General features: G+C 35.1%; 8 protein-coding genes and 1 long non-coding RNA gene across 9 annotated transcripts; 6 read left to right on the top strand and 3 right to left on the bottom strand.

The window, feature by feature from the left end:
* Nucleotides 1–7,610: 7,610 nt before the first annotated feature.
* Nucleotides 7,611–8,114, top strand: LOC122608849 (disease resistance protein RUN1-like). Its single transcript, XM_043781926.1, has one exon. It carries the CDS (start codon nucleotides 7,611–7,613, stop codon nucleotides 8,112–8,114), a length of 504 nt encoding a protein of 167 aa, XP_043637861.1.
* Nucleotides 8,115–23,016: 14,902 nt separating this feature from the next.
* On the top strand, nucleotides 23,017–26,703 carry LOC122608848 (disease resistance protein RUN1-like). Its single transcript, XM_043781925.1, has 3 exons — nucleotides 23,017–23,087; nucleotides 25,194–26,295; nucleotides 26,389–26,703. The coding sequence occupies exons 1-3, from the start codon at nucleotides 23,017–23,019 to the stop codon at nucleotides 26,701–26,703; spliced, it is 1,488 nt and encodes a 495-aa protein (XP_043637860.1).
* Nucleotides 26,704–29,767: 3,064 nt separating this feature from the next.
* LOC122608847 (disease resistance protein RUN1-like) lies at nucleotides 29,768–33,552 on the top strand. The gene is made up of 5 exons (XM_043781924.1): nucleotides 29,768–30,224; nucleotides 30,559–31,598; nucleotides 31,797–32,060; nucleotides 32,208–32,933; nucleotides 33,025–33,552. The coding sequence occupies exons 1-5, from the start codon at nucleotides 29,768–29,770 to the stop codon at nucleotides 33,550–33,552; spliced, it is 3,015 nt and encodes a 1,004-aa protein (XP_043637859.1).
* A 3,287-nt stretch (nucleotides 33,553–36,839) lies between these two features.
* Nucleotides 36,840–38,434, top strand: LOC122608846 (nuclear matrix constituent protein 1-like). Its single transcript, XM_043781922.1, has 2 exons — nucleotides 36,840–37,434; nucleotides 37,599–38,434. The coding sequence occupies exons 1-2, from the start codon at nucleotides 36,840–36,842 to the stop codon at nucleotides 38,432–38,434; spliced, it is 1,431 nt and encodes a 476-aa protein (XP_043637857.1).
* Nucleotides 38,435–46,923: 8,489 nt separating this feature from the next.
* On the bottom strand, nucleotides 46,924–55,437 carry LOC122608845 (disease resistance protein RUN1-like). Its single transcript, XM_043781921.1, has 6 exons — nucleotides 54,935–55,437; nucleotides 54,294–54,690; nucleotides 48,472–49,176; nucleotides 48,008–48,358; nucleotides 47,541–47,681; nucleotides 46,924–47,496 (listed from the first exon to the last, which is right to left on the bottom strand). Exons 1-6 carry the CDS (start codon nucleotides 55,435–55,437, stop codon nucleotides 46,924–46,926), a joined length of 2,670 nt encoding a protein of 889 aa, XP_043637856.1.
* Nucleotides 55,438–55,939: 502 nt separating this feature from the next.
* LOC122608844 (disease resistance protein Roq1-like) lies at nucleotides 55,940–58,505 on the top strand. Its single transcript, XM_043781920.1, has 5 exons — nucleotides 55,940–55,977; nucleotides 56,245–57,337; nucleotides 57,426–57,725; nucleotides 57,880–58,330; nucleotides 58,465–58,505. Exons 1-5 carry the CDS (start codon nucleotides 55,940–55,942, stop codon nucleotides 58,503–58,505), a joined length of 1,923 nt encoding a protein of 640 aa, XP_043637855.1.
* A 23-nt stretch (nucleotides 58,506–58,528) lies between these two features.
* LOC122608098 lies at nucleotides 58,529–59,337 on the top strand. Its single transcript, XR_006325161.1, has 2 exons — nucleotides 58,529–58,629; nucleotides 58,899–59,337. It is a non-coding gene; the product is annotated as an uncharacterized LOC122608098 (long non-coding RNA).
* A 3,804-nt stretch (nucleotides 59,338–63,141) lies between these two features.
* On the bottom strand, nucleotides 63,142–65,207 carry LOC122608842 (TMV resistance protein N-like). The gene is made up of 3 exons (XM_043781919.1): nucleotides 65,166–65,207; nucleotides 63,803–64,570; nucleotides 63,142–63,714 (listed from the first exon to the last, which is right to left on the bottom strand). Exons 1-3 carry the CDS (start codon nucleotides 65,205–65,207, stop codon nucleotides 63,142–63,144), a joined length of 1,383 nt encoding a protein of 460 aa, XP_043637854.1.
* A 374-nt stretch (nucleotides 65,208–65,581) lies between these two features.
* Nucleotides 65,582–68,048, bottom strand: LOC122608841 (disease resistance protein Roq1-like; the record flags this gene model as incomplete). Its single annotated transcript, XM_043781918.1, has 3 exons — nucleotides 67,738–68,048; nucleotides 67,127–67,579; nucleotides 65,582–66,650 (listed from the first exon to the last, which is right to left on the bottom strand). Coding segments are annotated over exons 1-3 (1,833 nt in total), but the record flags the coding sequence as incomplete, so codon positions are not given.
* Nucleotides 68,049–69,465: the final 1,417 nt, after the last annotated feature.

The following is a 69,465-nucleotide window of genomic DNA, read 5'->3' as shown; positions in this document are numbered from 1 at the left end:
CCATATATCAATCGTATTCGATTAGCGTAAAGAGATTCACTTTACCTTTGGGGAATTGCCAACAAACAACCAAAAACACCTATCATCCCCCCTTCTAAACCCAATCACGGTTTGGTGTACAAACAAGTGGCGATGGATTAGGGTGATTAAAGATTCAATGCATTTTTAGGGGACTTTTGGTTCACAGAATGTTTTTAAAGGAGTTAAAATCTGTCAAAGAAATTGAAATTTGAGGGAATTGAAATATGAAAGTTTTAAAATATTTTTTTTGTTTGATTGACAGAATTAAGTTAAATGAATTGGAATTTAAATATAACAAATGACAAAATTACCTTTAACTAAATTTACAAATTTTTCTTTTAATTTTATAAACATAACTTTAATGGACCTAATGATAATAGTAATAATAATAAAAATATAAACTTTAAAAAAATAATTGATAATAATACAAATATATTGATGGTACTATGTGTATACCAAAAGTCATGATTTACTTTTCCCCAAAAGCTTTTTTCTTTCACCTGCAACTTCTTTTGTAACACCCCGAGCTAGGGCTCGAAATATTAAGGAAATTACATAGCAAATGGTGGAATTAATGTAGACAACTAAATGAAAATAATTGAATTCGGTGAATCTAATCAAGTATGTCAAGTAATCATGCAAAATACATAAGGAGCAAATGACCATCGGAGTTTGCAAAATAATAGTCTAATGATGGCTATCGATCCCAAGCAAAATGCAAAAAGGGCAAATGAATCATTGATCCACATAAGTCCAAGCCCGAGTCAAAAGCAAGTAGAAATCATGCATCACGTCCTTGGTTCATCTGATTACCTGAAAAGTGTACTAAACAAGTCAACACGAGGTTGGTGAGTTCGTAGTAATAGTTCACGAGGGACCATCGTCGATAATCACTTAGTCAAATCTCTACAATATCAATGAGGAGGGTAATAACGTATAAGTAATGAGTACATGTGTTATAACGTAAATCAAATGTGTATCGACCATGTCATCTATAAAACAGTTTAAATATGCTTGCGTGTGTACCGCATAGGTTAGGGTATGCTTGCGTGTATATCCGCACAGTTAAAGTATGCTTGCGAGTATCTCCGCACAATAAAGTATGTTTGCGTGTATCTCCGCACAAATAAATTATGTTTGCGTGTATCTCCGCACAAATAAAGTATGCTTGTGTGTATCTCCGCACAAATAAAGTGTGTATGTGTGTATCTCCGCACAAATCAAGTATAACAATCTGTATAAGTTTACTACCACACAATCTCAACAATCACTAATCACGTCAAAACGATACGTACATACACTTAGGAGGATTATACTTTCAACGAGTTCTCGATGCTTATATATAGGGTCACCTGCAACCTTCCCGCCACATCTCAAACCCTTTGAAGGCATAACCGACCTTTATGTATGTACAACTATCCTAAATAATCATCCAATCACATTCATATGCGTAAACCAAGCTCAAGTCGAACATTCAATCACACAATCAAACGATCAAGCAATCAAACAATTAAACACATAAGTGTACACTTTTCAGCCCGAGTCTCAATTGAGTAAGGAGCTACGGAACTCACCTTGATCGGCAAAAGAAGTTACTTTGATATTGTGCCAAGTCAATGTCGTTCAATGTTCATTTCACGTCCACCACCTATATATTAATAATATACATGCACATTATTATTCTATGGAAGTATATATATATATATGTCATTAAAATTGATAAAACCCTAGTTAGGGTTCTACAAGAGTTTCACAATTTTTAAAGATCTCCTAGACTTGATTAGGTCGTTAAGGGGTCAAGAGATAGTTTGGAACGAGTCGAGGTTGTCTAAAAGTCGTCTCACACTTCCAACTTATTATCATACATTTCATTTATATATATATATATATATATATATATATATTTTACTTAACACATTCATTCTTAAGCGCATAGACCTTTGCCCATTTCCCGGACTTGTACGACTCTACTTTCATCAACACGTCCCCACTGAAGTCGAGACAATAGTTAGGAGAAAGCTTAGTACGATCCTAGGAGTTTGGCCATGAAACTAGGAAAAATCTGGAAACAAGGAAATGGGGAAGGCCGTAACTAACGGCCAACATCACCGTAAGTTACGGTGGTCAGAATTACAACCAGCGTAACCGACGGTCCCCCATGGCGTAACTTACGGTGCTCTGCAAAAGAAGGTTTTTTGGCGTCTGCAAGGCATATCCTTGGCCTAAACAGAAAGGAGTTGGCGTAAGGTCAAAATGAGAGATGGGAGCCATCGTAACCTACGACCACAAGACCGTACCCTATGGCCACAAGACCGTACCCTACGCCCCCAAGGCTTCAACCATCGTAAATTACGCCCAAAGTGGCGTAACCTACGCCCGTTTCTGGGCAGACTCACGACCAGCAGCAGCAGCAAACATAAGTCACGAACAAAAACGACTCATTTTGACTTTTATTCACTTTTGGCTTAAAAACCCGATTCAAGAGACTTGTAAACGATTTTGGGTGCATGACTGGACTCATTTACACATAAATCATTCACCAACAACGACCCTAAATCTCAAATTCACCAAAAAACCCGGTTTAAAGTCATGAAACCCTAATTTCTTCCAAGAACCCTAGAACCTGACCCGTTGGGTTCTGACCTGACCTTGCACACTTGTTTTATCATAATTCAACTTAATTTGGCAAAATTCAAACAAAACTTTAGTCGTTAACTCGATTTTACATTTTAAATTCGTTTTGACTTAATTAAGTCAATTAAAACCCTAATTTGGATTTGACCTATTTTTAACCCAAAAATCACTAATGTTGACTTAAGGACATGATTATAGATATGAAATGGTAATTATAAGATGGATATAGCTTACCAAAAGTCACTTCCAAGTTCAAATCCGAAATTGACCCAATTGGATGAATTCTAGCACTTGATGAACCCAAATCTTTTAATTTAATGTTAGGAAGATGGAAATGATTATACTTTTAGCATTAATCTAGCTCAAGAACATTAAATGATGCAAGAATTAAATGAGGGAGAGAGAGGGATATGTTTGTGTGTGTTTTCTTGAAAGAATTAGAGAGAGAGAGGTAAGAGCGAATGGATGGATGGAAGAGATTGGGGGAGGGGGTTTGGATAGAGTTGGGTCCCAATTGTGGATCATGGGTCATGGTTTAAGTCCATGGGTTGACCCATCAACAAATTTAATTAGTTATGGCTTCGACAAGTATTGCAATGTTCATTAATTCGGCCAATCGACCAAGTCTACTACATAACACGTCATTAAATCATATAGAAACTTTCCATTATACTACTAATCGTAGTTATTGGTCAAGTTACATATAAAGTCAAATGGGTCAAAATAGCAGATGTTACATCTTTTTTTCCTTTTTTATAATTCAATCTATTTTCCAATCTATCACAGATCTCATTTTCCAAAAGTTTTGTTCTTTCTTTAATCTACCACAGATCTAATGTTCTTATCCAACACGATGATTTACAAGCATAGTATTATTTATATATAACAATTCAAGTTGTGAAAACTACAATACCTTTTTTTTTCTTTTTAACTAGCTACCACAAAACTTTAGGAATTTTTTGCTTTATCCCAAAAACTTTAGTTTTGTTCACATTTGGTCCTAGGAGACTTGGATTGTTTCATTGTTCTGCCACGAGACTTGGATTGTTTCACAATTCTGCCACGAAACTTTCAATCTATTTATTTTTTTTCATATAACTTTATTTCTTTTACTTTTAGCACAAAAGTTTTGTTTTATTTAGTTTTTAAACTTTCGTTTTTCTAACTTTTGTCACGAAAGTTTCATTTTCTTTACTTTTTATCACAGAAAAAACTTTTAACATCTTTTACTTTTTGTCACATAACTTTAATTTCTTTTATTTTTGGCATGAAAGTTTTGTTTTCTTTAGTTTTTAAACTTTCATTTTTCTAACTTTTGCCACGAAAGTTTCATTCTCTTTACTTGTTATCACAAATTTTTTTAAACCTATTTACTTTTTGTCACTTTTGACACGAATGTTTTATTTCTTTACTTTTTACCACATAACTTTTGGATTTTTAACTTTTGTCAATAAAGTTTCATTTTCTTAACTTTTTACCACGTAGCTTTAAGTATTTCAACTTTAGTCACAAAAGTTTCATTTTCTTTACTTTTTACCATATACGTTTTGGATGCTTTTTCCTTTTGTTAACAAAGTTTCATACACTTTCTTTAAAGTTTTCAACTTTAGCCACTAAAGTTTCATTTTCTTTACAATTTACCACATAAATTTTCACTTTTTACTTTTGCCACGAAAGTTTCATTTTATATAATTTTTGCCACATGTGTAGATGTTACGTAATGTCTCCCGGGGCAACGCCCAGGAACAAAAACTAGTTGTTTAACAAAAAACTTCATGGAGTTTAGATACGGCTGCCAGAAATCTCAAGCACGACGGCGACCGGAATAAGCAAGGGTTGCACAGAGGTGGTCGGTCAATCATCGTTTGTAGATTAGGTGCGTTTTGTTTCAAGAGGTTCACTATTGTTCCACGAGAGCTACTGGGTGGTGTGCTTCGGTGAATCTAATACGATGGTGATGATGATGTGAGGTCTCCAGGAGGTGCGAGTGATGATGGAAGTACCAGTAAATATGATTACGAAAGTGCAAGTGTGACTGGTAGTGTGATGAAGATGAGAGGAAGGGTGTTTTGGTCTATAAAACTTTCCATCACATATGTGAAGGAATTATAAATTCTGTATTTGAAAGAATTTAAGGGAAAGTTTTTTATTCAAATTCCTTTCAATATCCAACCAAACAAAAAAAGGAATGAAATTTAGATTCCAATTCCATTAAATTCCTTTGAATTCCCATAAGCCAAGCAACCCCTTAGTCGTGGGTTGTTAATGTTATGATGTTAACGTAGAGAATTCTCGGCTTAAACTTGCAGCCTTTTTAGTAATACGAGGGTTGGTGCCCGTGCATTGAGGCGGTTAAACGGTGATGATAATAAAAACAGTGGGGGAAGAATTGATATGCGTGTGTGTAAATAGAAAGGAAAGAAATAAGTGACTATGTGTCGGATCTTGATAGGGTGTTTGTCTGATTGTGTTTAAAGATTTAGAATTAGAAATAATGTGTGACGTGTTGGAGACAATTTTAACTAGCAATTTGCTGGATCTTCAATCCTTTCCTTATGAAAAATACCTTTAGATGAAAATCCTAATACTCGAACGGGAGACATTGAGAAAAAACTCACCTCTGGGGCCCACTTATTATCTTTGCTAATCTCATCTTTTAATATCTTCCAATAAGTATAAAAGAGAGTTCAAAATTCTTTTTTGAAAAAACCATAACCATTGTTAGAAAAACAAGATTGATTTGTCACCTTTAGATTGTTTCGATGGCCTCATCTTCCATTTTTAGATTTTACTAAATTAGTAAATGATGTTATATTTAATTAATTAAATAAACCAATCCTTTAATCAACTAACAAAACAATTGTTGAGTTACGTTTTTTTCTCTTTTTATCTTTCTTAAAATTTATTATTATTATTATTTTAAACTTATACGGAGTAACAAACTATATTTGTTATGATTGATTTTTTAATTTTATTTTGATTTTGTATTTTTGTTATATATTTTTATAAATTTTAATTATCTAAATTTGTTTTTTTTATATTTATATTATCTTTTCTTCATTTTTAATTGGTTAACTTTTATTTAAATTTTTTATGTGAGACAATTGTTTATTACTTTTTATTTGTGGTTGATATACATTAAATTTTTTGTTTCATTTTAGTATTTATATTTTATAGATGTTAAAAATATTGATTTGATTCATAGTTACTTAATTTCATATATATCTTGTTTAATAGAGAAGGGCATGAATTTAATTTATATTTTTTAGTCCTGACAGAATAGTCACATAATAAATTGGGATGAATATATTATATCCATAAAATCATTAATATTGATTGAGGAACACATAGTGGTATTTGATAAAGTTTAACTATGAACCAAAATCGCATTTTTAACAGATATAAAATATAGAAACATAAAACCTTGGGAATCCGTATAGATTTTCCAGTTTATATATTTTATAGTTTTATCGAATCCATGTATATTTATATATTCTGAACGAATATAAAATATAAAAATTATAAACCAAATTTGTATAGATTATTTAGTTTATAGACTTTATATTTTTATAAAAAAATATAAAACTATAAAACCTTATGATTTTATTTAAATAAAGACATTATATCATAAGCAATTTTACCATTGATTCTAAACCCAATAATCCTTGGTAAAATTTTAAAAATAATTAACTATTATAACATGAAACCAATTATCTAAATTGTACTATAATTGTACCTAGAAAACGTGTCATTGTGGTTTAGTGGATAGATCACAAAAAATTTGAATTTTAGGTAAATCAAATTTACAAATAAAACTTGTAAATTTTAATTAGTACATGAAGCAAGTGGTGTAATCTATAAATGGCTTCAACAATGTAATATAAATAATTACACATGCAATTAAGACAACATATGTTTGATTTCTGATATTCATGAGTAATTCATACTTTTTTAAAAAATATATATAAATGTATTTAACTAAACAAATATAAAACATATATTTTGTATTAGAACAAATTAAAAATTAAATACGTTATGATTAAAATTGTGATTTTGCATAAAACATTTATGATATCACATAATAAAACTGTCATATGTATATTCCTTTATCCTTTACTATTAATATCTTAAAATATTTACATAAATGATACTAATTAAATGTTGATAGTGAACACAATTATTTTTGACAAAATGATAATATAATTATTTTTAACATTTTTGTATTTATATCCGTCAATATTAGATATTATGAAAAATAACATGTCATTCATTATATGTTCACTGCGTTTTATGCGGAATTATAATCTAATATACTACTAAATGTTAAATTTTATAATTATGAAGATTTTAAAAAAGATTGTTTATGAAAATTTTTAATTCTTGTTGCGCTAAATTCATAAAACACCATAAAAAAAAATAATCTTGTGAGTACATGAATCATTAAAAAAGAATTTATGTTCGACGCCGCTGCACTGTGCAGTGGCCTCTAGGTATAAAATATAGGGGCACAGGGCACTGTTGCCTTTAACCTATCAAAAAAGTCAATGAGCTTCGAAACAAATACAAAAATCAACGAATTGAAAACGAAAATGCTTTGCATTATGTACATTTTTAAATGTGTTGACATTTTCTTGAAGAAGAAATATAACACAAAGTCAACTTCTTTGAAGAGAATCCATTTTCAGGTTTTTTGAACTCTGCCAAACGGAACTTTCTTATTGCTCTTTATATTATTTTTTTTTGTCAACTTTAAATTCTTTTCAATTTCATATTCTTTGCTGACAGATAAGTGTTCGATTAAATGCCACAACCAAATTGATTTTCTGCTATCTAAACTTTGACTTTGTTATAGAAGATGTTGTCGTTATTCTAATGTCCTTTCGGTGTCTTTAATAAAGATAGACTCGGAGTTAATAAAGAAGGAAATTAGAATCCACCAGTGATTGGAAACGTCAATGGCATCTTCATCATCTTCAAACTCTGCTCACGCCTCTGCTTCACGAGTGTGGAAATATGATGTATTTCTTAGTTTTAGGGGAGAGGATACACGCAACACCTTTGTGGATCATCTCCACTCGGCTCTTGTACAACGAATTATCCGCGTTTACAAGGATGATGAAGCACTTCTCCGTGGTGATTGCATCGGTCCGTCTTTGTTCAAGGCTATCGAAGAATCACATATTGCTGTCATAGTGTTCTCCAAAAACTATGCGGATTCTTCTTGGTGTTTAGACGAACTTTCATATATTATGAAATGCATGGATGAGAAGGGGCTAATCGTCATGCCCATTTTCTATGACGTTGATCCCTCGCAAGTTAGGAATCAAGAAGGGAACTTCGGAGAAGCATTTGCCAAACAAGAGGCGAAAAACGTCACCAAAGCTGAATTGTGGAGAAAAACACTTTTTGATGCCAGTAACATTGCTGGGTGGGAACCCAAGCACGTTGCCAACGGGTAATTGCTTTTGTTTTTTTAATGTTATAATATGGTTAACGTGTTTTTACAACTTCATTAAACTTGTAACTTATAAGTTTCAAGTGACGGATTGATAAAGCTGAGTCACCCGGCTCTTTTAAAGTAACGGGGCTTGAGATATTTCTTAAACTTATTTGTAACCTTGAGCTTGGCTTGAGAATGTTTTTAACAGATCAAGCTTGGCTCTTTTTCTTTTTTTAATTAACTAAAAAGTTATACGATCATTAATATCAGCTAAAAGCTGTAAAGAAATAGAAGGCAAACGGGCAACAAGCTTGGCTTTGATTTGAGTTTTTTGTCAGGAGAATAAACGAGCCAAAGTTTTGGTCCAAGCAATGAAATCTTTGGTTTGTTTTCTTGTTTCAAGCCATAAAAAACCATTATTATTACTCGTATTGTTATTAGTAGCAGTGGCAGTAGTGGTCGTGGTGGTAGTAGCAGACTAGAAATAATAGTAGCAGGAGTTGTAGAGGAGGGGGAGTAGTAGTAGAAGTAGTGTAGTGGTAGTAGTAGCAATAGTGGTAGTAGTTATAGTGGTAATAGTAGCACAGGAGTAGCAGTTGCAGCTGAGCTGAGCTGAGCTGGTAGTAGTACTGATGGTGGTGGTGGAGGCGGAGGCGGTGTGTAGTAGCGGCGGAGTCTAGTGGCGGTAGTAATGGCGCTGCCGCAAGTACTACTTTATAACATGCTATATTTTGCTAACCAGATTATTTAAGTTCTCACTGATTAAGATTGTTACAAGTATATGTATATGATTAAGATTGTTACAAGTATATGTATATACTATTATATATAGAGGATAAGGATTTTGTGGATGTTAGATACTAAGTTTTGGTGTAGAACTCATCACATCTTTATATTTTAATCCACAAAAAATATGGGGTTCCTATCATTTATTCATTATACAGTAAATATTAAAAAAATTATTATTATATGTGAGATGTTCTATACCTAAACTTAGGTATCTAACAACCACATATTTACTTTTCTCTTATATATATATATATATTATGCTATATATATTACTAAATTATTACTCTATTACCTATTAGGTGATTAGGCTATTTTTCGTAACAACTACATCTTCCCCACTTCTCCCCTCATGTTTTTTCAACCACATCAGCGCCAATCAGTTAATGTTTAAATTGGATTGGGTTCCATTAGCTCAACCTCAAGTCTTTCTATTAAGGGGTGATCCTGAGTAGCTCGACTTACTTTATTACTACATTCGTTATATATATATAGGGAAAAGGGAATATAAGGTTGTCCGACACCTAAGCTTAGGTATGGAACCCCTCACATACTAATATTTTATTATTTCTTCTTTAACGAATAAATGCATGAGCCCCCATGATTTTTATGGATTAAAAAAACAATCTATGAGTGTTCCACACCTAAGCTTAAATACCCGACAGCCTTATATTCCCATCCCCCATATATATATATATATATATATTAAAATGCATCGATTTATATTATCTTTTTTGTTGAGTCTTGGATTCGCTGATAAGACTTGCTCGCTGACATACGTCGTCAGCGAGTCATCAGCCAGTCCAGTGACTCTCTTCAATGGTTTGTATGCTGCCCAAAAGTTTGTCATGGCGGGAAGAATTCAAACCAGATGAAGACAAGAGTCACATGGTGGTTCTTCCAACTGTAATTTGCCTTGTATGACAAAGGTACAGTTGGGACCAAGGCAAGGGTTTTCAATTTCATACCCGGTTTGGTAAAAAAGACAAAGTCTCATGCATGCAAGTACTTCGAGCCAATGAAATGTCGACAACCACCATCGATTCACTATCATTGTAAGGTTGTGTTGCCCTAATTCTCCTCTATAAAAGGCAACACAACCGCAACATATCAAGTGTGTTAGTCACCTTGAAAAAGTGTGTGTTACTTTGCTTGTAATTGTTTAAGTTTATAGTGTGTCTAGACTTAGCAATTACTTTGTTCATTTGTATTCTCATAAGTCAAGTTTGTAATATCAACCATGTATTCATTGTTTAATCAATGATACATATGATTATACTTGCATAGATTTGTTACATTTGAACTTGTTATTATTCTTGTTGATTATCTTCTTATTTACTTTCTTGTCTAGTTTAATTATAATACAAGTTGTGCAATCCGTAGACTATCAAGTGGTATCAGAGCCACCATTCCTAAATCATTGGAACAAGATTTGTTTGCTTTCTTGTGTTTACATTAATTTATGTTCTTCTCTTTTCTTTAAAACAAGAACATGACTTCCGTTCCCAGCCTTGTGAACACACGTGACTTTGGTTATGTGTCTACTCCTCCTAAATTCGAGCCCAAAGATTTTGGGTCTTGGAAGGACAGAATGCTTCTTCACATCACTAGTGTGGAACCTTACTTAATAACTATATTAACTGAGGGTCCATATATACCCATGTATGTCCAAAGAACTCCAGGAGCCACACCTGATGTTCCTGAGATTGTGACTGACCTGGTAAAACCAGAGGTCCAATGGTCCGATGAAGAGCGTAAGCTGGTTAATCTTGATGCCAGGCTTAAAAACATGATTGTTGTTACTCTCCCTACTGACATCATGAAGCTCATCATCAAATATCCCTCTTCAAAAGAAGTATGGGATAGACTGGTCAGCACCTATGAAGGATCTGCTGACCTAATAAAAACCAAGAAAATTGATTTAAAACGTGCATATGAAAATTTCTTCTCTCTTCTCGATGAAAGTCTTGAGGGCACTTATACTCGTTTTAAAGGGTTGCTCAATGATATGACAAATGTTGGCATTACTCATGATAATTTTGAAGTATGTCATAAATTCATCGATTCTCTTCCTCCTAAGTGGCAAAATTTGAGACAAATCCTTCGTACCACCAAGTAGATCCAAAATTTCGATCTTGAGGAACTATTTGGCACTTTTCAATTTGAAGAGAAGGCTCTGGCTTAAAACATTCCAGCATCTGCTGAAGCTCAAAGACATGCTGGCCCTTCTAACTCTTCCAGCACGTCTGCCTACCCTATTTCTGACCCTCTTGCTCTTATCTTTGCTGAGCCCATCAATCTCTATGATGGTGCCAGCACCTCAAATCTTCCGTCTTCTATTCAAACTCTTGTTGACGAGCTTGATGCAAATGAAAAAACAGGAGATATTAGTAACTTCATGGAATTTGCTCTTCTTGCTGGAAAGAAATATTCCAAAAAATGGAACAATCGTAAGTCGGTTGCTCCTTACAACCCTCATATTGATAAATCACAGGAAGAATGTTGGAGGTGTGGCAGAAAAGGCCATTACCAAAAGGAGTGCAGGGTTTCTATTTCCACTCCAGCAGCTCCTAAAGCTAACTCTTCTAAGTCTGCTGATGAGTACAGGAACAAATACTATCAGCTGAAGGCTAAGATGGCTGAAACTGAGGAGGCCAAAACACCAGCTAAAAGGCTGGTTGCTGAAGAACATGATTGGGCTGACTCCGATGAGTCAGACGATGAAGATTATGTTGACACCATGTGCTTGATGGCACTCACTGATGGTGATGCGCTGACGAAAGATCAAGTCTCCTCAAGTCAGTGGGTAAACGTTACTGTCAAGAAGGTACATTCTCTTTTCTCCTCTTCAGATGATGATAAGACCAAAATTATTGAGTCTTTGTCATATGATCTTCAGTTTGTAGAAACTCTATGTACTGAACTTCAATCTAAACTTTCTCTGCTGGCATAGAGTTAAGTGAAAAATCTAAAAAACTCTCGAAATTGAAAAATGTTGATGTAGAACTTCAATCTCATGAGTTAATGACTCAAAAACTTCAACTTGAGAATGAAAAACTCAAGGCTGAAGTTTCAAATCTAAAGAAGATTGTGACCTCATGGTCAAAAGCTTCCAGGTTTCATCATCAGTGCCTAAGTGAACAAGTCCCTGCTCAGGTTCAGGCAGTGATTGGTGGCGACTTTGACGTTGCTGCTTCACTTGCTGACTTGTTTAATGATGATGTGAAACCTGAAATTTCTATTCCTCCTTCCTCTACTATCTCTCCCGAAGAGATGAAAAAGTGGTATTTTGTCAAAGGACAAAATGATTACCATTCTGAAATGGATGTTGGTGCTACCCCCTTCTTCCTCCACCAGCGAATCCTCTACCTCTACTAAGGTAAAAGGTGCTAATTCTTCAACTAGCACCAATAACATGTTTTCTCACCTTCCTAGTGTTGGAATAATGCCACATGAAGGTAGAATTCAACACTCTTCTCCAAGAACTTTTAAAGGGGACATCTCAAGTGATGGTTATAAACCCATTGCTCCCTAGCAGCTTTCCATCAAATCTGCTGAACCCTTTAAAAGAAGCACTGTTGCTGTGTCCTATGACTACAACACTCCTCTGAGAGTGAAGCCAATCAGTCAGTAATCTTCATGTGCTCAATCTTCTTCCTCTTCTCAACAAGAGCCTGCTCATGTTTGTCACAAGGATGACCAGCATGACCGTCTAATGAAAAGACGTGTTAGGTTCGCTGATGCTAGACATCAGCAATTACTTCCCTCAAAGGATGTACCTGCTGATGCTCAACCTCATGGTCAGACACCTCAGTCTGTGCCAGCTTGGTCCACTCCAAGGTATAACACTCCTCAAAGAAGAAGGTTACCTTCTCAAAATAGGTCTGTTACTCCTCAACGAGGACACTTGCCACATCAGCAAGTGAGACCTGTTACTCCTCAGCGAGGACACTTGCCACATCAGCAAGTGAGACCCATAACCCCACAAAGAGGACAAATGCCAAATCAGCATGTTTAATCCTCTGTCTCAAACAGGGAGTATCTGCCTCATAGGAAAATGAGGTCAGCAACTCCAAATCACCAATCTAGACCCATCGCTCCTAAAAGAGTGCTTCAATCACATCAGGGTCTCTCCTCTTCTTCCTACCCTGCTGGAAAACAAGCATGGACAATGATTCAGGGATCACAAAATCATCATGATCACAATGGTCAATCCATTCTTGGTCATGTTCCTCAGATGCCTCCTCCCAGACTTAAACAAAGGAACAAATCAAAGTCTAAACAAAAAGGTAGGCATCTTCCTCCTCTTATCCTCAAATCAATGAGATTACTCAGCGAGTCAATGATCTTTCATCTCAGCTAAGAGACTTTCTCATTCAAGGTCAAAAAGGCAATCCTTCTGACAAGAAATGCTATCTACGTAGCAGCAGAGGACATGTTGCCTCTGAATGTGGAAGTGTAAGCTCAAAGGATGCTCCAGAGGTTGTTATACAACCAAATTCTTCTATGTCTGCTGGAGCATCTTCCTCGTCTACTAGGATCAGTGAGAATCCTTCTTCTGAACCTAGATCCAGTGACACCTCTTCTGTCATTGGAACAAATGTTGCTGAGTATATCTCTTCTCAGCACATTGAAATTCATTATTCTCAAAGGGTCATTTCCAATGCATGGGGACATCCAGCTATGCTGGTTGAATACTGTGCTCCTGACGTAGTCAGCAGCTATGTATATCTCCAAAGCAATGGGACTAATATCATGCCCTTTGATGAAAATGATCCTTCCTTTGGGTACGCCGATGTGGGTAATTATCCCACTCTTGAGGATGCTCTCTCAACAGAGCCAACAGTTACCTCTGAAGTACCTACCCTTAACCTTGCTGACATGGCCATCGATGAGTTTCAAAGCGAACTTGCCTAAATCCTTCTATTGTATCCATGCAGGGCTCAATGGGAAAAGGAGTGTGGTATTTGGACAGTGGTTGTTCAAAGCACATGACTAGCTCTAAGTCCCTGCTGGATAACTATACAGAGGCACCTGGTCCTACTGTAGTATTTGGTGATAACTCTACTAGACAAACTGAAGGGTATGGTCTTCTTTCTAATGGTCTTATAAAATTCTCCAAAGTTGCTTATGTAAATGGATTAAAACATAATCTCATAAGCATTAGTCAACTTTGTGATGCTGACTACAAAGTGATTCTTGATAAGCATCAAGGCACTGTTGTAAATATTAACAAGGAAGTCGTCTTGGTAGCACCAAGAAAAAGAGATGTATATCTTGTAGACTTCACTTCTATCAAAACTGATAGTGAGACTTGTTTCTTTGCAAAGTCAGCATCTGAATCAAATTGGTTATGGCACAAGCGTATGTCGCATGTGAATTTTAAAACCATTAACTCATTGGCCAAAAAGAACCTTGTTCGTGGCCTTCCTCCTCTCTCTTTTGAAAAAGATAGACTCTGTGGTGCTTGTAAAATGGGTAAAAGCCATAGATCTACTTTTAAAACAAAACAAGCCAACTCTGTTAAGGGCTGTTTTCATCTTCTTCACATGGACCTTTTTGGTCCAGTGAACGTCCATAGTTTAAAGGGTAGCAGATACACTTTAGTTATTGTGGATGAATATTCACGATATACTTGGACCATCTTTCTTCACTCCAAGAGTGATGATGCTGATGAAATCATTAAATTCATCAAGAAAATGGAAAACCTCAACAGCATAAGGGTTAAAGAACTCAGAAGTGACCATGGCACTGAGTTTAGAAACCACACTCTTGAATCATTTTGTGTTGATCAAGGGATCTCACAAAACTTCTCCTCTACTAGAACCCCTGAGCAAAATGGTGTACCTGAAATGAGAAACAGAACTCTCATTGAGGCAGCACGTACTATGCTCAGCGAATCCTCTCTGCCCAGCAGGTTTTGGGCAGAAGCTGTCAGCACTGCTTGCCACACTCAAAATCGTTGTCTCATTGTCAAAAACATGACAAGACAGTATATGAAATTTTGAGAGGCAAGAAACCACAAATCAAATACTTCCATATATTTCGTTGTCCTGTCTTCATTCTTAATAATTAGGATCATCTTGGTAAATTTGATCCTAAAGCTGATGATGGTTATTTTGTTGGATATTCTGCCATTAGCAAGGCTTTCAGAGTATTTAATACTCGTCTTCAAAAAGTAGATGAATCCATTCATGTCACTTTTGATGAAAGCTCTTCAGCTCTCAAAGATATCCAATCTTCATCTACTGAAGTGATATTCAATGAGCTCACTGATCCTCCTATGGAGGCTACTGACTCATTTGTTGATGCTTCTTGGTCGTTGACTCCTGTCAATCAGCAACCCATAGAGGAAAGTTCAGCAGAAGCTGAACTTGAGCAAGTTGTTGCTCATATCTACACAATTGAGCCTATTTTGAGGTCAATCCATACTGCATCAGCCAAACCTAGATCTCTGGCTGATGATGTGCAAGTTGATGACTCAGCTGAAGAAGAGTTTCATGATGCTTCAGCTAATGTTAAAAATTTGGAGTCTGCTGATGACCCCATGATAAATGATGACTCTAACCAGTCAAATGGTTCCACTGATTAAATTCCTATTGAACCATCTATAACCATTTATCTCTCTTCTTATAATTCTCCTGCTGAACCAATTCCCCAGTCTTCCGTTGTCCCTTTACTTGGTTCATCAAGTGTTCCAGCACTTAAATGGACTTCTAGTCATCCTGCTCACCAAGTAATTGGTGATCTTCAGCAGGGCATTATGACTCAATCAGCAACTAGAAATACATGCCTTTATGTAAAATTCTTGTCAATGATCACTCCCAAAAATATTGGAGAAGCAATAGTTGACCCATCATGGGTTGCTGCCATGCAAGAGGAACTAACTCAATTCCAAAGACAGCATGTCTGGTTTCTGGTTCCTTTACCTCATGGCAAGGAACCCATTGGAACTAAATGGGTTTATAGGAATAAAATGGACGAAGATGGTGTAGTTATTCGTAACAATGCTAGATTGGTTGCACAAGGTTACCTCCAAGAAGAAAGGTGTTGATTATGACGAAACCTTTGCTCCAGTGGCCAGACTTGAGGCTATACGCTTATTCTTGTCACATGCTGCTCATCGAAACTTCACTGTATATCAAATGGATGTTAAGAGTGCTTTCCTGAATGGAAAACTCGAAGAAGAAGTTTATGTGGAGCAGCCACCTGGTTTTGAAGATCCAGCCAAACCACACCATGTCTATCGTTTGTATAAGGCCTTATATGGTCTTAAACAAGCTCCTAGAGCTTGGTATGACACTCTCTCTGAATTCCTTCTTTCTAACGAGTTTCAACGAGGATCCATTGACAGCACCCTCTTTATCTATAGAAAGGGTGTTCATGTCCTATATGTCCAAATTTATGTAAATGACATTATCTTTGGATCCTCCAGCAAGAAACTTTGCAAAAAGTTTAGTTCACTGATGTCATCTCACTTTGAAATGAGTATGATGGGTGAACTAACCTTCTTCCTTGGTTTACAAATTCGTCAACTCCCTGATGGCATTTTATAAACCAAGAAAAATACATTCGAGACATGCTGGCTAAGTTTGATATGACAAATATAACTCTTAAGCCCACTCATATGTCTCCTCCAAATAATCTCCATGCTGACCTAGATGGGAAGCATGTGAACCCCACTCACTATCGTGGGATGATTGGCTCGCTGATGTATCTCACAGTGAGTCGTTCTGATATCATGTTTGCTACTTGCCATTGTGCAAGATATCAAGCATCCCCCAGGGAGTCTCATTTACTTGCTGTCAAGCGTATCTTTAAATATCTTAAAGGAACTTCCACCTTGGGTCTTTGGTATCCCAAAGATTCCAACTTTGACCTAGTGGCATACTCTGACTCTGACTATGTTGGCTGCATGTTAGATAGGAAAAGTACCAGTTGTGGATGTCAACTGTTGGGGGGGGGGGGGGAGGCTGACTAGTTGGTTTAGTAAGAAACATCATACAGCTTCCATCTCCACTGCTGAAGCAGAGTATGTATCAGCAGCGAGTTGCTGTGCTCAAGTCCTCTGGATGAAAAACCAACTCGCTGACTATGACTTAGATTTCTCTAAGATCCCCATCATGTGTGACAATACAAGTGCTATTGTCATCATACATAATCCTGTTCAGCATTCCAAAACAAAACACATCGATATTAGGTATCACTTCATTCGTGACCATGTCATGAAGGGGCATGTTGAAATCTACTTCATCCCCACTGATGATCAACTTGCTGACATTTTCACTAAACCTTTAGATAAAAAAGATTCAAGGATCTAGTCAGCAGGTTGGGAATGCTGAATGGTGATTCTGCTACTTAACTTACATCTCTTTTGTAAGTTAACTCTTGACCCGTGTCAAGATCACTTCAGCAAGTTCAAGTATGTCTTACTTGCTGAACAATAAAGTAATAGAGAGCTAAAAGTCTCTATCTAGTCCAGCAGCAAACGGCTGCTGGTAAAGACTTCTAAAATCCGTTGATCTCTGATGCTTTGGGAAAAAGCATAACAAAAGTAATAGGGTGCTAAAAGTCCCTATCTAGTCCAACAACAAACGACTGCTCGTAAAGACTTCTAAAATCCGTTGATCCCTGATGCTTTGGGAAAAAGCATGACAAAAGTAATAGGGTGCTGAAAGTCCCTATCTAGTCCAGCAGCAAACAGCTGTTGGGATTTGTCGTTTCTTCGTGGTCGTAACAATAACTTCAAGCAGTGGAAACAACAAAAGATGCGCTCCAAGTCCTTGGGACTAGTCTAAGAAACTTTCACTTGAATTGCCAAGCCTCTTGTGGTAACGCCCTTGACGAATTGCGTCAGCCAACAAAGAGAAGTCCAACCAGCAGTCGTCAGCTCCTAACGGCTGCTGGTAAAGACTACTAAAATCCGTTGATGGCTGACAATTTACCAAAAATTGTTTAAAGTCAGTCAGCGACCACCTCTTTCTATCTTTATGTCGCTGACTAAAAACTTGGTAACCAAAAATTCTGTTTTAAAAACTCGTCAGTGGACACCTTTCGTTGTCCTAGTGTATTCCACTACGTATTTTCATGAATAATTTATCTCAAACGGTTACCTTGATTTTCTCCCTAATGGGCAACTTGTACACTGTATGCGCCGTATGCACTCAAGTACAGTTGAAATCGTGGTACAAGTTGTCACATCTTACAACTCGTATACGTTACTCACATACGTACATATATACAGTTTTATTTATATAATATAACATCTTATATGCTACGTATGAAAGAGAGTATGTGTGACGACTCACTTTTTGCAGTCATGAGGCCCATATCCATGCCATATATATGCAAATCCCTTCCACTTCTCTGTCTTTTACGTTCATTTTCTTTCTCGTATTTTCCAAAATCTTTCAAATTCTCTCAAATCTTCTCCATTCTCATAAACTATTCTCTCAAATCTTCCTATATTATCTTTCTCATCTTCTCTCAAATCTCCAAAATGGCTTCTCAATCTGAAAACCCAGAAATCATTCCTCTCTATCTTACATCCAAGGAATATGATCTTGAGGGGCTTGCTTCATCTCCTCATGTTTCCTTTCAAGCATCTAAATTGGTCATTAAAGCCAATAATTATCTTGGATCTGAAGAAATCCCATCCAAAATCAAGGGATACTTATCAATGCTTGACTTTATCATGGGATGCCCTGTAAGAAAGGCTATTTACAGTGATCCCAAAGAGATGTGTGTCCACCTCCTAAGGGAGTTTTGGTGGACGTGTGACTACAAAGTTGCCAGCAGTACCATTACTAGCATTGTGATGCAAGGAGAACACTCCATCTCCATCTCTGTTGATCTGCTTAGAGATGCTCTTCGCCTTCCTAAGCAATCAGAAGAGCATCCATATGTTGATTTGGTTCCCACCTCTGTATGGAAGGAGTGGTTGTTAACCATTGGGTATGGGACAAACATGGAACCAGTACAACCTGTGCACAACAATCCACACAAGAAGTATTTTCCAGGTGTATGGAGGTTGCTGTTCACACACGTCATCCAGTGTCTTGGTGGCAACAGTGGCTCTTTTGATCAAGCCACTACTGCTCAGATGGTCGAAACATTGACTTTGCCAGCGTCATTTTTGAAGACCTAAAAGGAAAGACACAATAAAAAGTCGATCAATCTCAGTGCCCTTTGCATGTTTTCTCTCGCTAATCTTCAAACGCGAGTTAAAAGACAAGTATCTTCCAAATGGAGCTTAATTCATTCTTTCCCCAAGGGTCGCTAGCTCTGTATATAAAATTCCTGCTTGTGACCCTGAGCAATTTGACTCCAGGTACGCTGTGCTCACTCCAGCGATGAAACATATACTGTTTTCTACGTACCTTGATATATATAAGCAAAACCTTGCTGGAGCTGGTATGCAGATAATCCCCCCAGCAACATCCAAAGCTCCCAAAAAGACCAAGATGTGGGTGTTTTCTTGGTCTTTTTGGGAGCTTTGGATGTTGCTGGGTGGATTATCAGCATACCAGCTCCAGCAGGGTTTTGCTTATATATATCAGGGTACGTAGAAAACAGTACCTTAGTAGGTTGGCCCTTTGGTACTCGCTGCTGCTGCTTTGGGACAACAGCAGGAGGTGAAGTGGAGCTCAATTCATTATTTGGTACTCGCTGCTGCTGCTGAGGCAAAGAAGGTTTCTGACCTGGTTTCTCCTCTCATCTCCCAGGTCGAGAGCAACACCAAGGCTATAAATGCCTTGGAGACACAAGTGGCCAGTCATCCTCCTCCTCATGTCTCATTCACCGAGGAAGATCGTAAGCGCCAAGAAAACTTGGAAAAAGAAGTTGGGGAGATCAAACAGATGTTGTCCCAACTTCTTAAGCAGCAGGTAGCCCTAGCAGCAACAGTGGAAGTTATTAATGATACAACCTCCAAGGGGGAGAAAGTGGATGCTGCCATCTTGGACCTTGTCACTGAGGTAGTTAACAAGGCTGTAAATAATGTTTATGAAGCCTCTGCTAACAAGGTACTTGAAGAAAATGATGAAGATGACAATTCTGCTGCAGCCACTGAAACTCAAATTGATGAACTGGCTCTGGTGGCTGTCAGTGAGAATACAAGTGAAGTTCCCCCTGCCGGTGCTGAGGGGGAGACTCAAATGGTTGATCTTGTTGAAAATCTCCCTGTTGATGTTGAGGGGGAGAAAATTGATGATTATGTAGAAAAGGATGCTGAAGTTGAGGGGGAGCAGCAGCTAGTTGTGGCAAATGCTCCCTAGATTGAAAGAATTGGTGATGAGGAGGAGCAGATGAGTCCTCGAGCAGTTAAAGCAGCATGGGAAGCTGGTTTCGCTCAGGAAATGGCTATAGACAGATCTCGTGAAGTCTCTCCACTATCTGGTTTCGCTCAGGAAATGGCTCAGAATTTCCGATTTTTCACAGTCGCTATCTGGCAAATGCTGAAGTCTCTTCACTAACTAATAGTCAGAGAAGATAGCTCACTGAATCTGGATTTTTCAAGAAACCTCTCACTGCTTCATCCTCTCTCTGCTGAATCTCTATCCATCCAATCCTCAGCAGGTCATCAACATCAAATGATTGATATTCTGGCCTTGACTGCTGAGGGAAAAACTCAAGAAGAAGCCATCAAGGAGCTAGACAGAATCAAAGAAAACCAAGAAAATGAAAGGAAGAACTTGGAATTCATCAGACAGCTGCCACTCCTTGAAAAGGATCAATTGGATGCTGAGCAGAAAATGATATTGCAGACTGGTGGTGCTGAGGCTCTCTACATGCACAAACATAATGAAGTAGAGAAGCAGCTGAGTGAAAAGAGAGCCAAGTTTGATGAAGAAAAGGCTAAGTGGCTGAAACACATGAATGACAGGAGAAGGCCACAAAGAATAGTGGCTGCTGAAGCCTTCCGTGTTGACATGGGCTTAAAGACAAATTTGAAAATCTTAAGAGAAGGTGCTGACAAGCCAGTCAGATATGAAGGTGTCAAGGTAACCACTCTAAGTGCCTCTGAATGGGTTGAGGTGTATATGTTGATTAAGGACAAAAAGGCTCCTAGCTATGATCAATTGAAGAACATGTTGAGGGAGTACTTTGAGAAGGCAAGAGGCTTTGAAACAAAGTTTAAATGTGATCTACCAATGCTGAGGCTAGTGTTTGGAGATCCAGCAGCTATCACAATGTCTGCTGGCAAGAAGATTCAAAGGAAAAGAAAAAAAATGCATCAAACCTTGCCAGTAGCCCTTCCTCCTCTCGCTGGTGACGCCACTCTTAACCTCAGACTTCCTCCCAGGAGTTTCTTTGAAGAAGGGAGAGTCCTAGAGGCACCTGCTGGCATATTCTTCCTTAACTATCAGAATGATCAATTATTCTTCAGGCTAGCAGAGATAGAAAAGGCTTCCACTGGGTTCCTTATTGGCATTAGAAAGAGGTTTGCCAAAATGTTGAACGCTAGGGGATTCATAAGCAAGATTGATGAAGAGTTGCTGAAGCCACATAGAAGAAATGATCTAGTCCTTAGAATTGCCAAGCAGGAAGATGCGTGGGAGATTGAAGCTGCCAATCTTTATATGTCTTTTGTATTGTAGTTTGTTTGTTGTATCAGCTTGTAACACTTTAATATGAAATATAAAACATCTTTATCCCACATCTTATCTTCTTCTCAAGACCTATCTACTCAGCAAGTCTCTTCAGCAAATAGAGGGAGATTGTTGAGTCTTGGATTCGCTGATAAGACTTGCTCGCTGACGTGTGTCATCAGCGAGTCCAGTGACTCTCTTCAGCGGGTTGTATGCTGCCCAAATGTTTGTCATGGCGGGAAGAATTCAAACCAGATGAAGACAAGAGTCACATGATGGTTTTTCCAACTGTAATTTGTCTTGTATGGCAAAGGTACAGTTGGGACCAAGGCAAGGGTTTTCTCTTTCATACCCGATTTGGTAAAGAAGACAAATGCATGCAAGTACTTTAAGCCATTGAAACGTCGACAACCACCATCAAGTCACTATCATTGTAAGGTTGTGTTGCCCTAATTCTCCTCTATAAAAGGCAACACAGCCTTAGGGCAACACAGCCGCAACATATCAAGTGTGTTAGTCACCTTGAAAACGTGTGTGTCACTTTGCTTGTAATTGTTTAAGTTCGTAGTGTGTCTAGACATAGCAATTGCTTTGTTCATTTGTATTCTTGTAAGTCAAGTTTGTAATATCGATCATGTATTCATCGTTTAATTAATGATACATATGATTATACTTGCATAGATTTGTTACATTTAAACTTGTAATTGTTCTTGTTGATTAACTTCTAATTACTTTCTTGTCTAGTTTAATTATAATACAAGTTGTGCAATCCGTGGACTGTCATTTTTATATATCTATACTTTTATATTACCTTATAAAACATTTACTCCTTATTTCTTTTTAATTAAGAAGTTGATAACTCCAAAATTTCTCTTTTTTTTCACTAATTAAAACATTTTTACTTAATAAACCTATAATACTATTATTGAAATTCTCGACCCTTAAAATAACTATACTATCTCCTTTTACATCAATCGCTTTTTACATTAATAACTATACCACCATCGCCGTTATGATACAATTCGTATTCTCCAGCAAAAATAAATATTCTATTTTTGAGATATATGTATATAAACATATATATATATATATTTATAAATATATTATATTTTAGATTTAGATATTTTTGAGAATATCTTTATTATTATTATTATTACGGAGTATTTAGTTTCTTTAATTAATAATAGCTTGTTAACCAAGCTTTAGAATTGTATAAATGGAGGATTAAGGTTGTAACTTTAGGATGTGGAATATTATTCAGAAGTTTATCGTTCCTGTTATTAATTTGGGAGTTTACTGGTTTTCGAATACCAGCCTATCTTTCTTATTTTTCTTATCGATTGATAAAAGCCATTGGTTCGTATCAATCAATATCAGGGTATCGATCTTGCAACTTATGATATCTAAAAAGAAAAAAAAATCAAAACACTATTTACGGGGTACAGTTTATCACCAGAAAAGACTGTTTACTGTTCATCCGTTGTTGTTCATCGGGGAAAAAAACGTTATTTTTTATGGCGAAGATGCAGAACTTTCCAGGCGAAAATGGAGGATATCAATAGAAGACACAAGGAGTACATGGAACGGAGGGCCAAGCAAGACAATGAGATCATGAGGTGCTTAAGGGAGCTAGCGGTTTCGAGGGGCTGCAATGTGTCTTATTGGCCTTCATCAGCAGTGATACCACCAACTGCTACCACCACAACTCTACCAAAAACAACCCTACTTCCCCATAACCCGCGCCATCAATACCAACAAAAACATGCCATGTTTTCTCGTTCAAATCTAACTTTACAACATTCTCAGCACTATCACTAGTAGTTTCATCAAAAGTCAGCCCAAAACAAATAAAACCAACAATTGTCATCTCAAAACCAACTCTCAAACCTGTATCCATAGTTGTCAAACTCGTAAGAGTGACGAGTCGACTCGTACAAGTCGAGTGAAAAAGTAGGGTAAACGTTGCAACTCGCTAGATAACTCGTAAATGGTTCTGGCTCGGAAGTTGACTCGTGGTTTTTATATTGACTCCTACCGAGTCAATACAACTACAACGAGTCTGGATAGTAAATGTAAAAGAAGCATTTGAATTATTAAAGTCTTTTTTTAAAGCAACAATATTGGCTAAAGTTGAAAAGGTAGTACATGGGCTACAAGCTTTTAGTTTCTTTAATTTCTTTAATCTTTAATTTCTTTTTTTTTTCTTTTTCATTTTTTTTCATTAAAGATGATCTATTACTACATTGTCTAGCAGCTTTTTTTTTTCCTCTTTGAGTGTTGATTTTCTCTGTGTGTAAGGTAAATCATTAAACCTTATAACTTATAAACTACAATATTTATTATTCCTTATTTAATTGAAATATTATTAGACTAGATTAGATAATCTGTTGATATTAATATTTTATATTTAACTCTATATTTAATGTCATATATATAATATATCTAATGTCATATTGTAATATATATCTAATGTATGTAATTTTGCTATCATGTGTCGTTGAATTTTTATATATATAATTTATGAATTGTTTGTTGTACAAGATCGCTAGTTACATCATTTCATATGTTAAATATGCATATTTGACCCTTTGTGGTGTAATTTTGGGATGAATTGTAAGTCTATGACTCAAAACTAGCACACATGTAATCTTTTGGTAAATGTATTAGGATAGTAAACTTGTCTATATTGTATATATATAAAATATCCGACTCTTACGAGTTGAGTCACGAGTCAAAATATCAAGAATTCGAGTCGAGTCGGAAATTACGAGTCGACAATTATGCCTGTATCAACCTCGATGGCACCAAAAGTTGCATCAGCGTCACCGCAAAACACCACTGCGACCAAGCCATCATCCAAATCAAATCATATGCCTTTTGAAATTTTAATATCAAAGGTTACTTTTGAGCTGTTGAAGGCTGTGAATACAAGAATTACGGAAGCAATCTTAATTCATCATAATTCTTGCTTTTCATATCAGAAGAGGGTATTTCAAAGAATGACTTGGAATCCGGGAGTCACTTGAAGCATTCTTTGAAGCCACACCTTGAGGACAAGGTAAGTTTTGCAGCGGGGAGTATTGATACGACTCGTATTCTCCAGCAAAGATAGATATTCTATTATTGATCGAGATATATATTATATTTTAGATTTAGATATGTTTGAGAATATCTTTCTTTATTATTATTTAGTTTCTTTAATTAATAATAGCTTGTTAACCAAACTATAGAGAATTAGTATAAATGGAGGATTAGGGCGGTAACTTTAGGATGTGGAATATTATTCAGAAGTCTATCGTTCATGTTATTAATTTGGGAGTTTACTGGTTCTCCTATCTTTCTTATTGGTATTATCATTTGATATAAGCCATTGGTTCGTATCACGTTACCGCTGCCACCACCACCCGTCGTCGCCGCCACTCCGGCGCATAGCGTTAGAATTTGTCTACTACTTTTATTCATCCATAAGTTTTGCTATTCCATTAAAATGTACGCATAGCACGCATCCAATTTTGGGTGATGTGCTTAGTCACTACTCCAATTGTAGGTCATAAGCCAATGATGGTCTTAACATGTATTTGTGATTTTAACTTTGATGTAGTGGTTCTAAACTTCTATATCATTAAAGATCTAAAATCATTCATTCGCCTTGTTTTGTGGAGGTAGATTGTCATTTCTTTATGTGAACATACACTGATTATTCTTATAAATCCACTTTACAGGTATGAAGCAAAAGCCATCAAAGACATTGTTGATAAAGTTCACGACAGATTGTATCCCTTAATATTAGATGTTGATGAAGACCTGGTTGGGATGACGCCCCGCATACAAGTTTTGAAATCTCTATTGGAAATAGGGTCAGGTGCCGTGCGAATGGTCGGGATATGGGGGGTTGGGGGTGGTGGTAAGACTACTCTTGCAACTTCGGTTTGTATGGAAATCTCTCCCCATTTTGATGGTTATTACGTTGTTGACAATATTCGAGAGGAAGTTAGCAGATATGGTCTAAAAAAACTTCAAGAAAAACTTTTATATACTGTACTAAAAACTAAGGTGAAAGTACAGAGTGTCGCACAAGGAAAACACATGATCAAAAGCATATTATGTCATAGGAATGTGTTAATACTTCTTGATGATGTTGATGGTCTTGACCAACTACAGGCTTTAGCCGGATCATTTAAATGGTTTGGTGATGGGAGTCGAGTAATAATCACAACTAGAGATGAACATTTGCTAAGAACTCACAGGGTAAACCATGTATCTCACGTTACATTATTATCAGTTGAAGAGTCTATCCAGCTATTTTATACGCACGCATATAATGAAACAGAGCCTCTAGCAGATTATGAGGAACTTTCGTTGCGTGTGGTTTCTTATGCTGCTGGGCTCCCGTTAGCACTCAAAGTTTTAGGATCTTTTCTATTTGATAAAGATGGGAATGAGTGGAGAAGTGCCTTGGCGAAGTTGCAAGACATCCCTGATGTCAAGATCATGAACATACTCAAAATAAGTTATGATGGACTTGAAGACTACCAGAAGCGGTTATTCTTGCATATTGCTTGTTTCTTCAGGTGGGAAAGCATAGATAATGTAATGGGGATGCTTGAAGCGAGTGGATCTCACCCTGTCATAGGGATAAGGGTGTTGAGACAAAAAGCTCTCATAAGTATTGCCGATGGTAGATTTGATATGCATGATCTTGTTCAAGAAATGGGACACTTCATTGTTAGGGAGGAACATCCTAACAATCTTGAAAAACATAGTAGATTTCGGAAGTATAAAGATTTCTGTAACATGTGCTTTGGAGGTGCATCATTGCTAAAGGTTTAATAAGCTACCCAGCTTTTCTAAATTTACATTATATTGCCAGTAAATTTACTTGACTAAATCTGTACTCTAATTTCTCTTTCATTGCAGAAAAATGACAAGGTTGAAGCGATGCAAAATGGTTGTTGTTCTCATTACCAATCATCATGCTTCTCTAAGATTATTTCGTGTAAGAAGAAGCTAAGGTCAGCTAGCATGAGTAAATACGATAACACTAATATGATCAGTAAGTACGATAACACTAACATGAGTAATGACGATGACACTAGCATGAGTAAGTACGATAACACTAACATGAGTAAGTACGATAACACTAACATGAGTAAGTACGATGACACTAGCATGAGTGTATTATACATGTCACAGTTTGATAATATTAGGGAGATCATTAAGCCAAAGTTTTAGAACCATATTTCATCTTCCAATTTGTGTTGTATTGTATTTTGTATGTAATTTTCCCCCCAACTTTTAACGTTTTTGGACGTCTTTATAGTTTCATTGCTTCACAATTTTAATTATTTTCAGATTTTTATCAATTGTTGTGTATTTTAGCCCTACCTTTTTCTCGATCATTATACTTTTAGGGTTCAAAGCTCCTGAACGCACGACATGAATGAATTTCAACTGTTCTCATGGAAACTTTGTTCGTTCTTTTCATCTTTACAAAAACTAACCCAAATCAAACTGCAACATAAAATAAGAGGTTAGAAACGGTCTAAGCAGATACTCATAAATAACGTATGTACACATCACCATTAAAGAATAGTGCCATTAATAAGAATAACAAAAGAAATAATAATGATAATAATAGTAGACATTGACTATCTAAGTACTGTATAACTTTGTAAGTATATCAGTAATGGTAGTATCTCAGCTTTGACCATGGTTCGTTAGACGGCACCACCAAATGTCTGTTAACGGCAACTATGTAAAGTAGTAACCCTAATACATTGCTGTACTCTTTTGTAATTTTAAACCTTTGCTCTCTCCGCTGGAATCTTTTAAGGAGTTAGTTACTCACTTACTTGTTCAATCCAATTAAGGAAATCTTAGAGAAAATCCTTCTCAAACACAATTTCCTTCAATTGGTGAAGCTATCTTTCAATGACTAGTTGAGCGACACCATCATCATTTATCACATTTGGAAACTTCCTGAAGAAGCTACCATTGCCACTGATGACCACATGGAAAAGTTCCGAAGAGTCAGAATGTGATCAATATTGACTCTGATGATGATGCCGTTGAATTAGGTGATCATGTGATTAGAGACGTCAATTTTGAATCCCCAACTGTTGCTAGTATCAGTCAGTACGTATGAATTACGTGAGTAGGACATTTAGCCTCCCCTAGATTTAAGTGGTAATTTGTTTTCACGATTAGATTCAGCCTCTCGCAACTTACTCAGCTCGAGTCAAATTCATTAGTATGTCGGTTTGCGAACAACTTGTAGAATTGCCTGAGCTCCCATGAAGTGTAGCTATTCGAAAAGCAGACTATTATTGCAATTCACTTGCATCCTTTGGAAATTGTCAGTGGTTTACATCCTTACACAACGTCTCACTTTTGTATGGGAGTATTGTAATTGATGGCAGCAGATTACTACAATACATATATACTCATACATATATAGTTATATAATAGTAGTAGTTTCATCATTTCATAAATAAGCTAAGATTAGGTATGAAATCAATCACATTAATTTGAAGTTTTTAATATTTGTTGTATGATAAATAAATGACCGAACCTGATGAATTTAATGACTTAATAATTGGTATGTAAAGAGTTGCATCCTTAGATATGGTAAAACCTTATATTCACCTTCCCTGTATATAGATATGGATTATCTTGAGAACCTTTAAATAAATAAAAAACGTGAAAAAAATTATATACCACACATTTTCTCCCTTTTCTCTCTCTTCAATAAAAAATAAAAATTCATCAAAATTATTCAAAATGTATAATCTCACAAAGCGTATATCATTAGATAAAACAAAAATATGGGTAATTTTAAAATTCCATTCTCTTTCATTAGAGATGCGACTCGATATACTTTGCCGACTATTAATATTGGTTTTTTTAGTACTTACACATAACCTATACATGTGTAGGTTAAATGAAAATTGTAATTCGTAACGGGCTACGCTCTTAAAGAAATTCATAAAGGGTAGCTGATGGGGGTGATAGGTCATAAAGGGTAGGTCATAAAGGGTGATAGGTCATAGGGGGTGATCGATAATGGGTAATCTACCTAACGGACTCCGCCCTTAGCCGCTATGGCTCCGCCTTTAACCTTCATTGTTGTGTACAGATGGTTATTTAGTAATTTACATGTAAAGACAAAAATCCTACACATGTGTAAGTACACAAGTACAAGGAGAAGAAAAAAAGAAAATTAAAAAGTCGCCAAAAGTATATCGAATCGCATCTCTAATGAAAGAGAACGAATTTTAAGATTACTCATATTTTTTTTTCATCTATCAAATTACGGTTTGTGAGATATAACATTTTGAATGATATGAATGAATTTTCATTTTTATTGAAGAGGGAAAAAATAGAAACAAATGTGTAGTCAAGAATGGTTCTCACGTTTTTATTTATTTAAGGGTTTTTAAATAACCATTCCTCTTATGTCATATATTAATTATAAAACAAATATCATATATTTTTCTTGAAAGTAGAATTTTGCTTCAAATTTCGTGTTGCGATTTGACAGTGAGGTCTAGAATATGTTATCTTACCCGGGTCCGCGAGTAGGCAATACCCAATGGAGAAAACATATACTAATTCGTCCGAAAGAACGACGATTAATAGGGGTAAACTATGTCCCTCAGACTTGTACCTGGGTACATCTTAGTCAAGTCCTCATAAAATGACACCTATATCTTAAAGTTGGCTGAATAAAAATTCTAACTTGAAACCTATAAATAATCAGGATAACTACAAACCACTACACTAACTCCTACTTGATTTGATAGGTCAGGAATTTCACATGATTTGATATGTCAGGCTTTTCAAAAGGTATAGAACAACTAATATATTCACAGTTGCCCTTTTTATACACATTAAAAAAAATGTCAATGAGCAAAAGTCAACGCAAACGAAATGCAATGCATTATGTATATTTTGAGTTTTTTATCCCCTGTGACTCAGCGAGTGAGCTGTACTATTCTTAGAAGAAAGACAAAACAAAGTCAACCTTCAAGAAAGTCAAAAACCTTACACAGCCAAACCTCTGAACATTTTCTTGATGATATCTGATGTTCTTTCAGGTTTTATGAACTCAGCCAAAGGCGTACTTACTCGCTCTTTGTAATTATTTAATTCTTTTCAAGTTCATTTCTTTGTTGCAGATAAAGTGTTCGATCAAATGCCCCAACCAGATTGATTTTCCCTTATCTAACTTTGACTCTCAGAACTAAATTGTTTTACAATATGTTGTAGTCTCCTTTCTATTTCCTTAAACACGTTAATGGCATCTTCATCATCTTCTAACTCTGCTCACGCCTCTTCTTCTCGAGTGTGGAAATATGATGTATTTCTTAGTTTTAGGGGAGAGGATACTCGCAAGACCTTTGTGGATCATCTCCACTCGGCTCTTGTACAACGACTAATCCGCGTTTACAAGGATGACGAGGCACTTCCCCGTGGTGATTCCATCGGCCCGTCTATATTCAAGGCTATCGAAGAATCACATATTGTTGTCATAGTGTTCTCCAAAAACTATGCGGGTTCTTCGTGGTGTTTAGACGAACTTTCATATATTATGAAATGCAGGGTGAGAGGGTTAACTGTTATGCCCATATTCTATGACGTGGATCCGTCGCAAATAAGAAAACAAGAAGGGTGTTTCGGAAAAGCATTTGCCAAACAAGAGGCGCAGAACATCACCAAAGCTGAATTGTGGAGAAAAGCGCTTTTTGATGCAAGTAACGTTGCCGGGTGGGAACCCAAGCATATGGCCAATGGGTAATTTTCTTTATTTTTGTTGAAGTTTCTATTTATGTTTAATGAATATTTTTATGGATGATTTATAATTTTATACCTTGTTGTACATTAAGATAACTCAAGCTTGAAGCAGGTTTTTTTAGAGCTTTTTGTGTAAAATTGTTATTTGTAGTTCGTTTGCCTTGTTATGTGGTGGTAAATTAACTTTGCTTATGTAAACGTAAACAAATATTTATATATTTCGGCTCTGCAGGCATGAAACAATAGCCATCAAAGAAATTGTTGACAAAATTCAAGGTTGATTGTTTCACTTAGATTCAGGTGTTGATGAAGACCTTCCTGGATTGAGGGTTCGCGTACTAGAGTTGATATCACCGTTAGAACTTGGGTCGGATTGTGTGCGCATGTGTGGGATATGGGGGATTGGTGGCAGTGGTAAGGCTACTCTTGCCTTTTCTGTTTATAAGGAAATCTCTCGCTCTTTTCAAGGTCATTGCTTTATTGCCAATATTCGTGAGCAAAGCAAATATGGTTTAGAAAACCTGCAACAAAAAATTCTATTAACTGTTTTGAAAACAGATCAAAAAGTGCAGAGTGTTGAAGAAGGAAAATACATACTAAAGAGTAGGCTATGTAACAGTAAAGTGTTGGTAGTTCTTGATGATGTAGATAATCAAAGCCAACTAGAAGCGTTGGTTGGATCACATGAATGGTTTGGTGCTGGGAGCCGGATAATAATCACAACGAGAGATGAGCATGTGCTAACTTCTCACAGGGTAGACGACACATCTAGTGTTAGATTACTATCAGATCAAGAGGCTATCCAGCTGTTCAATAAGCATGCATATAATGAAGTAGAGCCTCTAACAAATTATGAGAAACATTCATTAAGTGTGGTTTCTTATGCTGCTGGGCTCCCATTAGCGGTGAAAGTTTTAGGCTCTTTTCTATATGACAAAGACGAGAGTGAGTGGATAAGTGCCTTATCAAAGTTAAAAGTTCTCCCAAATATTCAGGTCATGGATATATTGAGAATTAGTTATGATGGACTTGAACCCCTCGAGAAAGAGTTATTCTTGGATATAGCATGTTTCTTTAGATGGGAAAGCGCAGATATCACGGATGAGCCGATGGAGATACTTGACGCTTGTGGATTTCACCCTGTTATAGGGATAAAGGTGTTGCAAGAAATAGCTCTCATAACTACAGTCGGTGGTAAGTTTGATATGCATGATCTGGTTCAAGAAATGGGACACTACATTGTTAGAGAGAAGCATTATAATAATCCTGAAAAGCATACCAGAGTTTGGAGAAAAGAAGATATCAGTAACATGTGTCTTGGGGATGCAACAAAGGTAAAGTTTATTATGCTAGCTAAGTTTTCATATACATTATTTATATAGTGCTGGAAAAATATATAATTGTCTTTTGAGGAATTCTAGATTAATTCAGTTATCTGCTTGAATATATCTTACATGTGGATTGAATGATTCACACATACAAATATTAGAAAATTTTAACTCAAGCAATACCTTATTTCTTCTTTATTGCAGCAAAATAATAAGATTGAAGTCATAGACACTTATAGTTATCTTCCACGCGCTAGTAAGATAATTTCAACCATGAAGAAACTAAGGTGGCTTAGTGTTTACCATGGTTGTGATGATGAAGGCCCTAGTTTTTTGTCAAATGAGTTGAGGTATTTTAGTTGGCGATATTATCCAGAAAGTCCTTTCCCAGACAGTTTCCAACCAACAAATCTTGTCATTCTTAAGTTAGATTGCAGCTTGCAAAGCAAACTTTGGAATGGTTACAAGGTAATTTAGTTTGTTTCTTTGTATAACTTTTTATATCCGCATGTAAATTAGAAACCGACATTTATTTATATTCTAAGACTCTGATATATATGTTAACTCATAAATCTTCAAAAAATTTAAACTAGTGTATTCTTTTACACATTACAGCGTCTGCCATATTTGAAAGTGCTTCGACTCAGGAATATGAAAAGCCTAGTAAACACACCAGATTTTAGTGGACTGCCGTGTCTCCAGAAGCTGGCCCTCGATTCTTGTAAGAAGTTAAAAGAGATTCACCAATCACTTGGAAATCATAGAAGTCTTGAAGACATAAGAGTGGTTCGTTGTGAAAAGCTTAGAACGTTTCCAACAATTCTCCAGATGGAAAAACTAAATACTCTTATGTTGAAGTATTGTAATATTCTTGAGTTTCCGAAAATCCAAGGAAAGATGCATAGCTTAGAAATGTTGTATTTTAGTGGGAATAAGATAGCACTTGAGTCAATGATTCACCAGTCGATACGAAAGTTACATCTTAGTAGCTTACGAAAGTTGCATCTTGGTGGCTGGGGTTTGAAAGATGGAAAAACTCCCTATGCTATTGGTGAGTTATCCAACTTAGAAGAGCTAGATTTAAGGCGTAATGATTTTTCAACATTGGGTTTCAGCCTCTTGAATCTTACTAGGCTAAAAATCCTCATTCTGTCAGAATGCAATTGGCTTGAAGAGTTACCCGAGCTCCCATCAAGCATAGCTATTATTGAAGCAGACAATTGCACGTCACTTACAACCACTGGAAATCATCACAGAAATTTAAATTCGTTGTGTCAAGTCTCACTTGTTGAAGGGGGCATTGTGTCTGATGCTGGCAGATTTCTACAATCCATGCTTCAGGTATGTGTGGCTCATTATCAAATTTTGAATCTAATAGATAATAACATGTTATAATCAAAATTTACTATATATCCCTGTGTTTATTAATTAGGGAAGGGCTTTTGACAATCACTGTACGATTCTCCGATTTGAAGGGGTTGAGATTCCAAAGAGGTTTAACCCTGGCCTTGTTAGAGGTAATAGATGTACGTATCAACTTCCAGAGAATTGGTACAATGACTTTAGTGGATTCTTAATGTGTGCTGCTTTGCCATATGTCATGAACTATATTGAAATAACAATGAAGTGTGTGATGGTCAGTGGTCTGGATTCTCAAGATGATGATGATATGGCTTGGGAGGCAGGCGTTGGTACTGATAAGAGAACATGGGTCGGGTATGTTCTGTTTGGTTTGTTGAAACACACTTTATGGTGGGACGAAACTTCCACCGCGCTTTCATTTTCGTTTGATCACTGCACAATAGATTGTAGCGGGATTGGAATTAAACTTGTTCCCAAGAAAATTGGAATTGCTCCAGCCGAAACCTCAACAAATTATCCACCTCATTTTAAGATTTTACTTGACTCAGCTCTAACTTTAAAGATTTCCTTAGAAATGATTACATATGTCAAGTATTGAAATATCACACAACTTTTGCTCCATGATATGTTGTTATGTTACGCTGATTATCTAATTCTTCGATTTTTTTAGAACTGCAGACTATCATAATCATCATACTATTACTCATTATATTTTACGTTGAATAATAGTTTTAAGTTTCAAACTTTTAATTAAATTTTTTTGAAATAATTGAGCTAATTTAGGAAATTTACTATCGACTTTCAATATCTTCATGTTTTAAAGCCAAACACTAGAATAAATAACATTATAATTATAATCTCTTATATAGGAGGAGGGTAAAATAAAACTAACTATTATCATAAAACAAGTACAGACATAACCTCGTCTTGACACATGTCATTGTAGTTAATTAATATTTTTAAATAGTTTTAAAGGTAGTTTGGGTATTTGGATATTCAGATTTTGTGTATAATCTTTGATACATCTGAGTATTTGACCGCCCTACACTTTATTCTTTTCTCACTCTCGTTTTCAAAATTAAAACTCAACTTCTTCCTTTTATCAATATCTCCATTCCTCTTATCAATATCTCCATTGCTGAATAACAATAAGGTTCATTAAAAGCTTTTTGTATTTGCAGAATCTCGGTATCTAATTTATAAAAATATGACGCCACCAGATGTGGGTCAACTGTTTTCGAGGAGTCACCTAGAAGGAGTCGTGAATAATGGCAGTCACAGTTAATAGGAATCATCTATACTCCCTATATAAACAAACTACCCCTTCCCAAATTAAACACTCTACCTTTAAAATCCATATTTTACCCTTTTAATTTACACTACCACCAAACCCTTTATTACTAAATATATATCTATATTATATTAATAAACAAACTAACCTTAATTTTCAACACATTTCTAACTCACACACTAAATTTATCCAATATATTCTTAAAATATTTTACACCCATATTTTTTCAAACTATCTATCTCATTTATTAATTAATTTAAATATTTCCACCTAATATCTCTATTATATTTTTAATAAAGTTATTTACAAAATATACATCTCTTAACCATAAAATAACTACATTACCATTTACATCTATTACTTTAAGATTAATAATCACACCGTTAACACCACCGCCACTAACACCGCCCGTTGCCGCCACTGCCGCATTGCGCGGGTACCATCTTGTATATTTGGGCGTGATATCCTCTATATAGGTGGCAGGATCAATTAGTAAAATATGTCCATATTTAGTCTATGTAATTTTGTATTTATATATGATGAATGAGAAAAGGATGGGCATGGAAGCCTATTTCTCACCGTTAGCATGGCTACACCCCTCATCAAATGATTCATTGTGGGTCAACTGCTGTAAAGAACTTTTTTGATGTATTTGAAGATATATTAATGTTATATTAGATCTAGGCGACAAAAAGAGTTATGCTGATTCGAGTAATTTTTTTCCCTTTCTTATTTCAATTGGTGTTTATTACTGTTTCGTTATGATTGATGTTTTATAGTTGAACAATATTTGATCATTTTTTTAATCTTTAATTTTATTAATGTGCATATCATTTGTCATTGTTCGTATGCAATACATACACATTGAACTCAAATCTGTGTGCATCAAAAACTTGCTGGAATTAAACATGCTGGAGTGAACCACTATACTATTTTGCTTCTGGTTTGACACAAGCAACATTAGTACCCAATATTTATCTTGGCTTTTTCGCGTCACTTGACATCAATTTGCAAGAATAAAACTGAAGTTGTTTAGATCTCTATATATACTTTAACACAAGCACAAAACAAAATGACACCATTGATGAATAGAATGTTGAATCAAGATATGTTTTAGAGATTTTAACGGTTCATTGTGTGTTAAATCTGAGTCACTCAAAAACAATTATAATAAATCAAAATGCACACTACCAGTTTTGTGAATCAAACCACTCTTACTCGTATCATAAGTAACTAAATAATCAATGTAACATTTTATTTCAACTACTTAAGAAACAATCCATTAGTCTCATCAAAATACAAGTGACACCCAAAAAGGTGCATCCATTTTAAAACCAACTAAATAATGTAAAACACATATCTAGCATGACATCTAATTAGTGATAGTTGTGCGTTTTTCAATCCTAGCTAATATTTGGATCATAATCTATTAATCCATATGTGTGTCAATAGTTACGTATATAAGTTTAGGGGTCTAATGTGTCAAGAATAAAGTCTACAACCGAATGGAAGTTATTTTCGGTTATAGGCAGTTACGTTGTGAAGGGACGTGTCGTTTAGAATAGTTATGTCTGTTAGATATTCATACCGATTAGTGAAGAGGTATGATGGTTTGTATGTGTCTGTTGGAAAACTATATATTGTAAACCTACGGTTGAAATAATAAGAAGAATAGTTTAGTATTTGTTATTTCGTTCAAGTGAGGGACGAGGGACCAACAGTGGTATCAGAGCCAGGTTGTTTGAATCCGAGAGAAGAGAGATAGATCATTGATGATCCAAGAGCGATCGCTTAAAGAAGAGAGACAGAGAAGAAAACGATTCAAGAGGAATCATTTTAGAGAAGAAGGACAGAGAAGAAAATTGATTCAGGGGAATCAATAACCGATCAAGTGAAATCGATTCAGAAAAGCAAATAGAGAAAGAAAAGAATTGACAGAGTAAAGATTGAATTAAAGAGAAAAGAAAAGAGAAACATACCGGTTGTGCGAGGGAGTAACCGCTGCCCGTGTGTTGCCGGAGAAGAAAAGAAACCGCCGCTGCCGTGCCAGAAAAGAGAAAGAATAGAGTAACCATCATCATTAGAAGAGAAAGAAAGGAAGAAAACTACCACCATTGTATAAGTGTAACACCGATTAACCACCACCATCGTTTGTTCAGAAGAAGAAAAAAAAGGAGCCCTAATTGCGTGAAGAAGAAAGAAAGAACGGGAACAAGCGTGATTATTTTTGGGAAAAGAAAAAAAGGAACGGGAAGTCTATTGGAATTAAAAGGGGCGTGACATATTTTTTGAAGCCCACAAAGATTAAAAAGCCCAGATAATATGTTCTATCATTCTTCTAAATACTTGTTACTTTTTATTGTTAGAATAATAGATTGACAAAAAGAAAAGTTTAAAATTTGAAGAATTATTGTGGTTAGACAAAAGTTAAGTTCAACGATTGTTAGAATTATTTTGGTTTTAGAAGAAAATCAAATCCAAAGGATATGGTGGGAGATAAAAATGGAAACAACAATCATGTTGTTGACATACCGTTATCATCCTATCAATGTCCAATTCTAAACAATACGAACTATACATTATGAGCGATAAGAATGAAGAAGATATTAGTGGCAAACGGAGTATGGGATTTGTTAGAAGAAGCGAGTACATCAAAGGAGTTTGATGTCAAGAAAGATATTTCTGCATCCGCGTATTTATTTCAAGGATTGCCCAAAGATTTGCAAATGCAAGTTGCGGGATGTGAAACGGCAAAGGAAATTTGGGACTCATTAAAGGCCAAATTTGTTGGGACAGAAGATGTTCAACAAGCGCACTCGCAACAATTGAAGTCAAAATTTGAGAGACTCATTATGAAAGAAGATGAATCAATAGATTCATTTGCCGGAAAGATGATGAGTATTATTACAAAGGCTGCTACATGTGGACTGACATTTGATGAACAAACAAAAGTGCGGAAATTACTCAACGTAGTACCAGATAAGTTTATACCAATAGTAGCAACCATTGAAATGGTTGTTGATTTTAAGGAAGCGAAATTGGAGGAGGTTATTGGGAAACTTAAGACTTACGAAGAAAGGCTTAAGTTTAGAAAAGAAAGTGGAGAAGATAATAGTGAAAAGTTGTTCACACGTCAAGGGAATGGCAGAAATTATGAACACAACTATGGAAACAATAGACGAGGATGTGGTAATCAGACATGAGGAAGAGGCCAGGGAAGATTCATGAGAGATAATAGAAATAAAGATAGTTTCGATCGATGGAAGAAAAGCCCTGGAGATCAAAACTATCCAAGAAGACAACTTAAGGACTACAATGTTATAATTGTCAAGATTTTGGACATTTTGCTGCAGATTGTCCAAAACCAAACCGTAGAGAAGAAAAAGTAAACCTTGTGTTCGAAGATGACGAACCAACGCTATTGATGGTTACTACTAAGGATGAAAAAGAGACAACATCTTTAAAAGAAGAGAAGAAAAGGAATGGAATTGTCATTGAGAAGAATGAAACTCCAAAAGAAAAGTTAGATCACATGAGGTCAGAGATAGAAAGTGATTTAAGAATTAAACTAGAGTTTTGGAAGTTTGAATTACTCCAAGACTTTGAGATGGAGAAACAAGAGTTTGAGAAGAAAATGAAAGATAAAGAGATAGCATTTGAGAAACAAATGCAAAAGGAGTTAGAGAACCTGAAGAAGATAAGAGATTGCACAAGCAAAGAGATAAAAGAGTTGATGACAAAAAGAGAAACGTTTGAGAAAGAGAACCATGGAGTTTTTTCGGATAAGAAACTCTTAGAAGAAGAACCAAGAATTGACAATGGCGAATGCAAGAAGCATCAAGAGACGCCATCAAGATTTCAAAAGGAAAGCAAGATTGAGAAAGACATCAAGTCAAGATCCGAGAAAGTTGAATACGAAGATCGTGATACAGGAAACATATTGTTGGAGATTCAAGACTATGAGATGATACAAATGAAGGAAGATATTGACGAAGTTAACAATGATGATCAAGATGTGGTTAAAGACAAGAATAAGAAAATCCAAGTCAAGGAAGATTTTCAAGACATACTTCGTATCAAAGATCAAGACAAAGAAAGTGGAAACAAGCCAAAGTTCAAGGATAAAGACAATGAAGCGCTTGAAGAAGTGAAGGCATGGATTAATAAATTAGGGGGGAGTATTGGATAATAATCTATTAATCCATATGTGTGTCAATAGTTACGTATATAAGTTTAGGGGTCTAATGTGTCAAGAATAAAGTCTACAACCGAATGGAAGTTATTTTCGGTTATAGGCAGTTATGTTGTGAAGGGACGTGTCGTTTAGAATAGTTGTGTCTGTTAGATATTCATACCGATTAGTGAAGAGGTATGATGGTTTGTATGTGTCTGTTGGAAAACTATATATTGTAAACCTACGGTTGAAATAATAAGAAGAATAGTCTAGTATTTGTTATTTCATTCAAGTGAGGGACGAGGGACCAACAGCTAAAGCATCCGACCTCAGCTTCACCTTTTGAAATCCTAGCAACCTCATGTACCTTTTATTATCGTCACTTACACTTTTGTTGATATTGTTTTAGTTTGACAGCAACATATTTGATCCTTAGCTCATCAAGTTGTGCTTGCTGCCCTGTACCTTAAATCTTAAGTAGTTCAACATCAAATCCAACACCATGTATATTTCCATGTGCCTCATCGCGAACACACCAGAGTTTATAAGATTGAGATTAGTCTGCCAAATCGTCTTCACTACTTTGCTTATAGGATTCACCATATTAGCTGCACCGGGATGCTTCATAGTTTTTTCAAATGACCAGCAAAAAGATCTGCATAAAACCATATAATAAGTTTCTAGTTGTCTTCTATTTGTCGACGTCTTCTTTCTCATCGGCAGTAATAATCATCTTCCCTGTAATTATACCCATATACTAACTGTGTTTAAAACAACCCATTAAACTTACAGATGTATTATGATATACAACACTATAGTTAAGTTCAGTAAACTCACTTACGATGCACCAAAAACCACATGATTACGATGCATGAACATCATTGTTTTAATGCTACTATATTATCCACCGCCCAAGGTTTAAAAAACTTAATACTATGATGTACTACGATTCACAAAACTACAGTTAAATTCAAAAAAATAAACTTACGATGCACCAAAAACCACATTACGCTGCACGAACATCACTATTTTCATGTCATTTTATGATCCACAACCCTAAATTTAAAAAAATAAATACTATGATGTATTTTGATTCACAAAGCAACAATTAATGTCAATTTACTCACTTACGATGCACCGAAAACCACATTACGATGCACGAGCATCACTATTTCCAGGTTACTTTATGATCCACATCCTTAAATTTAAAAAACTAAATACTACTATATGAGGTAGTTTGATTCACAAAGCAACAATTAAATTCAATTTACTCACTTACGATGCATCAAAAATCCACAATACGATGCATTCACATCACTATTCTCATCCTACTTTATAATCCACAACCCTAGATATAAAAATACATACTATGATGTATTATGATGCACAACACTACAATTAAATACAATAAACTCACAAATGCCACAGTACGATGCACAAACAGTCTTTTCATGCTACTTTATGATCCACAACCAAAGATTTAAAACCTAAAAAACTATGATGTATCATGCTTCACAACACTATAGTTAAATTCAATAAACTCACTTAAGCTACATTACGCTCCACGAACATCATTATTCACATATTATACTTCAGGACACTCCATTCAAATTCATAAAACATCACATCAGCCATTTTTTGAACCTCCAAAACATTTATACTAATGCTAAAACAAGCTTCAGATACATACCCAAAAAAAGAACAAAAAAATTTAGATGTATCAAAATTTTATTTTTGATTACCATTTGCTGTTATGTGTGGTTCCTCTGATCTTGCTTGTTTTTTAATTTCAATAGCCTTCCACTTCTCCTGGTAGCTTAATCAATAAAATAACACACAATTAAACAACAAACAACACAATTCTTAATCACGATTTAAATTTAAGATGCTTTGTAATGGCTTACGAGTCGTTGAATCTTTCACACCACTGTATTGTGCATCTTCTTGGTTACTCATCTCCTTTAAAATAACCCTAAAATATATATATAATAAATATTTATATTTATATTTATATATACGGAGTAGAATCCAAATGATATGGAAAATCCCAACAAAATAGTCTTTTTTTTCTTATTTTAAAATCTATATTGTCAAATTTATTTTTTGCCTGCCGTGATTTAAGCTGCATAAACAATTGTGATTATAAATACGCTGCACAATACATATTATACCCCTATTTTTTAGTTTTCATTGGACGAAATACAGTTTTAAATTAATAAATAATAATTTAATTAACTAAATGATCTATTGGTCCAGGTTATGTCTTACATGTTTTACATTAATAGTTATTTTATTATACCTAACCTTTATATATATATATATATCTTAGACGGTAAAAACAGTCCAGGTTAGGTTAAAACATCATATTATTGAAGTTTAGGGTTCAAAAACTTAACCCTATATAAGTTGATTCCTAAAACAATGCAAAAAAGTTAAGAAGCGACTAGTGAATTAAATTTAATTAGTGATATAAAACACACATTAATAAAAGTTAGTGGTAAAAAATCTAAGTTTGTATTCTGGAGTTTTTATTCAAAGAAAAGAAAGGATTAAATTTGATAGGGGAAGAAAAGATAGGGAAAATTTTTTTCCATTCAAATCAGGCCAATAATGGCCAGAAAGTTTTCTAATGCAAAAACCATCAATTTTCCTTTCTTACACTTTCTTTTCTTGTAAAAGAAAAAACTTAAGAATGCAAGAAGATGAGTTTTCTTCCCTTTTCTTTTCTTTTCTTTTAAAAAAATAACTCAAGAATGAAGTGTAAGGGTTTAGTGTTAATGTATTTTTCCTTATTTACATGGTGCTCATTAAACTGAACTATTAATATATATCACCCATATATTTTTCTAACTAGATTATTGTCCCGCGTAATACGTGGGTAAATATATTTTTATACTTATATATATATATATCTAAAATAATATTTTCTTAATTAATACGAGTAGTTAACAAATTAAAATATTCAATTTCACTTTATTAATATTTGTTTTTTTAACCTTGACAATTTCACAAACACTTATTGTGTTGCTCATTAAGTCTTACTGATTAAATAAATTATTCAATGCCAAACATTATTGCTTATCCATGTCATCACAAATATTTCGACGTTATTCGGATTTTCATGTCATATCGTAAAAAATATCACACATGACACATTCTTTAGATGGTGCCAAGGCATACAACCTTATAAACCGCCATCAAGTCAATGATCATTCCAAAATCTTGTCTTATTTTCACTCCTAATTGTCCTTTAATAACATCTTAAGGGGGCTAGCAATCGAGTGTGTGTCTCAGAGAATGAGGAATATATATTTTTCCATATATTATTACCATTTGTTTACACAGGCAGACTCAGAACCATGAATCACATTGATGATTTTAAACCTAACGCAATTCAGATTTTGAACCACATGTCATATCCATTTGTACATATATCAATGATAAATTAAACAGTATCCACACCACCAAAACCTAAACCACCCACTTTTTTACCTGACAATTACCTTTTAGTAGATCCATTACATTTCACTTTCCGAGTTCGATCCCCCTACTCCCTTACCCCTTCCACCAAAAAATAAAGTTGTGTTCTTCATTAATTGAAATAGAGAAAAATAATATATCCTAAATACTTTGAATTGTCGAGTTAGAATCCATCATAGAAAACGCATTAGTATTGAGTTTAGATTTTATTTTATAATAACTTTGCAAATTTATGAAATATAACCATGGATAGAGTCTCCACTCCAATTTTGGTACAATGTAAACTTTTTTAAGGGTATTTTTGTAAATTTGTACCTACAAAATATTAATAAATAAAGAATACATACAAATATTGACTTTGTTGTCATAGACCTCTTCTTTGGAAGTACGTCACTTGGTTGGAAACATTATTTTTAAGATAAACCCCTCTGTTGGTAAAGTAAAAAGTTTAATTTGTTTTTATTATTATTAAAATAAAAAAAGGGTTGGAAAAAGGGTTTTTTCTTTGTTTGGGTAAATGTACAGTACATTGATAATATAGTTGTATATAAAAACGTTATATTTTTTTCAAATTTCTTTATAATAATAATCACAATAGTCATGCATATTTAGAAGCTAAATTATATATCATTAATTTCGATAATTAATTTTATGTTGTTTAATAAAACGTAACTTTTTCGTCACCACATGTTCCAAAATTGCATATCAATGTTAAAAGGTTGACGTTCCCAGAGTTGTCACTCATCTAAGCTAAACTCGGCCTTCTCAACACTATCGTTGATAATTTCTAAACCTGACATTATCATATATATATTGTAGATACAGGGTGTTACGACATTATTAATATTCAATTTTATTTTATTATTGTTTAAAATATAGCTTACTTTTTTTATTAATAAATTGATTTATATTATTTATATGAAACATATCTTAAATATTTCAAATTAAAATATGCTTTATTTTTTTCATATGATATTAACTATTATTCTAATAGATAAGATATAAGATAGATAGTATTATTTTATTATTAGGATATATATATATTAGCTATTAATCTATTAAATATATTATATTAGAATTATTGAGTAAAAAGTGTAAATTGTGATGGAAAATCAAAAAGTGTAAATTAAATATAAATGAGGATTTTTTTTGTATAGTTATAAAAAGTATAAGTATTAATATTGTCATTTAATAAAGGTGAAATAATTAAATTTGATCTAATGGTTCTAAATCAAAGATCGGCTAGAGGGATGAAGAGCCAGATAATATTCCAGTTTCCTACTAATTTCTAATAAAAGTGATTTTTAATAATAATAATAATAATAATAATAATAAAGGTTTTGTTCTAACTACACAATCAAAATAAGTTTTGTTGAATTATAGATTTACGTATACTTACGTATTATTTTAATCTAACTCATATATAATCAAAATGGAAAGTTAGGAAATTCAAGATGGGATTTACGTATATCCCTTACGGGACAGTATTAGGTGGGTCAATATTGATAAAACTAAATGTTAATTGTTTAAAATAAAAAGACTAATGTTGTGTAATAATAATAATAAATTTGGAAATATCATTATTATTTTGATCTTAGGGTTGTAATTAAAAGTTAGAACTCATCTAACGATCTTTATTTTTTTATAAAAGAATTTAAGACCTTGTTATATATATATATATTAGTAGATTTTTACATGGTTAACCAAATGTTGACTTAAAAAAATTTATGAAAAATTTATGAGTTTTTCTAAAAAAAAAGTTATATACATACATTAACTAAAGACATTCTATTTCGATATGATACCCAAATTCAAACGTACTCCTCTCAATCAATATAAAAAGAAAAAAACAAGATCTGCTACTATATGGCTAGATCCGAGCATAACCAAAAGAAATTAATAAATTGAATTTTGATGCCATGGACAAAAGATTTGAAGAAGCCGTTTGATTATTTTGGTGAGATTTTGAACATAAGGATCAATAAGAATTTTGCATATATACGGTTTGAGCTACAAGAGGATGCCACTAAAGCTCTTGAATCTAGAAATAATATATATTACACTACTAGTACTAATATCTGTGCGTGATACACGGATTGACTAATAATATTTAAATCAATATTTCAATTCATTTTATTATATTAAAGCTTATATTGTTTAAACATTTATAAACCATAAATTCAAAAATTATAATATTTAATCAAGAAAAATAGAATACGAAATCTAAATCCATCAAATTAAATTTAATAAATCTGATCATATACTTTTAGCCAAATTAAACATAACATCTAAACTTTCATAAAGCAAAAAAAATAATTCAAAATATGAAAAACAACACTCTTGTTATGAATGAGTAATTCTTTAAACCCAAAGTCATGAAGTTAAAATAATATAATTATAATAGTAATAATAATAATAATAATAATGATAATAATAATAATAATCTACAAATATAAAAAAACATGATTATAATATTATAATACCCATTGATCTATACGTAGTTTAAAAAAGATATATCTCCGATTAATCCATGTTAATAAAAAAAATCCTACATCCTAAATATTATTTATAATAACATATTTAAATAATATTAGATACAAAGAGAAAACTTACGAAATTTTAGGAAACGTGATTAAATATAGATCTCTCTTTTTTTCTTTCTTTTTTTTTTGTTTAAAGTTAGTTTCGATTCAGACGTGCTGGAGGCAATAATCGCTGGACCTTCAACCCCCTCCTTATGAAAAATACTTTGAGATGAGAAACCCAAGACTAAAACCCGAGACCTTGGAAAAACTAACATCTGGGCCCACGTAGTGAATTTAGAAGATACCCCTAGTTTAAATAATAAATTTGTTAACTTATAAAAATCCTAGTTTAAATAGAATATAAGAGATTAAGAAATTTATTAAATAGGTATATTTTAATTTATATAACTAAAAAGACACTTATCGCATTAATATAGCGCCACGTGTTGATTAAAGAAGACTGCAATCCTGTTTTAGTTCATTGATAGATAACGATTTAGTTTATTTTTAATAATCAATTTTTTTTATTGAGTTCAATTTAGAAAAAAAAAATATCTAATGATCAAAATCTTTCGCAAAAGAAAACCATCTTGTTTTGTTGAAATAAAAGATGAACAAAAGCAGATATAACTACCAAAATATTCGAATTGCGAAACCCCCAAATTCTATTATTAGGGTTCTTGAATAAAAAATAATTTTTAAAAAAGGATCTTGATGATGATGTTGAAATTCATAAATTCATCACTATATGGACATAGATATACCATATAGGTATAGAGGGAGGTTGTTCATCAAATGATAATAATTTAATTAAAAGAAAAAAGCATTTAACTTGTATAGGAGGTCATTAGGTTAAATAAGAGCAACCATGTAAAAAATTGAAAATTATATAAGTGGTACATATCAATAATCCAGTTCAATGGGCAACCATGTAAATACAGGAAACCCAAAAACTAAAAACATGTTAGAAGAAGATTAAAGTGACAAATGATTATATATTTAATGATTATCATAATGCATAAGATTATATGGAATGGAAATAACAAAACAAACACAAGTCAAATTAGGCACGCAGACTTCAAGTTCTCAATGCTTACAAAACCAATGTATATTTTGAAATCCGACTTTTGTCTTAAGGCCCGTTTGGCTCAAAGATTTATTGGAGTGGATATAAAACAATTTGGATTTCTTTCTCATGCCTTGTTCGGTTAACCAAAAGAAATCACAAATTCCTTTGTATCAAATATGAAATTCCATTGAAAGCTTTGAACCAAAGCCCCTTAATTTAAATTATTTGAAAGTTTCCGTATATCTTGTCACAAAGCTTATATACCGTAACTTATGCTATAAAAGGAAATAGCTAATGGCTCCAAAATGTATTCTAACTATACACGAATGTTCGATGCATCCAACTATATGTATCTATATTTCAAATTTTTAACATTGCATGTACATGTACCCGGCCAATCAAAAGCTTGCAAACTAACAAGCTGACAGTTGACGTGGCATCATATACGGATGCATATATACCCGGGTACATAGAATGTTAAAAGTTTGCAAGTTAAATACTTACAATGGAAAAAAACATATAGTCGGATATCTACTATAGGATAGAGATCAATGAAAAAGTGGCTTAGGGAAAGAAGAGAAGTGGTTTTTATATTTTTCTCTTTATCTTTCCATTTAATTTATAGTAAAAACTCATTGCATAGAAAAAACTAAAAATATATTTTAAAAAATAAAAAATTGTTACACATGTGTAAGTTTGTATACCTTATACATCTAAGGTATTTTTATTTTTGGAATGAGTTTTCATAATAAAATAAAAAATTTTAAAAATTTCTTTCCCTTCTCTCCTTAAAAGCTACCTTCTTCACGGATCCTACCTTAGATAGTATTCGACTATAATTGGATACCTTACAAAGCCATTAAAGGAAATCTTTAAAGAAGAAGTCGAGTCATGCTCAATCGTAAAGTGGGGTGAATACTTAGAAAAGGCAGGACACCATGTTGATGTTTCCGCTGAAGCAAATCCAGTATTTTTGGGAACGAAGCCAAATCCAAACCCGCTACATATGCCACTGAATTCCTCAACCGAAAACGAAAGAGCTTTGTATGTATCATCCCACCATAAAGTATGTTTCAATATATCAAAAGACACAAATGCCACCCATGTTCTTTTATCATCGCCACTCTCCTTCCAAGCCTCGTGATCATTTCGAGAATCCATACCCAGCCCACCACTCATCGCCTGCTCCATTCTTATCACGATCTCTTTATAAGGATCTAAATCTCTTGTACAAGCAACACAGATTAAGAATCCAGAAAAGTCATTGCGCCAGTTTCCTGGAAGTGGCAATGTACATGTCTTCCCACTAACAAGACAACCAGGTAGATACCTATTTGGAATCTCAAGGCCTTCGAGTCGGAAGATCATACAGTGATCTTTGACATCACTTCCCTAATTAATAAACACAAATTAATTCAATTACTTTAATATCATAATCTGCTGCCATCAACTATAACACCCCCTCCCACTAGTGTCACTTTATAAAACCCTTTACAATTTCTGTGACTATTTCCAATGGATGTAAGGGAGTCACAATAGTCTGCTTCCAGAATAGCTAAACTTGATGGAAGCTCAGGCAATTCTACAAGCCTTCTGCAGCCTGACAGGCAGAGGAATCTGAGTCGAGTTAAATGGGAAAGGCTGAAACCTAATCGTGAAAAATCATTCCCATTAAGGTCGAGCTCTTCTAAATTGGATAACTCACCAACATCAGAAGGAATTTCTCCGTCTTTCAAACCCCAATTACAGAGACTCAACTTTCGTAAGCTCCTGAAGTTCAACTTTTGTACAATACGTGTCAACAGATTGAACACTGTCTCAACTTGCATACCACGTTCCCAAATTGATGAGTCCAGAAACTTAATGATTCCCTTACTCAAATTTAACTCTACCAACCTTTCCATGCTAGCTTGGATCACTGGAAATTCAACTAAACAATTGCAATGTGCTATCTTAAGGGTGTTGAGTTTCTCCAACCGGACAATCGCTGGGAAGATTCTAAGCTTAAGACAGAATCCTATACTTGCGTATTCAAGATTTCTATGACTTCCAAGCGACGGGTGAATCTCTTCCAACTGATAACATGCAAAAATATCCAGCTTTTGAAGACACGGAAGTCCATAAAATCAGGGGTGCTGAGTAGGCTCCGCATAGCATGGAGTTTAAGCACTTTCAAATGTGGTAGATGCTAATGTAAAAAAACGTATACATATTAAATTCATATTTGTATATTAGTTAAACAATAGTATGATATGGCATCATTGAGGAAATACATGTCACACTAGAGAGCTTCTAGTCTAACTATATTGTGAATTATTTTGTAGATTTTAAATTAAGTTTTGAATTAAACCAATCTTAGTAAGAAACATCAAAATAACTTCTAAAAAGTGTATTTTGTAGATGTTCTAACTTCTAAGTCAATCTGGTTAAAATCTGTTAAGGTTATAAATTTGTACATCTATGAAAAAGTTATCTTGTAAGAATGTAATAATTCCAAAGAAATAAATGGATTACCTTGTAACCATTCCAAAGTTCTTTCTGCAAGCTTTCCTTTATTTTTAGCACACACAGCTTCAATGGGGGAAAACTGTCTGGGAATGGACTTTCTGGATACCACCCCCATGAAATATACCTCAACTCATTTGACAAAATATTAGGCATTTCAGCATACTTTACATCTTCATCGTCATGTAAATTAAAACACAATCGTCCAGATGGCGGTTTAATCATCATGTTATGTTTAATCATCATGTTATAGGTATCATCATTGTAAGAAAACCACCTTAATTTCTTCATGTTAGATATAATCTCACCAAAGCATGATAAGTGACCACTATAATCTACAGCTTCAATCTTGTGATTTTCCTACAACACGGAAAAACTTATTTAATGTTAAGTAGAATTTATCATTTAATGGTATACGTGTTGCATATATTTTGAAAATAGATTTTGAAAAGCCTAACTTATAAAACCTCTACCTTTGTTGCTTCCCCAAGATGCATGTTATCGATTTCCTCTTTTTTCCAGACTCTGCTATGTTTTTCAGGATTGTTAGGATGCTCCCCTGTTACAATGTTGTGTCCCATTTCTTGAACTAGATCATGCATATCAAACATACCACCCACAATAGAAATGAGAGCTCGTTGGTGCAACACCTTTATCCCTATAACAGGGTGAAGTCCACAAGCGTCGAGTATCTCCATCGGCGGATCTAAGATATCTGTGCTTTTCCCCCTGAAAAAACATGCAATATCCAAGAATAACTCTTTCTGGAGAGGTTCAAGTCCGTCATAGCTAATTCTGAGTATGTCCATAATCTTGATATTTGGGAAATCTTTTAACTTGGCAAGGGCACTTATCCACTCATTCTCGTCTTTATCAAACAAAAATGAACCTAAAACTTTAAGTGCTAATGGTAGACCAGCAGCATAAGAAACCACACGGGATGAAAGTGTCTCATAATCTGTTAAAGGTTCTTTTTCATTATATGCATGCTTATAAAATAGCAGGGCAGCCTCTTTATGTGATAATAACTTAACAGGGGAGATATGGTCTACCCTGTGAGCTCTTAACACATGTTCATCTCTCGTTGTAATTATTATTCGGCTCCCAGCACCAAACCATTTATGTGATCCAGCTAATGCTTGTAGCTGGTCAAGATCATCAACATCATCAAGAAGTACTTGAAGAGAATTAGAATAGAATTTGAGACAATTGTTATATTTTTGGTTGATACATGGTTTACAATTTATAGGAAAATTCTAAGTTAAATATGGAAACAAATCAACTAAAGGTTCTAGCCGATCCTTTACTTGGAGTAATGCCCAAGTTGAAGCTAATCGAGGAAATGATGACTCGAATTCTGATCCTCAAATCTTCTTTTTCTAACACTCCCCCTCAAGTTGAATAATGGGGTTACCAAAATTCAACTTGCTGAGACACTGGTTAAATATAGTTGTTCCCACTGCTTTTGTTAGAATATCTGCAAGTTGGTCTTTAGATCTGACAAAGGGTAACTTAATGACTCCATCTTCAAGCTTTTCTTTGATAAAATGTCGATCAATTTCCACATGTTTGGTTCTGTCATGTTGTACTGGATTTTCGGAGATTTGAATAGCCGCTTTATTATCACTCATAATCTGGATACTTTCTTTTGGAGCAAACCCTAGTTCAGTCACAAGTTTCTTCAGCCACAATGCTTCTGCTAAGCCTTTAGCAATACCTCGGAGTCGACAAAGAGACGACTTTTTGCTTTTTACTTTTCCATGTGACAAGATTTCCTCCTACTATTGAGAAGTATCCTGATGTTGATCTCCTATTCCCTTTGTATCCAGCCCAATCTGCATCTGTATATATCTGAATTTTAAGATGACCATTTGCTTTAAACAAAACACCGTGTCCAGCAGTTCCTTTTAGATATCTGATAATTCTAAGAACGGCATCCATATGTTCTTCCTGAGGTTGGTGCATGAACTGACTCACTACTCCCACAGCATATGCTATATCTGGACGAGTATGAGCAAGATAAATCAGCTTTCCCACCATCCGTTGATACCTGTCTTTATCAGCGAGTTTACCACCTAGCTTCATAAACAATTTTTGATTGACAATCATGGGTGTATCTGCTGGTTTACAATCAATCATCCCCGTCTCGGCCAAAAAATCAAGAATATACTTTCTTTGACAGATAAAAATTCCTTGTTGAGATCTCAGCACCTCGATTCCAAGGAAGTACTTTAGATTTCCCAGATCTTTCATTTCAAATTCTGCAAATAAATCTTCTTTTAGTTTCTTGATTTCGCTTTCGTTATTTCCTGTGATAATCATATCATCAACATAGATTATCAGACATGTTATCCGATCTCCCTTCTGACTTAGAAACAAAGTATGATCAGCATTACTTTGCTTATATCCATATTTCTTCATTGCTACTGTGAATCTGCCAAACCATGCTCTGGGTGACTGTTTCAATCCATATATAGATTTCTTTAACTTACATACTTCTCCATGTTTGAAATCAAGAGAAAAACCAGGTGGAGCTTCCATATACACTTCTTCTTTCAAATCTCCGTGTAGGAATGCATTTTTTACATCAAACTGATGAAGAGACCAACCTTGATTTGCTGCTACAGAGAACAAGACTCTTATTGTATCCAGTTTTGCAACGGGGGAGAATGTTTCAGAGTAGTCAATTCCATACGTTTGAGTATAACCTTTGGCAACTAGCCGGGCTTTATACCTTTCAATTTCTCCATCTGGTCTATATTTAATAGTATAGATCCACCTGCATCCTACTGGCTTCTTTCCACGTGGCAAAACACACTTCTCCCATGTTTCATTTTTAACTAGTGCATCCATTTCCATATTCATAGCATCTTTCCATTTTTCTTCTTTCAATGCTTGCTCTACATTTGAAGGAATCTTTTCTGAATATAACTTAGAGTGAATGCTTTTGCTTTTTCAGATAGATGTCCTTCTGCTATATTCGCCATTGGATATTTAGAGTTTCTGGGCAATCTTTCTGGAGAATATTTCTTTGCAGGAATCCCTCTTGTTGTCCTTGCTGGAAGCACATATTTCTCTGGAACTTCTGTATTAACCTGTTCTTCATTTTCCTGCATTCTTGAATCTGATACAGTATTGTCTAGTGTAATATCCAGAGAAGAATTACGTACCTCGGATATCAGGTTTGGACTCATATTTTCGGTGGCACTACTTTGTTGATCCTGAGAGGAGGACTGTTCTAGAGCTACGTCTGGAGCAACTGTAGGTCCTGGGGAACTCTCTTGAGACATTTCTGGTGAATTTCCTAAAGAATCCTCTGGAGAATTTCCTGGTGAATTTACCTCAGAAGTATATCCTAGCCAGCTCAGTGTGTCATATTGTTCCTCCCCCTGACCACTGAGTGTGGAGAGATAAAAAAAACTTGGTTTCCAGGAAATCACAGTTCATTGTGGTGAACATGTGCCGAGTTTTTGGATTGTAACACCTATACCCTTTCTGAGTCACCCCATATCCAACAAAGACACATTTCTCCGCACATGGGTCAAGTTTATCACGGTATGTCTTAGGAATATGAACAAAGACAGTACATCCAAACACTTTAGGTGGAAGAGTAAGCACAGGTGGTAAGGTATGATAATCGGATAAGGTTTTAAGAGGGGTTTTCATTTTGAGAATTTTTGTTGGAAGTCGGTTAATTAAGTAAGTAGCAGTGGATATAGCTTCAGGCCAAAAATGTTTTGGAACACATGATTCGATTATTAAAGCTCTAGCCATTTCTAATATAAGTCTGTTTTTTCTCTCGGCGACACCATTTTGTTCTGGGGTATGTGGACATGTGGTTTGATAGATTATTCCTTTGGATTGGAAAAATTGATTCATTTGTGAGTTCACATATTCTCCACCATTGTCAGATCTAACAATTTTAATAGATTTTTGAAACTGGTTTTGAATCATGGCATAAAATATAGTGAACCTATCATACACTTCAGCTTTATTTTTTAAGAAATAAATCCATGTCATCCGGGTGCAATCATCAACAAATATTACATAATACCGGAAGTTTTGCCCCCCAAAAACTGGGGCAGGACCCCACACATCTGAATGAACTAAGGCAAAAGGAACTTGAACCCTAGTATTATTGGGTTTATAAGTTTGTCTATGGCTTTTAGCTAGAATGCACGTTTCACAAGATAACGGTTTATTTAACGGAAAAAGTTTAGGAAACAAAGTATGTAAATAACTAACTGAAGGATGTCCCAGTCGTCTATGCCACAACCATGCTGCTCTTTCACTTGTCCCATGAGCAAACATCACATTTCCACTTGAATTTACTTCGTCGACATAGTACAGTCCTCCTCTTTCAGTGCCACGCCCAATAATCTGTCCCGTCCTGATATCCTGTAAGAGACAAAAATTTGGATGCATGAGAACTGAACAATTTAATTCTTTTGTCACATGACTAATTGACAAGAGTTTATGTGACAACGACGGAACATAGAGACAATTGGACAATTTGATGTCCGGAGAAATTTTAATTGTTCCTCCGGTTTTTACATCCATTTTCCCTTTATTTGCTGCTTCAATATATATTTTCTTTGGTTTTGAAAATTTAGAAAAATCTGACAGCTCGTATGTCATCGTATCCGTCGCACCACAATCAAAAATCCACGAGCCATTTGAACTATCATGAGTACTTAAGGCTTTTCCATCAGGTGGGCCTTTTTGATCCAAATCCCTTGTATTCGGCCCATTACTCTCCACGAGCCCATCACTACTAATAGAATTATTGTGCAAAGATAATAAAGGAGAAAAAGAATTTTTTAGAAAGGATGTGGGGGCTAAGGGAAACCCGATCATTTCCTTATTTCCACAAATTTGGTTTCCTTTTTTTCTTTTACCTGTTACCACCGAAAACCCACCATCTTCCTCTCTCCCTCCTCCGGCCGCAGCTACCCCACCAAAACCATCAGATCGCCGATTTGCACCGTTGGGCTTAGTGCTTACGGTAGGTGTTATCTTCTTTTCCTTCTCGTTCTTGGTGGATTTGGTATTTTTCTTTGGACCGATCCACCAGTCCGGGTATCCGACGATCTCGAAACATTGTTCTTTCGTGTGTCGTGACATACCACACTCTTCGCATATAAGATGTGACTTGTCATCTTGATTATTCCTTTTCTTGCCGTCGATTCGGCGAAGGCTTTTTGTAACAAAAACGCCGCCGTCGCCGCCGCCGCTGCTGGTATGGTCACCGGCGATTAAGCCGGAGGCAACCCCTAGTGGTTCGTTACTTGTTGCTCCCATAATCAACTGGTGAGCGGCTTCTTTTCGAACCATGGCATAAGCGGATTCGACGGCAGGGAGCGGGTCAACCCGGAGAACTTCTCGAATAATTGGTTCAAACTTTCGATCTAAGCCATTCAAGAACTGAAACAGTTTTTGATTAGATCTTATTTTGGCATACTCTTTGATGTCATCTGGGCACTTCATTGGGTTGGGATCGATTCGGTCGATTTCACCCCATACCCCCTGCAAAGAAATCCAAAATTCTTCAAGGGATTTATTTGATTGTTTGAGTTCATTGGCTTTAACATGTAGATTGAAGGCTTGAAGTTTGTCTTTCCCACTACTGTAAGTTATTGCCAACGCGTCCCACAAATCTTTGGCAGTGGCGAATTCGGTAAGATTTCCGGCTATTGTTGGTTCAATATTCTGGATAAGCCATGAGAATACGATCAGGTCTTCCTATTCCCATAACTCTTTTGTTCTGTTGTTGCTTTTTCGGTGGGTGGTGTTTCGGTTAAATGTGATAATATGTTTTTTGATCGACCGCCTATCGCCACCCGGATCATTCGGGTCCACAAGGCATAATTCGAACTGTTTAATTTAAGATTAATCTGAAGATTATCAGATAGCTTGGGATTTTGTGATTGATGGTTTGTTGTGTTTTGTAATAACGTGGCTAACTGTAATGCCAAGTCGGGATTAGAGCCGCCGGCATCGTCTGCCATGGTGGCTGTGATTTTGATTTACGGTGATATAGTTTAAAAGGTAAATGATGAGGCCCAAAAACCTGGCTTTGATACCATGAAGAGAATTAGAATAGAATTTGAGACAATTGTTATATTTTTGATTGATACATGGTTTACAATTTATAGGAAAATTCTAAGTTAAATATGGAAACAAATCAACTAAAGGTTCTAGCCGATCCTTTTCTTGGAGTAATGCCCAAGTTGAAGCTAATCGAGGAAATGATGACTCGAATTCTGATCCTCAAATCTTCTTTTTCTAACAGTACTAATACCTTACTGTTACATAACCTACTCTTTATTATAAATTTTCCTTCTTCAACACTCTGCACTTCTGCTTGTGTTTTCAAAACACTCGATAGAAATTTTTGTTGCAAGGTTTCTAAACCATGTTTGCTTTGCTCACGAATATTGGCAATAAAGCATTGTCCTTGAAAATGGTGAGAGACTTTGGTGTAAACAGAATATGCAAGAGTAGTCTTACCACTGCCTCCAATCCCCCATATCCCAACCATGCGCACCACACCCGACTCAATTTCTAACAGTGATATCAAATCTTGTGAGCGAACCCTCATTCCAACAAACTCTTCATCAACATCTGAATCTAAGGGAAGCAAATAATCTTGAATTTTATCAACAATTTCTTTAATGACTTTTGATTCGTGCCTGCATATTGGATTTATATGGATAATTAGTGTAAGCTAACATTCACAAAGTGATAACAATTAGAAACCAACATGAAATCGGTTTGAAGCTGCAAGTAAAATGGTAAATCATGTACGAAAAGAAATTTAGAATCCTACTAAGATATATATTGATCCACTGAAATTTCTCAGAATGTGACACAAGAAAAAAATACTTGATCAGTCAAGTCTTCACTGCTTGACAAGTGAAGGATAAAGAAAATTACCCATTGGCAATGCACTTGGGTTCCCATCCAGCAATGTTACTTGCTTCAATAAGTGCTTTTCGCCACAATTCAGTTTTCATGAAGTTCTCTGCCTCATGTTTGGCAAATGCTTCTCCAAACTCTCTTTTCTGATGTCTCACTTCCGAGGGATCCACGTCATAAAAAATGGGCATAACAGTTAACCCTCTGTCATCCCTGCATTTCATAATATGTGCAAGTTCGTCTAAACACCACGAAGAATCCGCATAATTTTTGGAGATTACTATGACAGCAATATGTGATTCTTCAATAGACTTGAACAAAGATGGACCAATGGAATCACCACGGGGAAGTGCTTCATAATCCTTGTAAACACGAATTAGTCTCTGTACAAGAGCAGAGTGGAGATGATCTACAAAGGTTTTGCGGGTATCTTCTCCTCTAAAACTTATAAATACATCGTATTTCCATGACCGAGAAGAAGAGGCTTGAGCAGAGTTAGAAGAGGACGATGCAGATGTCATTGATATGTCCGATTAACCACTAATACTGATGATTATAAAATGCAATTAGTGACAGCATCAATATAAACACTAAATACGAATAAAATGGATACATAAATAAATAAATGTAGACTTCACTAAGGATAAATTGGATTATTTGGTAGCTGGGTTTGATCAACTTATTATTAGGTAACATAATAATCCAATTTGATTGGGGAATTTGATCTATATTACTCGTACACTATAAAGATATTAATAACAAAATAAAATAAAAATGAAGTAATGATCGATAGGAACTACAAACCTTAATTAAGAAATCATGAAATCTTGTTATAATTTAATGCAGCAGGGATTGTTTGAAATGTCAAAAGACTGGAATTATCACCGTCGGTTGAGAAAGAGAACATATTATATCATTCAAGATTATTTGACCCATCAACTTACTTTCGCATGTGTGTTTATTAGCTAAACTTTGTAAGCAATAAACGACCTCTCCTTTCGTTTTTCTAAATTGAAATTAGAAATGCCTCAGGGAGTGATGAACTTGAAGGATACTGACAGGTAATTCCGGTCAACCAAAGAAACATATTATATCATTCAAATTTCAATTCCATCAAATTTTAATCCATTCGGTTTCCAATTCCTTCAAATTCCAATTACTTTAAAAGATTCCAATTTCATCAAAAAATTCTACGAACCAAACGGTAGTGTTATAGTTCTATTTCAATATCTCAAATTTACTTATAGTTCCTTTGCCTTTTTCTTTTGTAAGTTACCACTTTGTGAAGGTAATCATATGCCAATTATCGATATATACCCGATATGCAGGCATGAATCAAAAGTTATCAAAAAGATTGTTAGTAAAATTCAAGATAGATTGTATCCCTTGAAGTCAGATGTTGATGAAGAGCTTGTTGGAATGCGAGAGCGCATGCAAGATTTGGTATCACAATTAGAAATTGGGATGGGTGGTGTGCGGATGGTTGGGATATGGGGAATTGGCGGCAGTGGTAAGACTACTCTCGCATCTTCTGTTTATACAGAATTCTCTCACCGTTTTGAAGGTCATTGCTTTATTTCCCATATTCGTGAGAAAAGTAAACATGGTCTAGAAACCCTGCAACAAAAATTTCTATCGACCCTTTTGAAAAGAAAAGTAGAAGTGGAGAATGTTCAACAAGGAAAACACATAATAAAGAGTAGGTTATGTAACACTAAAGTGTTGGTAATTCTCGATGATGTCGATTATCTAGGCCAATTACAGGCATTAGTTGGATCGCCTAAATGGTTTGGAAGTGGGAGCCGAATAATAGTCACAACTAGAGATAAACATTTGCTAAGAACTCACAGGGTAGATCACGTCTCCTCCGTTAAATTATTATCTGATGAAGAGGCTATCTTGCTATTTTATAAGCATGCTTATAATGAAACAGAGCCTCTAAAAGATTATGAGAAACTTTCATCCCGTGTGGTTTCTTATGCAGCCGGGCTGCCATTAGCACTTAATGTATTAGGTTCTTTTCTATATGACAAAGACAATGAGGAGTGGGTAAGTACCTTGGCCAAGTTAGAAGATATCCCGAATATCCAGGTCATGGATATACTAAGAATTAGTTATGATGCACTTGACACTCTCCAGAAAGAGTTATTCTTGCATATTGCTTGTTTCTTCAGGTGGGAAAGCATAGATGATGCAATGGAGATACTTGATGCTTGTGGCTTTCACCCTAAAATAGAAATAGAAGTGCTAAGACAAAAAGCGCTCATAACTACTACTGATGATAAGTTTGATATGCACGATTTGGTTCAAGAATTGGGACTATACATTGTTAGAGGAGAACATCCCAAGAATCCTGAAAAGCATAGCAGAGTGTGGAATAATGAAGAAATCAGTAACATGTGTTATGGGAATTCAACAACGGTACAGATTTATTGCTACATTATATCGCATTGCTTCCATATGTTATATGTACACTGAATGACAAGATCAACTTTCTTCTTTATTACAGGAAAATGACAAGATTGAAGCAATGCGATATAATGTAGCGATACGATATCATAGTCATTCCTCACGGTTACTTAAATTAATTTCAAACTTGAAGAAACTAAGGTGGCTTAGTGTGGTTTTGTACCTTGACGATTACAGGGACAAGCACACTGAAGGGCCTTCTTTTCTCTCAAATGAGTTGAGGTATTTGTATTGGGAAAGGTATCCGGCAAGTCCATTCCCATTTAGCTTCCAACCAATGAAGCTTGTTGTTTTAAAATTGCATTACAGCTTGCAAAAGGAACTTTGGAAAGGTTGCAAGGTAATTAAATTTGTTCTTCGATTAACATATAAAAAGTTGTGTATCGATTGAGTTGAATACTGATGGAGGCATTGAGTCAAATAAACCAGATTGATTTGTTTTCATTTGTTGCATTACACCCATCAAGTCTTGAACTATTTATATTTTCCAACAGTGTGTACCACATCTGAAAGTGCTTCAACTCTGTATGATGATCAACCTACTCAGCACACCAGATTTTGATGGCCTACCGTATCTTGAAACGTTAGTACTCCGATTTTGTGACAAGTTAAAGGAGATTCACCCATCACTTGGACATCATACTAGTCTTGAATATGTTAGTGTAAGATCTTGTAAGAAGCTTAGAATGTTCCCAATGATTGTCCAGATGAAAAATCTCAAGACCCTTGAAATAGAGAATTGCTATTCGATTCTTGAGTTGCCAACGATCCAATCAAACATGGAAAGCTTGGTAAGGTTTTCTATGAATAGGATTGAGAAAAGAGTTCTGCCCTCATCAGTTGGAGAACTACGGTATACACAACTTCAGATGAATCTGAGTAGCTTGCGAAAGTTGGATCTCAGTGGCTGGGGTTTGAAAGATGGAGAAATTCCATATGATATTGGTGAGTTATCCAACTTAAAAGAGCTCGATCTTAGTCGAAATGATTTCTCACAATTAAGTTTTAGCCTCTCGCAACTTATTCGGCTAAAAATCCTCATCCTGTCTGAATGTAAATGGCTTGTTGAGTTGCCTCAGCTCCCATCAAGCATATCTGTTCTCAAAGTAGACTATTGTGATTCACTTATAACCATTGGAAATAATCTTCACACTAATTTTAAATGCTTATTTGAAGTTTCGTTTCTGAAAGAATCGCATAGTGTTGAGGATGCTGGGGGCAGACTAGTAGAATTCATTCTTCAGGTATGTATGGGTTCATTCATTCTCTGTTTCTGAATTATAATAAATTAAGTTTCCTAGGGGGATTTTGGGTTCGAGTCTTGACAAAGGCAAATTTGAGATAATCAAGGGATTATCAAGTGGTTGAGATTCACCTGGACACTAGCCTGACTGGGGGATTTGTGAGTACCAAATGTTACATGGGATTAGGGGGTTCCCATACAATTACCCTCCTTTTTTTTTATAAATTAAACTTTGCATAGACAGTTAATAAATTGGTGTTAATTATCTAGGCGAGGATTATTGAAAATCAGTGCATGATTTTCCGAATTGAAGGCCTTGAGATTTAAAAGAGGTTTTTACCTCCTCTAGTTAGAGGGAATACATTTAGAGTTCAACTTCAAGAGAACTGGTGCAATGAATTTTGTGGCTTCTTTATGTGTGTGGTTTCTCGATATTGCCCGCGTGATGTTTTAATAACAATGGAACAGGTTATGAGAGGTGCGACGGTTAATTATACCGATTCTCAGTACGATGACGTGGCTTGGAATGGGAGCATTGGTGGCTGTAAAATAACATGGGAGCGATGTGATGATGAGAATGAGAGTATTGATGATGAAGATTGGAATGAGAGTGAGGCTGGCTGTGAAAGAACATGGTTGGGATATGTTCCGTTTGGTTTATTGAAGCACACTTTATGGTGGAATGAAACATACCCTGCCATTTCATTTTCATTTGGCATTTACAATGCGTGGACATTGTTTGGATTTAGACTTATTCCCAAGAGAACTGAAATTGCGAGAACGAAAACATCACGATATATTTCTCCTCCTGATTATGGACCTACCTTAAAGATTGAACATGACTCAGCTTCTGCCTTGACGACTTACTTAAGAATGTATCGATAGGGATTTTAAATCCAACACTTTTATGGTCTATCTTTTTTTTCTTTTGAGCTCCGTGTGTTTGTTGTAATGTTTGATCAGTAGAGGCTACCAACCCAATTAACTTTGTTATTAGATGATCCCATCTCAAATTTACAGTTGAAACATTAAATTCAACTTGATTTTATGTTATACCATGTTTTCTTGTGTGCTGGTTAAAACTCGAGCATGTTTCCAGTTTTCATGGTATTGCTATAGCTTCTCATGGTTCTTCCAATTTAAATCGTAACCTGGAGTTTGAGCATAGAAAGACCATGATTATCGGTATTAATTAGGTTCTACATTACAACATGATATCTTTATGTCTATCTATATATTATGGTTTATCATCTCATTTTGTGTGTTTCGTACTGTGTAAGAGTTTAAATGGACCCGTGAGTTTTTGCCGTCCTTGGATACATAGGCACTGAGGCTTAAGCTACCTGGAGATGAAGATCACCTCTCCTCTCCTGGATATGTGCCCTGGCAAAACGTGTATAATAAAAGTGCCGCTTTTAGCTCAATTACTTGTACTTGGCGAGATTTGTGTTGTGTCTAATCTTAAGCGCTTCACGTATAACTTTTTTTCTAGCTAATTAGACAGGAATAATCAAAATTTGACTCAATAATCCAAATTTACATAGAGGTCTATAACTAAAAAGTGAATTTTTTATTTTTTGGGTTAAGTGCAAAAATCGTCCCTATAGTTGATCAGTTTTGCAGATTTTCATCCTTGCGTTAACTTTTTGGCCAAAATCATCTCTGTTGTTTGCACTTTGTCCATACTTCTGTTAAGTCCCCTCATGTGCAAGTCACTTGAGGGGCATTTTTGTCATTTCACTCCACTTTTTTCTCCACTTCTTTAGAACCGTCCTTGTGATTTGTTCGTTTTGCAATTTTCATCCCTGTTATTATTATTATTTTTTTAATTCAGGCATTTGTTCATCACGTGTCAAAACCCGACCCAACTCGGCCCAACCCAAATCACAACAATGCAACAAAATCGAACCAGTGATCTGCCCGTTACCTTATCTGGCGGTTCGGGAGGGCCTAGGACAAGTCTTGGGTTTTTGGGTTATATGTTCATTCCTATGTTGATTTTGTAGGACAAACAAAGTATCAGAAATGGGTGCTTTGATAAAAGATGTTTTTGATAAGTTTCCTGACTTTAAAAAAAAAAATTTGTCGACCACTCATTTCTGATACATTGTTACTTAGGTATTTTCAGAACCGATGTTAAGAAGCCTCCTTTTTTGTTTGAGCGAACCATTGCTCTGCTTCTTTAAATGAGACTTGTTGTTTATACATATCATAACATTCGTAAATATATATGTATATTCATAAATATATATTTATATATTCGTAAATATATGAATTTTTTTTAAAAAAATTAACTACATGGATGAAAATTGTAAAAAGAACAAACTATGGGGATAATTTTAAAGAAGTGGGGAAAAGTGGAATGAAATGACAAAAATGCCCTTCACGTGACTTGCACATGGGGGGACTTAACAGAAGTATGGATGAAATGCAAACCATAGTAATGATTTTGGCCAAAAAGTTAACGGATGGATGAAAACTACAAAATTGACAAACCATGGGGATGATTTTTGTAGTTAACTTTTTCTTTTTTTTTATAATAATCACACAGAGAGATTAAATAAACCAACCCCATATGATATGGGTCAATACTGTAGTATTTCATATATAAGACGATTATCATTGGTATTTCTTGCATAATGACAATTAACAAAACAAAAAAGACAATCTTTATCAACTGTTCATTTGTATTTGTTATTTCCGGTATATATCACGCATGAGTCTGATATTGGTGAGTTATCCAACTTAGAAGATCGAGCTCGACCTTGGTGGAAATGATTTTTCACGATTAGGTTTCAGCCTCTCACAACTTGCTTAGCTCAAACTCCTACGACTGAGCTACTGCAAAAGACTTGTAGAATTGCCCGAACTCCCATGCATCAAATTTAGCGGTTCTCAAAGCGGACAGCTGTGACTCGCTTACGACCATTGGAGATTTTTACAAAAATTGTGACTGGTTATATGATGTCTCTCTTGCGTATGGGAGTATTATAACTGATGGCATCATATTACTAGACTTCATGCTTCAGGTGAGTATGGCTAATTTGGTGTTTTTGAATCTAATTTAACCAAGCTTTATATACAGAATGTTATACTAGATTTTAGGCACGTGATACAAAAAAGGTTATATTTTAAAAGCATTCTGAACATTAGTATTTTGTCATGCATGAATTGATTGGGTTCTATTACATGTTAAGAAATTGTACATTTAAAGCATTGCAAGTTATATCATTCTTTATATGATGTATTGACTAAAGTAATAATGCTCTGAATATAGTTCTAAAAGCTTGTTCATAATGTTTAAATTGTACATTTAAAGCATTGCAAGTTACATCATTCTTTACATGTTAAGAAATTGTCTTGTTAGATGTGGTACATATATACTGCAACTTCCCGAGAACTGGTACAATGACTTTGCTGGATTCATAATGTTTTTTGTTGTGGGAGGTTAAAATTCGCCACTTCTTGATATAACAATGGAGCATGTGAAGAGTGGTACGATGGGTATGGATTCTCAATATGATGATTTGGCTTGGGAGGAGGGTGCGGGTGACAAAAGAACATGGGTGATGAAACCTACACTGGGGTTTCATTTTCATTGCACTACTCCTACAGATGTAGTGGATTTGGATATGCACTTGTTCCTAAACAAACTGGAATTGCTCCAATGGTAACACTAACAGATTCTCGTCATGATTTTTCCTGTCGTACGCCTATCTTACAGATTGTAGATGACTCGGCTTCTGCTTTAATCATTTCCTTAGAAAGCTGTATCAAAATTATCAACAAGATTTATTCTCTTATGAATGGAAGGGAAAAATAAAAAATTGTGGCTCAAAACTTTTTTTTTTTTAATAAATCATGAACAACTAGAGTGATCAGTGATGATGTGTATTAACAGTACTGAAGGCTTGATATCGGGTGTCTCTTATCTCCGATGTCACTGAAAGTGTATTTTCAATGCTTTGAACCTTCTAAATCATAACATATAGAAAGTTATACTATAATGAAAATATTATAACTTTCGCAGTCACATTTGATTAAAAATTAGGATGTGTTGATTAAAAATTAGGATGTGAGATGGATTTCACCCAACTTAAATTTTGAGTTAGAAATGTCAGCAAGGCAGTCTTTTTTTATGGTCTGTCACTAACATAACTCCAACCTTTCTCAGTGGCATAATGGGCAGTTAGGTAATGGCGTGTATTTTCCATAGTCTAACACTTTCCTTATCAATGGACCACCACCCTTAAAATGTAGGAACTGAGATTCGAACCCTAGTAGAATACGCCAAGGTCAAAGACTTTACTAATAGACCACCAACCCATTGGCGGATCTTTTGAAAAAAAATATGCAGTAATATTGTTTTAACCATAAATAAGATCACGAATGAATACATAAAACAAACAGATGCTGACAAATTGGGCATGCAGGACTTCAAGTTTCCAATGCCTACAAAACACCACCGTACATTCTAAAATCCAACTTCCATTTCTAAGTCATATATAGCTTACTAAAGGTAACTTTTATTATTAAATGAAATCGTTAAAGCAGAAACTGAGTCATGTGCAATCCTAAAGTTGGGCGAATAATTAGAAAAGGCAGGAGAACATTTTGATGTTGTTTCGGCTGAAGCAATTCCAATTTTCTTGGGAACAAGTCCAATTCCAAACCCGCTGCATAGGTTGTGGAATTCCGGAAGTGAAAACGAGGATTCCTCAAACGAAAATGAAAGAGTGTTATACGTTTCATCCCACCATAGAGTATGTTTCAATAGATCAAAAGAAACAAACCCCACCCATGTTCTTCTATCATCAGCACTCTCCGTCCAAGGCTCTTCATCATATTGAGAATCCATACCCAACCCGCCACTCATCATCTGCTCCATTCTTATCCGGATATGTTTCTGTGGTATTAAATCTCTTGTACAAGCAACACACATTAAGAATCCAGAAAAGTCATTGCACCAGTTTTCTGGAAGTTGCAATCTGCATGTCTTCCCACTTACAAGCCATGGTAATAACCTCTTTGGAATCTCAACGCCTTCGAGTTGGAGAATCATACAGTGATTTCCAATATCACTTCCCTAGTTAATCAACACAAATTTATTACTATATAGTTATAATCATCACATACAACTGTCTATATTCTATAACACTATATATAAAGCTTACCTGGAGCATGGATTGTAGTAACCTGCTGCCATCAACTATAATACCTCCTCCCACAAGTGACGCTTCATATAACTTTTTACAATTTCCGTGACTATTTAAAACAGAATTAAGCGAGTAACAATAGTCTGCTTCCAGAATAGCTACGCTTGATGGGAGCTCAGGCAATTCTACAAGACTTCTGCACCTTGTCAGGCAGAGGAGTCTGAGTCGAGTTAAATTGGAGAGGCTGAAATATAATCGTGAAAAGTCATTCCCACCAAGGTCAAGCTCTTCCAAGTTGGATAACTCACCAATATCAGATGGAATTTCTCGGTCTTTCAAACCCCAGCCACCAAGATTCAACTTTCGTAAGCTTTTGACATTCAACTTTTGTACGATAGATGTCAACTGATAGAACACCGTCTCAACTTGTGTATAACATTCTTCAATTAATGACTCCAGAAAATTAATGTTTGCCCTATTCAAAGTCAAATTAACCAACCTTTCCATGTTAACTTGGATCTCCGGCAATTCAATTGGATTTCCCAATAACATAAGTGTGTTGAGTTTTTCCATCTGGCCAATTGGTGGTAAGATTCTAAGCTTGTAACACGATAATACACTTACATTTTCAAGACTTCTATGATTTCCAAGTGATGGGTGAATCTCTTCTAACTTGGAACAAAAACCGAGTTTCAGCTTTTGAAGATATGGAAGTCCGTTAAAATCTGGCGTGTTGAGTAGGTTCTCCATAAAACAGAGTTCAAGCACTTTCAGATGTGGTAGATACTAATGTATAAAAATGTACCAAATTAAAGTTATATCTGTATATCAGTTAAAGAAAATAATATGATATAGAGAAATGGCATAATTGAAGAGATACATCTCACACCAAAGGGCTTCAAGTCTAGCTATATTTGTGTTGGCCCATCAACCAAAAAGGTTTCAGGTTCGTAAAATAGTCCCAGTAAAAAATATATGCAAAAAAATAAATAAAAATCGGGTCAAAGATGTGAACATGGTGCAGTTACTATGCCCTTTATTATCAGGAAGTTGGAAATCAAAGGAGTTGTCCCCATGCCTATTTGCAGTTGAAGTTATTAGGAGACCTTTCCCCTCTCAGATTGGGCCTGTTATCTCATTCAAATAAAAGTTGTCTGCTTTTGATCATATCAGTTCAACACCCATTGTGGACAAATAAGTGAATTATTATGTAGATTTTAAAATTTTGAATTAAACCAAACACACAAATAACTTTTCAAAAGTGTGTATTCTGTAACTGTGTTCATAGCAATCTGAACCAGTTAAGGTTGTAAGTTGGCGCATCTATGAGAAATTTACGACGTATATTAGTCTCTCAGGATCAAACAAACCAATGGATTACCTTGTAACTATTCCAAAGTTCTTTCTGCAAGCTTGATTTCATTTTTAGAACACGAAGCTCCAATGGTTGGAAACTGTCTGGGAATGGACTTGCTGGATACCTTTGCCAATAAAAATACCTCAACTCATTTGACAAGAAAGTAGGCGCTTCATTGAATCCACCGTCATTGTAACTAAGCCACCTTAGTTTCTTCATTTTAGAAATAATCCTACCAAAGCTTGATAAATGACCAAAACATTCCACAGCTTCAATTTTGTGATTTTCCTAAAATAAAGAAAAAAAAATAATGTGTTGGTTAAGTTACATTTGTTGTTTATTGGTATACATGTCATTTAGTGCGCAATAGTATATATTTTGAAAAGCCTAGCTTACAAAACCTTTACCTTTGTTGCATCCCCGAGACGCATGTTATTGATGTCTGCTTTTTTCCAGACTCTGCTATGGTTTTCGGGATTATTAAGATGCTCCCCTCTAACAATGTAGTGTCCCATTTCTTGAACCAGATCATGCATATCAAAGTTACCATCCACAATAGAAATGAGAGCTCTTTGTTGCAACACTTTTATGCCTATAACAGGGTGAAATCCACATGCATCAAGTATCTCCATCGGTGCATCTGTGACATTTGTGCTTTTCCACCTAAAGAAACATGCAATATCCAAGAATAACTCTTTCTGAAGAGGTTCAAGTCCATCATAACTAATTCTCAACATATCCATCACCTCAATATTTGGAATATCTTTTAACTTCGTTAAGACACTTATCCACTCACTTTCGTCTTTGTCATATAGAAAAGAGCCTAAAACTTTAAGTGCTAATGGTAGCCCAACAGCATAAGAAACTACACAGGATGAAAGTTTTGCGTAATCTTTTAGAGGCTTTGTTTCATTATATGCGTGCTTATAAAATAATAAGAAAGCCTCTTTATCTGATAATAATTTAATAGAGGAGACATGATCAACCCTGTGAGTTCTTAGCAAATGTTCATCTCGAGTGGTGATTATTATTCGGCTTCCACTTCCAAACCATTTAGGCGATCCAGCTAATGCGTGTATTTGGCCTAGGTAATCAACATCATCAAGAATTACCAAGACTTTACTGTTACACAACCTATTCTTTATTATGAATTTTCCCTCTTCAACACTCTGCACTTTTACTTCTGTCTTCAAAATGGAGGATAGAAATTTTTGTTGCAAGGTTTCCAAACCATGTTTGCTTTGCTCACGGATATTGGGAATAAAGCAATGACCTTGAAAATGGCATGAAATTTTGGTATAAACTGAATATGCGAGAGTGGTCTTACCGCCGCCTCCAATCCCCCATAACCCAACCATGTGCACGCCACCCGTCCCAACTTCTAACCGTGATATCAAATCTTGCAAGCGAGCCCTCATTCCAACAAGCTTTTCATCAACATCTAGATCTAAGGGAAACAATCTATCTTGAATTCTATCAACAATTTCTTTGATGACTTTTGATTCATACCTGTAGATTGGATTTATATGGAAAATAGTGTAAGCTGACATTCACAAAGTGACAACTTACCAAAGCTAATAACAAATGTAAACCAACATGAAATAGGTTAGTAGCTGCAAGTAAAATGGTAAATCAGAAATGCGAAAATAAAATTGGAATTCTGCTATAACATAAATTGAGACACTAAAATATCTAAGAGAGTGAGACGATAAAACCATACTCTGTCAGCAGGGATAGCCTGAGTTTAATTTGGAGATCAGTTAGCTTCATAGCTTAAGTCGAAGTATGTATATATTAGCTAATATAACTTAAATATGCATATACAAACTTATGAGGTTTTTTGTTTGATAAACTATGGCCTTATAACTTCACGAAGCTAGTCAAGTCTTCACAACATAATAAATGAGCTTGAACCAAGCTTAGATTCTTCATTAATTATTGTCAAGCATTATAGGAAAACTTTAAATAAGAATGAAGAAAATTACCCGTTGACAATGTGTCTGGGTTCCCATCCAGCAATGTTACTTGCTTCAGTAAGTGCATTTCTCCATAAATCAGCATTCATGAAGTTCCTCGTCTCATGTTTGGCAATTGCTTTTCCAAACTTTCTTTTTTGATTTCTCACTTCCGAGGGATCCACGTCATAGAATATGGGTATAACAGTTAACCCTCTTTCTTTCCTGCATTTCATAATATGTGCAAGTTCGTCTAAACACCATGAAGAATCTGCATAATTTTTGGAGAATACTATGACAGCAATCTGTGATTCTTCGATAGCCTTTAACAAAGATTGACAGATGGAATCACCACGGGGAAGTGCTACATCATCCTTGTAAACACGGATTAGTCGTTCTACAAGAGAAGAGTAGAGATGATCTACAAAGGCTTTGCGAGTATCTTGTCCTCTAAAACTAATAAATACATCGTATTTCCATGACCTGGAAGAAGATTCTTAAGCAGAGTTAGAGGACGGCGATGCAACATTCAATTAACCACTAGTGGATTATACTTGTAGAGTTGAAAGGATAATATATGATGGTTTAAAAATTTAATATGGTTATATACTTAAATACTTGTATGATTTTATGAGACTTACTTTGATGGAGGCCCGGATCTTTTTTCTTTGGTTTCATTAGGACCAACCTCGGGTGAACACCTTTTGTTACTTTTGACATGATCAGAAGTCTTTGGTGGGTTCGTCTCAGCCAACTTGTCATTTCGGGGCAAGGCTAATCTTAGCTTGGTTGCTTTGTAGTTACATAGTTTTCTTCCCATAGAGGTTTTCCGAACTGCACGTTCAAACAAAGGATTTGTATAACAAGTAAAGCCGGAGGTTCCAAGTTGAGTCTTTGCCACGCGTTGAAAGCTGGTGGTTCTACCACCACCCTTTAAGGACGTGGCTGCCATGTTACAATTCACCACTGTTCTTTGCAGCAGTAGACGTATAATCATCTTCAAACCTCCAGCAACCAATCATATATGAAAGTTGTAGTGGATACATGTTTTGCAAATTTAGTGTTTGAATGTTCAGTTTAGCAACGGTTATAACAGAAGTTGGATTAATGCTTCTGTAAAATGATTAAAATGATTATCGATCTCCGGGCAACTTCTTGATTTTCCGGCAAGTTAATGTATGAGAAATATTTGGGTTTTGGTGATTTTTGTTGAAGAAGCTGTGGTGTGTATATATATATATATAAGAATATAAGATTGTGGCTGGTAGTTTAGGTTCATTGCTTTTTCTATGTGTTGATCATTCATTAAGATGAAACCTAGATGAAGACGTTGTCGTGCATAAGATTGTCGTCTGTTGTTATTTTTTTGGAATTACTCTTTTCGTCCTTTCGTCTCACTATTAGAAGCGTACTAATTTGAATTTTTAAAGTCTTTATTTAAAAAACACAATCAATTCATGTAGCTTTCATCACAAACAAAATTATCTATGGTTAAAGTTAAAACATTATAATTTAAAATTCAAAATATGACGTACACTTCTAATTTATGGTACAAGGAAAGTTTTGTTTCTTTTTAATTTAATTCTATTTTGGTAATTGCTAGCTTTCTATAAGGATATCAATTAATATTAGTGTAATAGAGTAATAATAGAAAAAAGTTGAAGTAATGATAAAGTGGAATTACTTACTTCATACCTGGCTCTAGCTCTCTCCTTACTTAATTCAAAAAATCATGCAATATAATTAATCTTGTTATTTCAATGCAGTAGTAGCGATGTTTTCATTCTTTGAAATATCAGATAATCAACAAAGCGGAATCATTAGCGACGGACACGTTAAAAAAGAGAGCATGTCACAAGGGGGCTTTAGTATTGGTTGGTGTTTGACTTTGTTTTTTGTTCACCACCGATTAAGAAAAACAATAGAAGCCATATTGCCATGGTGTCTTACCCACTTGATAAAGATTCTTTATGCATGCTTTTTATAGAAAGTTCAATTCAACCCTGGCTACATAAGTGGGTAAATGAGACGATACAGTTCGCGAGTTACTCGAAATCAACTCATAAATTATTCGAAATCGACTCGGTTTGAATCGAGTCGAGCTCGAGCTAATCAAGTAGGTTTTTGAGCCGAGCTCGAGTATCAAAATAACGAGCTCATGAAGCTCGCGAGCCTTATCGAGCTTCTTTAATATTACAACTTTACCCTTTATATATAAATATTTAATTATAAATATAACTATTATTATTATTTTTTATATAATTATTATTATTATATATATATATATCTTATCGAGTCGAGCGAGCTCGATAGTGTCGGTCACTCGATCGAGCTCGAGTCTGGCACTGTATCAGCTTGACTCGGCTCGT

This window comes from Erigeron canadensis, chromosome 7 (assembly GCF_010389155.1).
Source record: "Erigeron canadensis isolate Cc75 chromosome 7, C_canadensis_v1, whole genome shotgun sequence".
Lineage (NCBI taxonomy): Eukaryota > Viridiplantae > Streptophyta > Magnoliopsida > Asterales > Asteraceae > Erigeron > Erigeron canadensis.
The sequence above is the reverse complement of the archived record's forward strand: the minus strand, read 5'-3'. Positions and strand labels throughout refer to the sequence as shown.

Excerpts from the sequence above, each read along its gene's own strand:
- LOC122608849 (XM_043781926.1), top strand. The coding sequence starts at position 7,611 with ATGGCATCTTCATCATCTTCAAACTCTGCTCACGCCTCTGCTTCACGA.
- LOC122608848 (XM_043781925.1), top strand. The coding sequence starts at position 23,017 with ATGGAGGATATCAATAGAAGACACAAGGAGTACATGGAACGGAGGGCC. Across the intron at positions 23,088-25,193 it reads CAAGACAATGAGATCATGAG|GTATGAAGCAAAAGCCATCA; the intron begins GTGCTTAAGGGA and ends TCCACTTTACAG. Across the intron at positions 26,296-26,388 it reads GAGGTGCATCATTGCTAAAG|AAAAATGACAAGGTTGAAGC; the intron begins GTTTAATAAGCT and ends CTTTCATTGCAG.
- LOC122608847 (XM_043781924.1), top strand. The coding sequence starts at position 29,768 with ATGGCATCTTCATCATCTTCTAACTCTGCTCACGCCTCTTCTTCTCGA. Across the intron at positions 31,599-31,796 it reads GTCTTGGGGATGCAACAAAG|CAAAATAATAAGATTGAAGT; the intron begins GTAAAGTTTATT and ends TCTTTATTGCAG. Across the intron at positions 32,061-32,207 it reads AACTTTGGAATGGTTACAAG|CGTCTGCCATATTTGAAAGT; the intron begins GTAATTTAGTTT and ends TACACATTACAG.
- LOC122608846 (XM_043781922.1), top strand. The coding sequence starts at position 36,840 with ATGAAGAAGATATTAGTGGCAAACGGAGTATGGGATTTGTTAGAAGAA. Across the intron at positions 37,435-37,598 it reads AAACAATAGACGAGGATGTG|ATTGTCCAAAACCAAACCGT; the intron begins GTAATCAGACAT and ends ATTTTGCTGCAG.
- LOC122608845 (XM_043781921.1), bottom strand. The coding sequence starts at position 55,437 with ATGACATCTGCATCGTCCTCTTCTAACTCTGCTCAAGCCTCTTCTTCT. Across the intron at positions 48,359-48,471 it reads ATCTTGGGGAAGCAACAAAG|GAAAATCACAAGATTGAAGC; the intron begins GTAGAGGTTTTA and ends TCCGTGTTGTAG. Across the intron at positions 47,682-48,007 it reads AACTTTGGAATGGTTACAAG|CATCTACCACATTTGAAAGT; the intron begins GTAATCCATTTA and ends TTTTTACATTAG.
- LOC122608844 (XM_043781920.1), top strand. The coding sequence starts at position 55,940 with ATGCCTCAGGGAGTGATGAACTTGAAGGATACTGACAG. Across the intron at positions 55,978-56,244 it reads AACTTGAAGGATACTGACAG|GCATGAATCAAAAGTTATCA; the intron begins GTAATTCCGGTC and ends CCCGATATGCAG. Across the intron at positions 58,331-58,464 it reads AGAAATTCCATATGATATTG|CTCCCATCAAGCATATCTGT; the intron begins GTGAGTTATCCA and ends GAGTTGCCTCAG.
- LOC122608842 (XM_043781919.1), bottom strand. The coding sequence starts at position 65,207 with ATGAAATCAAGCTTGCAGAAAGAACTTTGGAATAGTTACAAG. Across the intron at positions 64,571-65,165 it reads AACTTTGGAATAGTTACAAG|TATCTACCACATCTGAAAGT; the intron begins GTAATCCATTGG and ends TTTATACATTAG. Across the intron at positions 63,715-63,802 it reads TACTACAATCCATGCTCCAG|GGAAGTGATATTGGAAATCA; the intron begins GTAAGCTTTATA and ends TTGATTAACTAG.